The 68,678-nt window shown below is 54.7% G+C and overlaps 3 protein-coding genes across 7 annotated transcripts; 2 read left to right on the plus strand and 1 right to left on the minus strand.

Moving 5' to 3' along the window:
* The first annotated feature begins 26,118 nt into the window (after positions 1-26,118).
* On the plus strand, positions 26,119-30,142 carry NANOS2 (nanos C2HC-type zinc finger 2). The gene is made up of 2 exons (XM_075071243.1): positions 26,119-26,144; positions 29,473-30,142. Exons 1-2 carry the CDS (start codon positions 26,119-26,121, stop codon positions 30,140-30,142), a joined length of 696 nt encoding a protein of 231 aa, XP_074927344.1.
* Positions 30,143-36,163: 6,021 nt separating this feature from the next.
* Positions 36,164-52,741, plus strand: CCDC61 (coiled-coil domain containing 61). Of its 5 annotated transcripts, none has more exons than XM_032797970.1 (15): positions 36,164-36,240; positions 37,153-37,502; positions 38,293-38,481; positions 39,380-39,462; positions 39,823-39,986; positions 40,826-40,978; positions 41,719-41,935; positions 42,916-42,998; positions 44,964-45,211; positions 45,904-45,982; positions 46,512-46,636; positions 46,930-47,008; positions 47,938-48,004; positions 48,919-48,991; positions 49,626-52,741. In XM_032797970.1, exons 3-15 carry the CDS (start codon positions 38,334-38,336, stop codon positions 49,721-49,723), a joined length of 1,617 nt encoding a protein of 538 aa, XP_032653861.1. In that variant the 5' UTR covers positions 36,164-36,240; positions 37,153-37,502; positions 38,293-38,333; the 3' UTR covers positions 49,724-52,741. The 5 variants fall into 5 exon arrangements, with proteins under 5 accessions (XP_032653861.1, XP_074926778.1, XP_032653864.1 ...); XM_075070676.1 differs by lacking the exon at positions 36,164-36,240 and adding an exon at positions 36,567-36,663; XM_032797971.2 differs by lacking the exon at positions 36,164-36,240 and adding an exon at positions 36,922-37,010.
* Positions 52,742-56,108: 3,367 nt separating this feature from the next.
* Positions 56,109-60,001, minus strand: LOC116835267 (peptidoglycan-recognition protein SC2-like). Its single transcript, XM_032797974.2, has 4 exons — positions 59,938-60,001; positions 58,725-58,926; positions 57,636-57,754; positions 56,109-57,203 (listed from the first exon to the last, which is right to left on the minus strand). Exons 1-4 carry the CDS (start codon positions 59,987-59,989, stop codon positions 57,019-57,021), a joined length of 558 nt encoding a protein of 185 aa, XP_032653865.1. The 5' UTR covers positions 59,990-60,001; the 3' UTR covers positions 56,109-57,018.
* Positions 60,002-68,678: the final 8,677 nt, after the last annotated feature.

A 68,678-nucleotide genomic window follows, 5' to 3' on the forward strand; every position in this document is an offset into this window, starting at 1 on the left:
GTTTTCATCCAGCCCCTTTGGACTGGCCGGCTTCCTCACAAGGTGGACTAGATTAGGCAGCATCTAAAAATGTATTTTCCTGCAATTGTCCATTTTTAAAAAAAATACCCAAAATTATTATTATTGTTATTATAGAGCCCAGTTGTGGCCCAGGACCTGCTTGTGCCAGGCGCTGTACGTTTTTATTACTATTAGGTGTATGATGGTAGCATCTGGGAGTCCCAGGCATGGACCAGATCTGTCGTGGACACAGAATAGAAAGACGGTGGTTGCCACTATTAAAAAAGCTACCCAGGCAATTAGGAAGATGAAAAAATCTGTCAGTTTCCAAATGTGACCGGACAATAATACCTTCCAAATTTTCCAAATCCCAGTGAAATTTACACAACATTCCCCCCCCGCCCCACCAGCTGTCAGAGCTAACCCTAGAGTGAGATGTGGCATTTGGGGCTAACGCTTTACAGTGCCGCGGTGTTTTGGATGATCCTTGCAGAAGGCTAGGATACCTGAATCAAAAAATACTACAGCATCCCTCACCAAGCTCACCCCAAATACTGCAGCAATGTTACTACGAAGGGCACCATATTCAGACAATTACTGTACAACGCCGGAGTATGTTGGATCCTCCCTGTACAGTGCTGGGAAGTGCTTCTAAAAACACCATAGCATTGTTCATTGACCCAGCAAAACGCTGCAGTAACATTACGATGAATTGTAGCGTGTTAGGAGTAGTACCCGACAGTGCTGTAGTGTTTGGGATCATCAGCAGAATGCGATAAGTCTATTGTTATGCTCTGCTATTCGTCAGTGATACTGGTGTACTTTGGGGTCATTCCTGTAGAATGTTGTAAGATGCCCTCATAAAAGACCCCTCTTGCAAATCATTACTCCAGCGCTCGCCAGTAAGATCGCAAAATGCTGTGGTAACATTGTTTCAAGGTGCAGCATTTGGCGGGGTTGTTAGTCAAATACTGGAGTGTTTGTGGCTCATCAGTAAAGGCAGTGAGGCCGAATGGATAGAGAATTGGAGTTGGCCTGCTGGGGGACATGGGGGCATCCCAGCGCTGTGCCTCAATTTCCCCATTTGTATAATGGCCATAAAAGTAGCGACCTCTTCTGCAGAGCACTTTGAGCTCTACAGAAGAAATGGGCTATACAAAAACTAGGTGGTATTTACTGTGCAAAGCAAACCCTTAGAAAATACTAGTGTTCATCAGGATGCCCCAAAATACTGCAGCAAGGTGTAGCATCTTGGGGCTAATATGAAGTATTCCAGGCCATTCCTGATGGGATTCGTTCCCTATGCGGCATCTATCTGAAAAAGACCCGACCGTTTTTTTGAAGTGCCAAACTTTTTATTTATAGAGAACATGCAGCTATTAAAAAAGTGGGGTGGGTGAAGTTTTTAGATGTTCTACAAGATTTAAAAAAAAATTAAAAAAGGGAAAAAAATAAGCTAGAAAAAGAGACATAAACGCTAGATCGTGTTAGCGGATCTGAACCCTGGGTCCTTTCTTAGCAGCTTTTAAGAAAATTAAATAAAATAATAAAAAAAATAGCATAATAAACTAAAGGAGAGAGTCCTAGGGCCAGGTTGTCCAAGGGCTTTATGCACCTATCTGCATCTTTAGGTGCCTAAAGCCCTCGGGCAACCAGGGCCTAGGTCTCTGGGCTATTGCCTCAGCAACTAGGAAGTGAGACATCTCCGTCGACAACAGTTTGCTGGCCCCGTTGCGTCCCGCCTCGTGGCTCCAGGGGAGGCCACTGCAGTGTCTTGTATCCTGCCTCCCCGGCCCTGCTGCTACTTTGTGGCACAGGAGGTGGGGCCCAGGGCTGCACTCTGCGGGCTGCACTTTCACCCGGGGTGTTAAGCTGCCGGAGGGGATTTGGAGCCACTCTTAACTCGGGTGGCTCAAGGGTGTGGGGACCGGAGGAGGGTGGCAAAGGCTGTGATTTATGGGTTGAGGAGATGAGTGAGGGGCTCTTGGAAATCAACCTGGGGCTGCTGGTGGTGCTGGCTGGGGGCTGCTTGGAAGCAGGAGAGCTAGCCTGCCTGCCACGCATGGGGCGCTCGCCCGGCCAGCTGGCCCCTCTAGCCATGATGTGAGCCCCTGGCAGCCCCTCTAGTTTAGGCTTTGTCTAGTCCCAATGCCTCCACGTGCAGCAAATCCAGGACTGGGGGGTGGGGGGGGACGGAGGGGGAAGGGAAGATCCCAATTCCCAATTGTGGGGGGCTTTGGGGAGATCAGCCCCCTGCCTAACCGGTGCAGAAGCCACCTCTTCCTCCCCAGGTCCCTCCCAGGCCAGACGCTGCCGGCAGATTGCCAGCCGGGGACGGAGGCTGGGCCCGGCCTGGTTGTGGGCCCCCTCTCCCATTGCCCACCCTTCCCCCCACCTAAACAGCAGCGGTTCTTGAATGTGATGGTTCCCTCCTGGACCCGCTTCCCCCCCATCCCATTCCGGCTCCAGGAGCCTTCGCAGTGCCAAATGGAAGTCGTCTTTCCTCTTCCCCATCCTGCTCAGAAGGGCAGCAGCGGTGGAGGCAGAGCCAGGCTGTCCCCGCTATCCCCGGCCTCCACCCTCAGCGGAGCATGGGGGGCGCTCTCGGGACAGGAGGGCGAATCTGATTTGCTGAGCCCCGGTGCCCTCCCCTCCCCACCCCTCTTGTATTTAAAGGCAATAAAGGCTGAGACTCAAACAGGAGGGATGGGAGTTGGCGGGGGGAAGCTGATGGGATTTGCTCTGAGCCCGATCCGGGTTCCCCTGTGCTGTGCGTGAACTCTTGAGGACACGGCATCTCTCTGGGAGTGTACCACGTGCCCCAGGGTGGGGGTGGGGGCAGGATCTCAGCTGGGAGGGGAGGACAGACACCTCTGTCTTGTTTCCATTTGCTCACCAGTACCTGTTCCCTCACATTTACCATGTCACTGTTTGAGCTCCCAGAACGTGATATTGACCAGAGCAGAAGGAGGCACCAACACCTTTCTCCCCGATCCCTGTGTTTGTCTCTCGTGCCTCCTCTCTCCAGTGCCAAGCAGCTCCTGATCATTCTAACTCCCTTTTAATTTCTGTCCGGACATCCATTCGGAGCACCCCTCCATACACATCGATGAGTTCAGACACACTCGCAACACACAAATCTCTATAAATATATATAGGCCGACTATATATATCTATATATCAAAAAGCTAATCAGCGAGGGACTAAAGACACAGTAGCTGGCTACCTCGGGACTGCTTTTCTAAATCCACACTCATCTTCTGTGCATCGAGAACATTTCTAAGCTGGTTGCTTTTCAGAGACAACCTGTCACCAAACTCTGCCTCATCTGAACGGGATTCATCTCGAATTTTTGTCGCTGCTGCGGAGAGCCATCCTGTTTCCAACCACCGTCTCCTGAACTTCTGACCTCCACCCCACCCTCATCTTGAACTTTTTAACGCCCCACTCCTCCCCACCCCCCTTTTCTGTGTCCATCAAATCTGTTTTCTGGATTCCCCCCCCCCCATCTTCCATGTTAAAAAAAACCAACAAAGCAATTCTATATCTCATAATTCTCTTTCTAGAGCTATAGATATAGAAAGGAAGCGAAGCTACGACTGTTGAATGGCCGTACGTGGGCTATTAACCTGGACGATCAGAGATCATCTCATTTATCCCAGGGATGTGGGGTGGGGAATGTTTTTCCCCCCTTCCCTTTAATCTCATTGCTTCATTGTAAATACTCAGTTTTGTTCAATTGTCAGAGGGGGAAACATTTTGTGTTCGACGCCCAAGAGGAGCTGGTGCATAAAAATGTTGGTGCTTGGACAGTGAGTGTGGGGCGAATCTGTCTCAGAGAGACAGAGGCTCCCGAGGGAAAGGAAGCTTGGCCTGTGACCCTAACTGTCAGCCCCACAGTCATTCCTGCATCAAGTCACTGCAAATGGACTGCCGCCAATTTACACCGGCAGCCCTGAGCTCAGCTAGAAGGGTGTCTCTGAACAGATGAAATTGTTCAGCTCCCTGGTGCATCAATATACCAGTTACTCAGCTGGGTAAATCCAACAGTTCTGCTGCTGCCCAGGTGGCTGTGTTGACGGGCCCCAGCTGAGGCTGGTGTCTTTATTCTGGGGAAGGCTGGAGGCCCAGGAAAAATAGCTGCCTTCATTTCTTCTCAAGGGGACAGAGAAGCGAGGCAAGGCAGGGATGGCAAAACCCGGCAGACCTTGCTGACACATTTTCTGCACTGGAAGTGGGTGGTTTGAGTGGGCGAGGGGCTGGGAGGCAGGACTTTTGGGTTCTGTTCCCAGCTCCGGGAGTTAGGATAGCCTAGGCACTAGACAAGTCGGCACAGGAAGCCAGGTGTCTGGGGATCTGCTGCCCCAGGAGGGCAGCGGGGTTTAGTGGATAGAACAGGGGGAAACAGAGAGGATTCAGCAACTGGGTCACCACCCCAATAGCCATTTCAGCGCCCAAACAACAGCCAGATCTAGATGCTTAAGTCAAAGTCAAATGCAAGTTATTTGGCTCCGTAACGGGGCAAAAGTGAAGGGTCTGAGATCTATGATCTCTTCTGGCCTTCAACTCCCTGAATTTTTCTTGGAGGGCAAAGCCCGTCCCAAGGAGACAGCTGATCGCTTCCCCGGCCCCACAGCAGAAGAATTCTGGAACCCTCCAAGTCCAGCATGTTTTATGAAACAGCCTCTGGTCATTTTTTCTCCCTTTCCATTGACTCTCTCTTTAACGACCTATTTATTTGAATCATTCTTTTTTTTTTTTTCCTGGGTATGGGTGGGGGGTGGGGGGTGGGGTGATCTGCTAAAGGGAAGGGTCGAGACTATGTGTCATTGTTTTAAAGCGCCAAGACCTCCATTACCATGGCTAAGTAGAGAAATCTGAGTGTTCCGGTAGGTTTGTGTGTGTAAAGTTGTGTATTAACTTGTGCTTAGTGGAGTCAGCATTTTTAGTGCTTAATACTATTAACTCATTTCTGTCATGATAAATGTTCATTCACGGCATCACTTCCGTCTTCTGTTGTCGTTTTTTCTTTGCATTTCACGACACTTTTAACCCATTACTAATGGAGCGAGGCTGGCAGGGTTGGGGGGTGCGGGCGAAATGGATCCCCATCGTAGGCCAGGATGCCACTGGGTGGGAGGGGGCGGAGGGAGCAGAGGTAGGCAGTGGGGAGGGGCAATGCCCCACTGCGGTATTGGTAGCACTCTGGGGCAGATTGATCAATGTGTTTAGTGCTGCTAATTAGTGCCGTATTGAGGAATCCAGGCCAGATCCTCCATAGGCGGGAATCAACAGAGCGCCAACGAAGTAGATGAATTGATGTCAATTGACACCGGCTGGGGATCTGGCCCATTGACTCCAACGGCGCTATGGCCCATTGACACCAGTTGGGATCTGGTCATTGACTCCAACAGAACTACTGACGATTGACCCCAGCTGGGATCTGGCCCATTGACTCCAATGGAGCTATGGCCCATTGACCCCAGCTGGGATCTGGCCCATTGACTCCAATGGAGCTATGGCCCATTGACCCCAGCTGGGATCTGGCCCATTGACTCCAATGGAACTATGGCCCATTGACCCCAGCTGGGATCTGGCCCATTGACTCCAATGGAGCTATGGCCAATTGACACCAGCTGGGATCTGGCCCACTGACCCCGGCTGGCTCCCTCCTCAGCCCGGCAACGACAGATTCCAGACAGCAGCAGGGCAACCTGCCCCTGTCCTCGCTCCCAGCCATGTGACCCATGGAACCCCAGTCACAGCTGCCTGCTCTGGGGCTTGTCGCCTGCTGTCTCGGTCTTGGCTGAGGACTCCACCCCCCAGCTGGTTTTGACAAGAGAGGTGGGTTTTCAGCTGCAGGGCTGGGATCTGAGAGCACAGGGAGGGTGGCTCTGTGCTCTGTGCATGGCTCTAGCCACAACACAGCCTGGCAAATCCCTGCGTGGGGTGCCCTGATCAGGGCTTCAGTCCCCACCCCTGTCCTCACCTTTTGTTTCCCCCACATCCCTCCGCCTCCACACGTACTGCTGGAAACCCAGGGCACCAGTGCCCCTTGGGACAGAGCGGAGAGGAGCCATGCTCCAAACTCACTCAGCAGCTCCCCCTACAGGTGCCCAGAGGGATGGCAGCCTGGTGCTTAAAGCACAGACCAGGGAGGCAGAACTCCTTGGGTTCCCCCCCAGCTTTGGGAGAGGAGTAAGCATGGGTTCCAAAGCTAAGAGCAAGGAGGGCTGGGAGCTGGGACTCCTGGGCTCTCTCCCCAGCTCTGAGAGGGGAGGGGCATCTAGTGGTAAGAGCAAGGGGCTGGGAGCCAGGACTCCTGGGTTCTTTCCCAGTTCTGCCACCGACTCCCCATGTGATGGTACGAAGTCACTTCCCTTCTCTGGGAAGTCATCCCTGCTGCTCGCATGCGTTGGGGAGGCTCAGGGTGGCATTAGAAGCGGTGGGCTGGGATAACTGGTTCCAGTCTCACCTGGGAAGTGGGGGGCGTGTCTGGCACGACTGCCCCCCAGGCTGGAACAAGGAGAGCATGGGCTCCCAAGGGGTGTCGCAGGGAACATGGGGGGCAAGCACTTGAATGAGGGGTACAGGGGCCCTGTCCATTGTGCTGTCACTATGTGCCACATCCCAGAGCCCTGCAGGGTAGCTCAACCTTCAGCCATGCTCTCTCCCTGGGGGCACAGCCTGGTCTAACCCAGCACCCCAGGGGTTTGGAATGGCACCGTGCCCAATCCCCCTGGAGCACAACTGCCAGGTGATCACGTGTCTCTGTCCAGTTACATGTGCAGCTGTGCCAGCCCCCTGGAGTGGGCGGGGAGCAAATATGCCCCTTAGCGCCCAGTGGTGCTGAGGGATCCTTCCCAGCCAGGTCAGCTGAGGTCTTGGTTTGGGGATGCTGGCAGGGAGAATCCAGAGAAGGGAGCAGCCTCGGCAGGTGGGAAAAGCAGGGTCCTGCTCCCCCACCCTCCAGTCCCGGGGGATGGGGGCTTCTGATTGGGAGGAGAGGGGTGAGGAGGAGAGACACCCTCCTGGGTGGCAGGCCCATTCCCTCCCGCCTTTGTTCATCCTCATGACTACAATCCCGATTGAGCCCCCTTCTGACACCCCTCCCACCATTGTTTTTCCATCCAGCATGCAGGGCGGCTCCATTGGCACCTCCCCTCCCCATCTCTGCTGTCTGTGAGCCATCCCGCCCCCATGTGGTGCCAGCGGGCCGTACCAACACTCACTCCCACCTCGTTTGGGTGCTTATGTCAGACCTGCAAAGCGGGGCGAAGGGGGAATCTCTGACCTGCTCCGCAGCGCCCTAGGGGCTGGCACCCCAGCTGGGCTCTTGATGCCCTGGTGGATTCCATTGCCGTACAGAATTGAGCCCAGCCAGGGCTGTGCCGCTCCCTGCAGGGCAGAAGGGGAAGACATCCACAATGGGGTCAGTAAAGTGGCCGTGGGGGACATGGGTTATAAAGTCATCAAGCCAACCTGTGACTGGAGGGACCCATGGGTTGGGAGCGGTTTGGAGATGGAGGTGGGGTGCGGGTGGATATTTGAGGTAGGATTGAGACTCAGATGCCATCAGGTCAACGGGCCCAGGGCTGGATCCCCCAGCAGCGGAGAGCCACGGGCCAACTGTGCCAGCAGGTGAGTGAAAAGACGCATCCAGGGCTCTGTGATGCCAAAGCACGTGCTCAGCTTCAGAACCACGGGAGTGCAGCTGCCACCGGGGGCAGCCCACACTGAGCAACGAGGCCGGAATTTGCCCTAAGACACCATAAGAAGCCCCTGGGTTTTATGGATGGTGACATTGGACATGTCTGGCTCTGCCCCAAAAGGCAGTGCTGGGCCAGAGGGCACTGGGGGGGAGGGGTTCTTGGCACCACCTTAAGCTATGAGCCTGGCACTCTGGTGCCAGGATGCCCAGCAATGGAGAAAGGAGCAAGAGACACAGACCTTGCTAAACAGAGTGATCCAGGCCTTCATCTGGGATAAACTGACTCCACTGACTCCAATGGAGCTATGGCCCATTGACACCAGCTGGGATCTGGCCCATTGACTCCAATGGAGCAACGTCCATTGACAGCAACTGGGATCTGGCCCATTGACTCCAATGGAGCTACGGCCCATGGACCCCAGCTGGGATCTGGCCCCATTGACTCCAATAGAGTGACAGCCGATTGACAGCAGCTGGGATCTGGCCCATTGACTCAGGTGGAGCAACGTCCATTGACAGCAGCTGGGATCTGGCCCATTGACTCCAATGGAGCAACTTCCATTGACACGAGCTGGGATCTGGCCCATTGACTCCAATGGAGCTACGGCCCATTGACCCCAGCTGGGATCTGGCCCATTACTCCAACAGTTAGGCTCAGAAGTGTAGGGTCAGAGCCTCCTCACAGCCATTGGGAGAGACCCCTCCCCCATCTCCCTGCCCCTGAAATCAATTGGGCTAATGGGGCATTGGCCATGGTAGGATGGGCCTGTGTGGGTGGGAAGGCAGTGCCTGCTGCCCCCTAGCGGTGTCACTGCACATGAACAAGGCCCAAGTGTTTGGGGGATGCTTCCTCCCTGGCTGCATGGGACAGGGCTGCAGAGGGGGTCACTTGCATCCTGCTGGTGGGGTGGGGTGCAGGGGAGGGTAGGAAGGCAGCCAGACCCCAGGGCTGAGCTAGCCCCTTGGAGAGCCAGGGGCCCAAGGGGGCTGGGAATGGACCTAGGAATGCCCCTGGTGGCTTGGCTCTCACCAGGCTGTCTACATGAAATGAGTTCACTGGGGCTCATCCCAAGTCACTCTGGGTGGCTGCCCCCCACCATGGGGAGCAATCTCCAGTGATTGCAGGGGGGTCTCCCGTGCCTTGGAGCTGGATTGAAAGTCCTGGAGACTGATTCTTCTGTGTGACCTCCAGACACCCTTCCCTGCCCTAGGGCGCTCCTTCCAGCGTGGTGGTGGGGAGCTCAGCCTGCGCTGGGGCCTTCAGAGATGGGGGGCTTCAATGGCACATTGTAAAGTCAGTGCCTGTCGTAGGGACCCCTGTCCCTGGACCGAGAACCCCCCCAAAATCACTTTGTACATGGGACACCAAGCAGCTGCCCCTCAGAACCTCACACTGACCCCTGCTCTTTACCACCCCCCAGCTCACCCCCTGCCCATGTCCCTCCCCTGCCCCCCCTCCAGGGAGAACCACCAGCCACAGGCTCCCTCTGGTTGCCCTATGACATCCTGGGTGACATCACAAGGAAAGGAACCTTCAGAGGGGGGCCCTGGACACAGAGGGCGACCACGCAGAGGGGCTGGGTCAGGGAGGTGGCAACTTGGTGGCCAGGTAATAAATTCCCTTGCAGGCCCTGGGGAGAGGTTTCATGGGAGCCCCATCACCTGGGCTGTTCAGAACCAGGCTGGGCCCAGCCCTGGGGAATAGGCTATCAGGGATAATCCTGCCCTGGTGGGGACGGGCTAGGCAGGCCCTGAGGAGGGTGTCTCCAGCTCTGTTGGGATCCTGCTCCAGGTGTGGGGCGAGCCCTGAGGGAACATCTCCCTCTCATTCACTGGGACGAGGCTAATGGGGAGGGACCCAAGCCATGTGGGGCGGGATGGCCCAATAGGCCGCCCCACTCTCGAATGTCCCTGGTTCAGTTGGTCTCAGAGAGGGAGTCACTGGCAGCTGCTGGTCTCAGCGACACGGACATCTGAACCGCAGGGAGCTGGCCCAAGACCGACCTATGTCCTGTCATAGGAGTGGCCAACTGGCCACCAGATTACAGTGGTCTGGGTCCCTCATGGGCTGGGGCCCAGCCGGTGGCCTAAGGGAGAAGAGCTCCGTCCTTGTCCCCACATCCTGCCGCTTCCCCATCCCACAGGGTCACTGCTTCTAAGGAGCTGATTCTTGGGAACAAAAAGCTCAGTGACATAGAGGGACAGCAAGGGGCTGGAGCAGAGAGCAGCACTGGCCTCTCTCCTGGGCAGGAATTCACATCATTGAATTTTTACAGGATTGGAGTCAGCACTGGCTGGGAGGGGAACTCAGCCCCTAGCACCACAGGGTGGTGGGGGGAGACACACAGAAGAGCACCCCCTACAGCACAGCCCCCTTTGCCCAAAACCTGCAAATCAGATTCCAGCACCTGGGCTTTTCTTTGAAGTCACTCATCCACCTGCCAGCCCCAGTAAGCACTGCTTAGCTTGAGAACTGAAAGCTTGCAACTACATAGCATACTACTCAGGCAAACTCAGAGATGGACTTTCAGCAGCTCCCTGCTGTGTCCTGGGCCCTGCCTGTTTGCTGAAGGATTAGGGGAGACTAGCTCACAGCAGAATAATTGTGGGGGTTCAGGGCTGATCTGACACCCCCCACCTCACCCCACTGTTCTCTGCACAGTGCTCCGGCATGGCTGGGAGGGGCAGCAGCAGGGTGGTCTCCTTGGAACGGCGCAATCAAGCCCTCGTGAGTATTCCCCCATCCTGCTCTGGATCCACTGGTGTCCTCGAAGAACCTCAGTTTCCCCTTCTGGCGATAATGGCTCAGACATGACGGAGGAGGGAGTTATATGGGAACTTTTAACCTGGCTCCCCATAAAGCCCTACTTACCTCTGTTCTCTCCCTTCCGGATGACCCTCCCCCAGATGGAGAAGATTAAATCCCTGCAAGTAGCCAACGCCAACCTGCGGTACATGGTGAGTTCTCCAGCCTCGTGGATGCCTGGCCTCTGCCTTGGGAGCAGCCCTGGCTCCCCTCACCCTGCTGGGGATGGGGTGGGTTTGGTGGGCTCTAGGCTGGCAACTTTAAGTCATATGCCTGAGTTGTAGCCCCAGAGTGCCAATGCCCAGACAGTTCCATGGCCATGCCCAGGCTGGGGGTCTGCTCTGCCAGAGCCCCATGGCCAATGCCCAGTCTGGGGGTCAGATCTGGCAGAGCCAGGTGCTCTTCAAGACCGGTAGCAGATGCAGTAGCTGTTCCTCCTGTCACTAAGCTGGCCTGTCTGCCTTTGTCCCTACAGAATTTGAGGTTGAAGGAGGAGAATGAAGGTGAGAGGATGCAGCCCGACGGGGTCTCCTGGGCCTAGCTGAGGCCTCCAGGTTGGCATGATCAGTAGGCAATGGCCCTGTCTGGGGTTAGAGATGGCGTTGGACTCTGACCAGGGCACCAGACCTCCCTCTGCCTTTGTCCTGGGCTCTCCAGTCCTCCTGTCTCCCAGCACCCACCTGAGGCAGAGACATCAGTGGCCAGCCTGGGTTTGGGGGCCCACACAACCACAGCTGTGCCCTGGGTTTGGGTGACTGTCACCCACTGCTTAGCGGGTGATGCAGGGCACGCGCTCTGCTGATCCACAGAAGCAAGGAGTCTGTTACACCTCCCAGCTTGAGAGGCTTAGCTCAACTTGCAGCTGCTAGTGCGTTTGGCTCTGGAAGTCCCTGGTCCAAGTCCTGGTATGACGATAGTGATCATATTCCTACTGAAGGGCCTGAATAACCTTAACTCTGCCCTGGGTTTGGGTTACTATTTCTGAGGCCTACACAACCTTAACTGCAGTTAAGTCTATACATTTATAAGTATCTACACGGGGAACAAATATTTACTAATGCACTCTTCAGTCTAGCAGAGGAAGGTCTAACACAATCCAATGACTGGAAGTTGTACTAGACAAATTCAGCCTGGACATCAGGCATCAGCGTTGAGCAGTAAGTGTGATTAATCCTTGGAACAATTTACCAAGGGTCATTGTGGATTCTCCATCACTGTTTAAATCAAGATTGGAGAGACGAGGTGGGAGAGTAATATCTGTTATTGGACCAATACAGTCTCTCTAATACTGTGGGACCAAGATGGCTATAACAACACTACATACATCAAGCTGGGATGTTTTTCTAGAAGATCTGTTCTAGGAATTATTTGAGGGGAAGTTCTCCTGCTGGGTTATCCAGGGGTTCAGACTAGATGATCACGGTGGTCCCCTTCTAGCCTTGGAACCAATGCATCTATGAAGTCTGCCCTTGGGTTTGCATTACTTGCATTACATTATTTTTGGGGCCTCCATAACCTTAACTCTGCCCCTAGATTACTGGCCCATCCCACAGTGGTCAATGGTAGCCTTTCCTTTGCCTTTGACGAGAGCCAAGCTGGGCATCCAACTGCGATTGGATAGGGGATGATTTTGTACCATTAGAGACCTGTACCGAGCACCCTGGAATTCACAGATGGAACAGATGGAAGTTTGGGATTTCCCTTCCACAGGGGATGCCGACGTTTCAAAATTTGAAAACAAACTTTTTTGAAATGTCCCATTGTGTGAAATTTTAAAAAATATAATCATGCCAGGCCAGCCAACGTGCTCCTTTTGGGTAAAATCAAAAGGTTTTGTTCCGATTTTGACCTTCACAAAACTCCATCATGTCAAATATCTCTAAAAAATGGAATGGGAACATTTCTGAAAGGGCCTTGTGGCAACGGGGCGAGGTTCGTCTCTTCCGCTCCACAAATATTGTTTTATATTGCAGTACGTTGGTAATTCACAGCTCCTATAAAATCCTGCTGCTATAAGGACCTTGTCAGAACGTGGCCTTTCCATTTGCTTCTGAAATGAAAGTCTGTCACAATCCGGAGGAAAGGTCTGAGGGCATTTTCCAACGGACAAACTCTCAGCTGGAAATTTTTCGTAGATTCCTAGATTCTGAGGCCAGAAGGGAAGTGATCATCTAGCCCAGTGGCTCTCAACCTTTCCAGACACCTGTTCCCCTTTCAGGAGTCTGATTTCTCTTGCGTACCTCAAGTTTCACCTCACTTATCATAGAATCATAGAATATCAGGGTTGGAAGGGACCTCAGGAGGTATCTAGTCTAAGCCCCTGCTCAAAGCAGGACCAATTCCCAACTAAATCATCCCAGCCAGGGCTTTGTCAAGCCAGGCCTTAAAAACCTCTAAGGAAGGAGATTCCACCACCTCCCTAGGTAACCCATTTCAGGGCTTCACCACCCTCCTAGTGAAATAGTGTTTCCTAATATCCAACCTAAACCTCCCCTACTGCAACTTGAGACCATTGCTCCTTGTTCTGTCATCTGCTATCACTGAGAACAGTCTAGATCCATCCTCTTTGGAACCCCCCTTCAGGTCATTGAAAGCAGCTATCAAATCCCCCCTCACTCTTCTCTTCTGCAGACTAAACAATCCCAGTTCCCTCAGCATCTCCTCATAAATCATGTTCGCCAGCCCCCTAATCATTTTTGTTGCCCTCCGCTGGACTCTTTCCAATTTTTCCACAACCTTCTTGTAGAGTGGGGCCCAAAACTGGACACACTTCTCCAGATGAGGCCTCTCCAGTGTCGAATAGAGGGGAATGATTACATCCCTTGATCTGCTGGCAATGCCCCTACTTATAAAATGCCATTAGCCTTCTTGGCAACAAGGGCACACTGCTGACTTGTATCCAGCTTCTCATCCACTGTAACCCCTAGGTCCTTTTCTGCCGAACTGCTGCCTAGCCATTTGGTCCCTAAACTGTAGCAGTGAATGGGATTCTTCCGTCCTAAGTGCAGGACTCTGCACTTGTCCTTGTTGAACCTCATCAGGTTTCTTTTGACCCAATCCTCTTTAAAATGACTTGCTTACAAAATCAGACCTAAAAATACAAAAGCGTCACATCCACACTATCACTGAACAATGGCCGAGTTTCTCATTTTCCCATTTAATTCTAAAAGAAATTGATGAGAATATAAATATTGTACTTACAGTTCAGTGCGTAGTACATAGAGCGGTATAAACCATTGTCTGTATGAAATTCTCGTTTGCACTGACTTCGCTAGCGCTGTGTATGTAGCCTGTTGCAAAATGAGGCAAATATCTAGATGAGTTGATGTACCCCCTGGAAGAGCTCCACCTACCCCCTAGGTGGATGTGTGCCCCAGGGCCGGCGCTTCCGTTAGGCTACCCTAGGCAGTCGCCTAGGGCGCCAGGATTCAGGGGGTGGCATTTTGTGCGCTCCCCACGGGGTGCGCAGGAGTTTCCAGTTCCGCTCCCATTGCGCCGCTGAAGAAGGACCTTCTGCCGACGTGCCGCGGAAAATAGCGGCAGGCAATTGAGCAGCTCAATGACTGCTGCAGTCGCCTGCGGCATTTCGGCGGAGGGTCCCTCTTCGGCGGTGCGATGGGAACGGAACTGGAAGCTCCCGTGTGCCCCGTGGGAAGCACACAAAATGCCGCCTCCTGAATTGTGCCTAGGGTGCCAGAAACCCTGATGCCACTCCTGGTGTGCCCCTGCTTGAGAACCACTGATTTAATCTGAGCTCCGGGACAACACAGGCCAGAGACGTGCCCCGCAATAATTCCCAAAGCAGGTTTTTTAGAAAAACATCCAATCCTGAATTAAAAATGGTCAGTGCTGGAGAATCCAGCCTGCTCCTCGGTAAATTGTTTGGGGTGGATTCTCCAGTGCTGGCCCTGTTGAAATCAAGCTGGGATGTCTTCTAACAGATCTTCTCCAGGAATTATTGGGGAGGGGAGGCTAGATGATCAGTGCTCCCCTCTGGCCTTGGAATCTATGAACAAAACCTGTGTTGGCCACTAGACCCTGTTCTTGGCCAGAGACAAACCCATTCCTGGGTCTTGGCCATGTGACCAGCGCTGGGGATGCTGAATGCAGCTGGCTCTGTACGATACCACACATATTGGTAACAGCTTCACTCTTTCATCCCCTTGCCCCAGTCTTCAAGTCAACAGAGGAAATCCTTCTCAGGTACGTGACCCCCTGTCAACCCAATCCCTGGGCTGGATCCCCCCAGGTTCACCCCTTTACCCCCAGATCTGGTCCCCATCTCTAAAAGGGGCTGAACATTACAGAGATGGTGGAGGGTGTGTGTGGAATCATGGCCAGTCTGCCCTAGTGGCCAGAGCTCTGGACTGAGACTCAAGGGACTTGGCTCTGCCTCTGGCCTCCTGGACAGCCTTGGGCAAGTCATGTCCCCATTCCATGCCTCAGTTTCTCCCTCTGTAAAAATGGAGACAGTGACACTGCCCTCCTTTGGAAAGCCCTAAATAGGAGCTAGGAATTGTCATTATTTAAGATCCAGATGGCAGTGGAATAAATATGAAACCCAGGGGCCAGTTCAGTGTGTCCCAGAGATGTGAGTGGTCTAGGGGTTAGAGCAGTGGTGGGCTGGGAGCCAGGACTTCTGGGTTCTATCCCCTAGCTCTGGGAGGGGAGTGGGGTCTAATGGTTAAAGCAGTGGGGGCTGAGAATCATTAGAGCAGGCAACAGGCATTTAAGCTTGATGGAAGCCAAGTCAGGAGTGTGAAAACTCCCTGGGTATCATCTCAAGGGAAGAATGGGGGGTAGAAGAGAGCACCCTTGCCCTCAGGCATAGAGCTTTCCAGCTGCACCATCCCCCATCCCCCACACACTGGGGGTCAGCACTGACTGTCAAGGGAGAGCGCCCCCTGCTGAGCCCCCCTCCCTGCAGCACAGCACCCCCTACAGCAATGCCGGGGTGGGCATGCCCAGTCCAGGCGCCAGGGTGGAGCAGAAGGGATGCGATTGTGGACATTTGCACTGAATTCCAGGGACAACGACAAGATCAAGCAGAGGATCATCCAGCTGACGGAACTGCAGGAGAGCCTGGTGAGTGGGGCTCTGTGGGTGGGCACAGGGTCTGCTCCTAGGGCCCAGCGCAGGTGGGAGGCTACACAGCCCTGGCATCCTACTAGCTCCACACACCAATCCACCCCATTCCCCCAAGCCTGATCCTGCCAGGGGCTGAGGGCAGCCCTGTGCTGGCCCTAACGCACCATCCCATCAACCTTAGGTCTGCTCCCAACCCCCAGCCCAATTGGATCTGCTGTGTGCCTGCCCCTTTAAATGCCCCAGCCCTGAGCAGGGGTGTTCCTTGTGCCCTGTGATTCCTGCTCTAGGACCCTCTATGTAGCCCCCTGCACCCTGAGAAGACACCAACCCCTCAAGAACCTGGATGAGAGCTCACGCCAGATGGCCTGGGGGCATTTACTGAGATAACGGGGCTGGTTCCCAGCTCCCCCGTACTGCTCCTGACTTAGGGGGTAAAGTGACTTTGACCTACCTGTATTCTGGGCCCTGCACCCCGTGTCACTTAGAGCAGCCCTGAGGCTGCCCTAAATTATGCTCTGTCCCCTATGGGCCCTGGGAGGCAGAGAATAGCCACAGGGCAGTGCAATGAAGCGTGTTGCCATGGGGGCACTCTGCTCTGTGCGCTCCATTGTCCTGATGCACTGGAGGGGCAGAGAACTCAGGTGGCTAAAGATTCTTAAAGCCCACTTGCAGGCTTGGTGATGGACAGCGGTTCTCTTTCTCCTCTTCCAGCAAGACGAAATTTACATCCTGGAAGAGCAGCTGTGTAAGTACCCGATGCGGGGGCCAGCCCTCTGCTACTGGAACTCAGATGAGCACTGAAACCCAGTCACACCAGCTGAGGACCTGGCACACTAGCTCCTACCAGAGTGAACTGGAGAGGAGGGAGCAAAGGGTTGGATTTTATGTGCTCTTTCTAGAAGCCAGAGGCCTTTCAGTTTCCTTAGTCCAACCCGACCATGTTTTGTGGGGCAGGCTGGGTATTTGGTGGGGATCAAAATCCAATTTTCACAGGTCCAGCAAGAGTCAGAGTCTGAAATTAACTTATTCCCAGGAGTAGGATGACTTGCCTCATTGTGCCAGGCGCTGCCCAGACACACAGTGACCAAGATTGGGACCCCGCCGCGCTGGGTGCTGCCCAGACACACAGTGACTGAGATCAGGGCCCTGTCATGCCCAGGTGCCACAGACACATAGTAACCAAAATCAAGGCTTACTCTTTCCTGCATCAAATAGACACATAGTAATGAGATCAGGATCTCACTGTGTTGGCGCTGCCTGGATACATGGGCCTATTATGAACACAGATTTTTTTGCATGGGTTAGCGATGTGATTTTTTTTTTTACCCATCTTGCGACACTGATACAATCCCTATTACAGACACAGTGAGGCCTGGCCTACACTTAACAGTTAGAGCAACAGAGCTACCGAGCTCAGGGGGTGTGAAAATTGCACCCCTGGAACACTGCAGCTCTGCTGACCGAACCCCCAGTGGAGGTGGATTTCCTACAGCGCCGGGAAACTCCCGTCTGTCGGTGCAGGCAGCAGCTATACCAGTATAACTAGGGAGTTTGTACTCCTTTACCTGTGTCAGGTGAGTTAGTGTGTGGACAAGGTCACAGTGAGAGAGCCCTGCCCTAAAGAACTCGCAATCTGAATGGACAGGTGGGGAAACTGAGGCATGGAGCATGGCTGTGGTTTCCCCAAAGTCTGGGGCAGAGCCAGCTCTCCCGAGTTGTAGTGCAATGACTGATCCAAGACTTGAACACTGCCCCCTGCAAGGGCAGGCGACGGGCCCCTCACTCAGGCATTGGGCACTCCCCCATGTGAGGGGGCCCACGGACTCCAGTGCCGAGCTTAGTGGCCTGAACCCCTGAGGCTGTGACACTGCGGCTGCCGGCACCAGAGAGTCACGGATGTGACCTCAGGCCGAAACGTTGCCCTTGGAATTTGAAAGCTCCAGTCATTCTGCAGCAACGTTTCCAGTTGGTTTTTCGGTTCCCTAAAACCTTGGGGGTTGGTTCGGTTTTTTTCCAGTCCAGGGCTAACTCGCCCTGCCAGCATCTCTGTAAATATCACGGGGACCTTCAAGGAGAGGGGAACCGTGGCGTGTGTTTCACTGCTGCTTGCGTGGGAAGGGTTCCCTCCAGCGAGCCGTGGCCGCAGAACCCGGAGGCAGAACGGAAAAGGCCAGAGCATGGCGCTGATTTCACTGAGCCGCGGGGGCAGATCCGCAGCTGGGGTAAATCTGCACGGCACTATTGGCTCCTGTAGAGCGGCGCCAGCGCACACCAGCTGGGGATCTGGCCATGGTGAAGTTGCAGGGCACCCGGGGAGACTGGAGGAGTGGGACAGGCAGGGGGACAAGCTGGGCTGTAGACGGGATTGGGGGTTCTAGGATAGGGGGAAGGAGCGGAGAGCTGGTGAAGGAGACGACACAGCACCAAGATCCCGGCAGCCAGCTGAGCCCTGCTGTCCTATGTGTCCTCTTCCAGGTGACTGCACTTGCCGCGAAAGAAAAAGGTTTGAACTTCCCATTAAACTCTCCCCACCCAGCACTGTCCCCCGCAGCCCGCCTGCTCCCAGTCCACCTCCACACTGCCCCATACGCTGCCTCCTAGGGGTGGGATGCCGGGAGCGCAGTCCAGAGGCTCCAAGGGAGCAGTCCTGCCTGCACCAGCAACAGATGGGAGACTCAGAGCTGGAGTTTCTAGGTCAGTGCAGAGGGGTACAAGCCAGAAAGCGTCTCCCCTGGCTCAAACCCGCCAGATCCAATTAGCATCAAACTCCCCCCTGAATCCTCTGCCCTCAGGAGCCCTTGCAACGTACTCTGCAGGCTGGCAGGAGCGTCTCCCCCAAAGGCGTGGTGGCCACTCTTGGCTTTCGAGTGTCAACCATCTGGGGCTCCCTAATTAACCTTCCCTGTGCGGGAGACGTAGGGATGGCTTGCCCACCACAGAAATGCAGCCACCTCTGGGATGGGGCCCAGCAGCTGTTTATACCGGGAGCCCTTGCTCAGGACTGAGATGCAGCCACCTCTGGGGTGGGGCCCAGGAGCTGTTTAACCGCCACACAGCGCTTTAGGCCAGGAAGTGCCGAAGCCTGTGTCAAGTGGAACTGCAAGAGGCAGATGTGGACTCACACAACGTGAGAGCTGGCCACAGGAGGGAGAAGCTATGTTCGATAAGGCAGATTCACTGCTGGTGTAAATTGAGGCTCAGGCTTTATTCCACACTGGGGTACACTGACCGCGAGGGGAGAGCGCCTCCTACTGAGCTCCCACCCTGCTCCCTGCAGCACAGCGCCCCCTGGTGCCACACTGGGTCATTGGGGCCGGCACTGACCGCGAGGGGAGCGCGCCCCCCTACTGTCCCTTTTGGATCCTGAATCACAGCCTGTGAATGGGACATACTTTACTAGTCTCTGAGCCCAGCCCCACTGGCTGCTGCAGCAAAACAGGCACAGGTTGGGGCAGCAGGGCTGCAGGGGACATCTCTGGCCAACTCCTGACCTTTGTCCCCTTCTCCCTATGCCTCCCATGTCTCTCTGCAGAGAAGAGAATATAGAGCCTTTCCGCACATGAGGGGCGAGCCACCTGCTGAGGGAGCCGGGAGCCACCCCGCGATGGACAAAGCCAGCAGGAGCCCCGGCCTGTTCCACCGCCCAGGCCCGGAATAAACTCCCCTCCCATCTGCCAAGGATTGTGACGTGCATTGTGGGGCGCCTAGTTACAGGGCACCCTGGCGTCTTTGGGGCCACTTCTCAGACCCCTCTAGCAGCATCAATGGGGCAGGAAGGGCTTCTGGCAAATTGTCCAGTCATAGATTTACAGGGGCTGCTCTGTGCCCTGGTTTCTTTGGGGCTGGTTTATGCTCAAAACGTACCCAGGCGTAGCTCTGTTGGCCAGCTATTGCCGGCGGGGGACGGGGGGTGTGTGTTCCTACGCCAGCAGACAAACTCCCTTTACACGAGGGGACTAGCTGAGCACGGGCGCTGGCATGTAGCCATAGCCTCTGGCTCCGGGGTGCGTCCGCCAGGAGGGTGACTCCCCAGAGGTCTCCTAGAGCTGGAAATGGCCCCTCGAGCTCCAGCCTAGACGCACCCTATGTGGCGGTGAGCCCAGTTCTCAGCACCTCGGCCCTGCGGTCTCCAGCCACGCTCATAGGCGCCAGTCCCATGGGTGTTCCGGGGCTGGAGCACCCACAGGGAAAAATTGGTGGGTGCTCTGCACCCACCGGCAGCTCCCTGACCCGCCCCAGCTCACGTCTGCCTCTGTCTCCTCCCCTGAGCACATCTTCGAGTCCTGCTTCTCCCCCCTCCCTCCCAGCACTTGTGCCGCAAAACAGCCGTTTTGCACGGCAAGCGGTGGGAGGGAGCGGGAGGAGGAGGAATGCGGAGCGCTCAGCGGAGAGGCAGGGCCAGGGTGGGGATTTGGGGAGGGGTCCAACAGGGGCAGGGATGGGGCGGAGTCAAGGCAGGGCCAGCGGCAGGGGGACACGAGCACCCACTGGCGCCAAGGAAAGTTGGCTCCTGTGGCTAGGTTCACCCGTTCAGGCTGCTGGGGCCTTCCGGCCTTATGCATTAATGGCCCTCCCCGTCCTGGGCTTTTCCGTTGGATCTTCTGGGGGCCAGTCCTTCACGGGCACTGAGTCCAGCCAGTTCTAACTCAAATATCTCGTCTCAGCCCATTCGGCATCCCTGGTGCTGCCTCTCCCCTAGGAGACTGGCTATTTGCTGCACCCCCAGGATCATGAGTTAGAGCACCCCCAAGGCCACACTGACTGTCACCAGCCAAGGGCGAGACTACAGGCACAGCTAAGGGGGCTCATTCCGCTCAATGGCATCAGCCCAGGTCACCCCAGCAGAAACAGGAGCAGAAATCTGGCTTTACCCACTGGAAATGCAGCCACCTCTGGGGTGAGGCGGGGGCGGCCAAGCAGTGCACAAGTTCAAGCCGTTCAGCAAGTGCCAGGGCACCTTTGATGACTGGATCTGAGGAGGGCCAGGGCTGCTAAGCCAGCACCTGTGTCCCTCCTGTGGACCCCTCTGGCCAATAGGAGGCCCTGGTCTGCATTAGCCAAGCCCCTAACCCAAAGAGGAAGTGAGACAGGGCAGGGGGCCATATGCTCAGGAGCAGATTTACCATGAAACAAACCGTGCGGTGGCATGGGGCCCCCAATGACAGGGGTCCTCCCAAAATGCAGGACAAATCTCACCTGTCCCTGAGTCCCAGCCAGCGGCGTAGCAGGGCTCAAGCAGGCTGCCTGCATGTCGTGGGCAGTGGCCCCACCCTGCTCCCGAAAGCGGCCGGCTGCTGGCAACCCCCTGCTCAAAGCAGGACCAACCCCCAACTAAATCATCCCAGCCAGGGCTTTGTCAAGCTGGGCCTTAAAAACCTCTAAGGAAGGAGATTCCACCACCATTCCAGTGCTTCACATTTATGTGCCAGATGTACTAAAGATTCATATGTCCCTTCATGCTTCATCCACCATTCCAGAGGACATGCGCCCATGCTGATGATGGGGTCTGCTCGATAATGATCCAAAGCAGTGCTGACCAATGCATGTTCATTTTCATCATCTGAGTCAGATGCCACCAGCAGGTTGATTTGATTTTCTTTTTTGGTGGTTTGGGTTCTGTAGTTTCCACGTCGCACTAACAGGGCACTGGGCTTCCCCACCTGGGGATGGAGAGGATGCACCCCCTGGGGGGTTAGGACAGGCCTGGCTGACTGCAGAGCTGGTCAGGTCCTGGATACAGCCCTCGCCCCATCCCCCAGTCTTTCCAGGGAGGCGACCCCACTCCTGAGCTGTGGGTGTCTGAGGAATCTGTTTCCACACCCACAGGTGAATATTTGGCCTGGGGTCAAATTCCTCTCTCCACCCCACCCCAGTGGGAAGTGATTTGGGGTCCCCTGAGTAAGGAGTCCCATGAGAGCCACAGTCACCCTCTGGAAAGGTTCCTCTGTTATAGGCAGTGGCCTCCTGGCTGTTTACATTGACTTTGTGCTCATCTCACCTTCTGGGAGGAGCCACGTGAGACAGTACTCAACTGCCTCAGTTTCCCCACTTCTGTCTACAGCAACATCCAGCTGTGTCTCGGTTTCTCCACCTCCAGGCAGTCCTTTCGCTCGTGAAATGACTCCCACCCCCTTTACTCCTCACTGCTCAAAGGCTATCCAGAGAACCCCCGCCTCTGGTGGCTTGGCCTTTGCAGCTTGTTCTCAGGATCCAACTGATTGCTGGATTTGGGGAGGGGAGGGAACTTTCCCCCTGATTGGCAGGGAACATGAGGGGGGTTCCCCTTCTCCAGCAGTGTGGGGCATGGATCTGGGCAGGTCTCGGGACTGTTCTGGTCCCTGCACGTGGCACTCAAGAGTTTAGCCTGCCAAGGACCCAAACTCTGGCATCTAACTAAAGTCCTTGGGCTCGGCCCATGGGGCAGTGGGTGAACGTCTACACGTGAGTCTAGGCTAGATGGGAGGTCAGCCTCGCGGAGATGACGGCCTTTCTGGCCTTAAATTCCCTGAACCTGTGGAATTAGTGAGCAGCAGGACATAGGCCCGGGCGGCTGAGGAATGAACTCAGCATCCTGTAGATGGTGGCCCCTCCTGGGGAACTGCCCCCATTAGTGCCACTGGGTCAGGGTGCCAACTGCCCCTCTGCCTGGGCTGGCAGTAACTGAACAGCTGTGTCCTATTGCCGACCCCCGGGTACCCCAACCCTGGGCATTCTGCCCCTTCATGTCCCCTGGCAGTCATAGCATCTGGATCTCTGCCGCTGGGGGTTCCCCCTTCCCATCTTTGGGGAGCTCCCTCCTAGCCCCTTCCAGGGGCCTATCCAGGAACGGATCCCCTTGGGTTTCCTCTTGGAACCAGGCTGGCTGTGCACTTTGTCATCCATCCGTTTCCCAGCTGCGTGCATCTCTAGGCTGAGAAACCTCAGGCACTGCTGTCCCTCCCCAGGCCGCCCCCACTCATGTCCTGACGTTGCCCCTAATTTGGGTTGCAACTGCAGGGTGACTCGGAGCCCTTTTAGTCTGCACCCCGGAAATCTCCTCCTATGCGCTTTGGGGCTGGTTCAATTCTGGCAGCAACACTTTGCGTGTCATTCCCAGTGCCTCTCCAGTTCATGCACTTCTCTCTCAAGCTGCGCCTTGATCCGGCTGGGATCCAGGGTGCGGTAGGTGTTCTCCTGTCCCCTTCTTCTCTGGGGAGACGGCCCCAAACTCTCCCGCTCATCCATTCTGGCCTCTATCCGCTGGGGCGCCCACCTGCCCTGCCAGGGCTGCTCCGCTGGGCACAGCTCCGGGGCTCGTACTTAATTTTGCTTCTGGTCAATATCCCCCTTTCTAAGCCCTGCCTCTGGTCATGCGTCTGTTCACTCCTCTTCCCCGAACAGCTCATCCTTGCTCACTTTTCTGCCCAGTCTGCAGGTGCAGGATCCGTCCTCTGCCAGCTCTCTCTGAGCCTCAGCCCCTCACAAACACCTTTAAACAGCTTTGCCCATTGCAACGCTGCCCCCATAATCTGCCAGCCCCCTATAATCCGACACAACCCCTGGATTCCATGTGCATCCAGACCAGCTGGGTCTGGGCAGGGAGTAGTCACTGCGGGGCTCCTCAAGCCATTTCCTGGGGTTAGAATTCCCCACTGGGCCCCTCCCTGAAATGAGGGGCCCTGTAGCAGGAAGGCCAAGGACGGAGGTGCCCTGAGTGGGAGGCCCAGGCCCCTTGTGAAAGCCCAATGGGGGTGGGGGCGAGATGACCCTGGTTAGCTGCTCTTCCTGATTCTCAAGCGGATGCAGATGGCTTCAGGTGGCTGGTCACTTGCAAATCACAGAACCCAGGTGTCCGGGGCTACACTCCAGGGATCCCCACGCTGGACTGGGGGAGGAAGAGCTGAGAATGCAGTGCTGCAGCAGACTCCTGTGGCCAGCGCTATCCCCCTACCCCAGGACAATTCCGTGTCACGGCTCCACAGGATCTGTGCTATGCCTTGGCTTTTAAGCCATCTCATGGAGGAACTCTGTCAGTGTGCCCCCTCCTTGCCTCAAGTCCTGCACTGCCCTCCAAGAGCAGACTTAGCCTTTTGCCCTCCATTGGGTAACCATGGGAAGTTTAGGGGAAACTGAGGCACGCATCGGCGTCATAAACATATTACAAAAAATTCCCACTTCGTCACAGAGGGCATTTCGTCTGGCTTGTTTACACTTTGAGCTTCACCCCACCTGCCCAGACGGAGCAGGTATGGCAGCCCTTGCTCACTCAGCACAGCTGCTGTCTCCATTCACCTCCAGCCCCGAACTGTCTGCGTCTCCTTTGCTATGTGCCGGCTCTGGTCCAATCGTTCTCCACCAGGCGGTACGCAGAGGCCTTCCAGCGGGTACATCAACTCCTCTAGAGGTTTGCCTGGTTTTGCCACAGGCTACATAAACAGCACTAGCAGAGTCACTGCAAACTAAAATGTCATACGGACACAAGTATCAGGGGTAGCCGTGTTAGTCTGTATCCACAAAGACAAGAAGAAGTCCGGTGGCACCTTAAAGATTTATTTGGCCACAAGCTTTTGTGGGTAAAAAACCCTCACTTCTTCAGATGCATGGAGTGAAAATGACAGATCCAGGCATTATCTACTGCAGGGCTCAGCAACCTTTCAGAAGTGCTGTGCTGAGTCTTTATTTATTCACTCTGATTTAAGGTTTCACATGCCAGTCATACATTTGAACGTTTTTAGAAGGTCTCTTTCTATAAGTCTGTAATATATCACTAAACTATTACTGCATGGAAAGTAAATAAGGTTTTTAAAATTTTTAAGAAACTTCATTTAAAATTAAATTATAATGCAGAGCCCCCTGGACTGGTGGCCAGGACCCGGGCAGTGTGAGTGCCACTGAAAATCAGCTCGTGTGCCGCCTTCGGCACCTATGCCATAGGTTGCCTATCCCCGATCTACTGACACAGGAAGAGAGCAATGAGAAAGGCAGCAACAGGTCAGTTACAGCGTGCTGGGAGGCTTTTGTATTTTGAGGTCAGCGTCTGTAAGCAAGTCGGTTTTAAGTGAGGTGAAACTTGGGGGTAGGCCAGACAAATCAGACGCCTGAAAGGGGTATGGGAGTCGAGAACAGCTGCTCTGGTCAGTTTCACTCAGCTGTCAGGGGGCTGTAACTTATCTCCCTAGAGCACTGAGGGAGCGGAAGTGCCAGGGAAAGATACAAATTTCCAACTTGTTCCAGACAGAGTGTCACGGGGCAGGTGTGGTAGACACACAAACAAACGCCAGAGGCCCCAGCACAATGCCCCGAAAGCAGGTTATTATTGATCATGCTTGTTAGGGTCGTGCCTAAGGCTCCACCAAGATGGGGGCCCCATTGCCCTTGATGTGAACAGGGTAACGAAAGGTCTCTGACCCAAATAACTGACCCTGGAAACAGACCAGACCAGGATGAGGCGAGAGTAGACCAGAAGGAGCACTGAGAGGGCAGCAACAGAGCCGGTTCTACTGGTTTTGCTGCCCCGAGCAGCGCGCCGAATTGCCGCCGCGGACGGTGGTGGCAGTCCATGCGCTGTTAGGGCTGCATGCGCATTTCTGTCGTGGCAGCAATTCGGCAGCAGCTTCTGTGTTCAGCTGTCCGCGGTGGCGCAGCTTCTGTCTTCTGGCTGAAGGCAGAGGCTACTGCCGAATTGCTCCCGATGTGGAAATGAGTGTGCCACCCCCCGCCGTCCACGGCGGCAATTCGGCGCGCTGCTTGGGGGCAAAAACACAGGGACTGCCACCCCTTGCAGACTGCTGCCCCAAGCACCTGCTTCATCAAGGCATATCAGATGTGAAACAGCAGGAAGGGATTTAAGAAGCCAACTCAAAGAGTTCCTCCTGCACAAGCATTCAGGTCTTGAGCAGTCCAAGCAAACAACTTGTTCTTCATTATAATTTAAAAAACAACACTAGCTGCCTATTTAATTTAAAAAACAGCAAAAAATATCCCCCTCCCTTTCCAGTTCTTATAAAAAGTCTTGAAGTTTCAATCTCAGTGCCATAGAGATGCTTGCTTTGATCTGCTTCGCTCTTGGAAGTTCAGGGGCTCCGGGCTGCTGGCCCCCTGCTGCCTGGGGTCCCTAGGGACAGCTCTGGCCGCCATTAGGGATTTTTTTCCCAAGAACCCCCTGTAACATTTCATGAACCCCCAGGGGCTCACGAACCCCAGTTTGGGAACCACTGCTCTATTCCAAAATCAATTGAGAAACAGGGAGGTAGCAAAATTTGCAGATGATACAAAACTTCTCATGCTAGTTAAGTCCCAGGCAGACTGCCAAGAGTTCAGGGCCAGTGCTACCATTAAGGCGAACTAGGTGGTTGCCTAGGGTGCCAAGATTTGGGGGTGCCATTAAGCAGTGCCCCCAATTTTTTTTTTACAGCGGTTCCTCCCAGAGTGCGCAGTTGCTGCTCCACTTCTCCTGCCTCCCAGCCTTGCCCAGCCCAATCAGCTGTTTGGCGTTGCAAGCCTGGGAGGGGAGGAGAATTAAAGCGGGGGCGGCATGCTCGGGGACGATGCGGAGCAGAGGTGAGCTGGGGTGGAGAGGTGCCGCACGGCTCCCTCGGGCGGGGGAAGCTGCTGCGGGGCGGCGCCTCAGGGCAGAGGGGGCATGGAGCTGCCACAAGGCTGGGGGGGCGCAAGGTGGAAGTTTCTTGCACCGGCCCTGCAAGAGTTACAAAAGGATCTCACCAAACTGGTTGACTGGGCAACAAAATGGCTGATAAAATTTAATGTTGATAAATGCAAAGTAATTCACATGGGAAAACATAATCCCAACTCTACATACAAAATGATGGGGTCTGAATTAGCTGTTACCACCCAGGAAAGAGACCTTGGCGTCATTGTGGGTAGTTCTCTGAAAACATCCACTCCATGTGCAGCGGCCGTCAAAGAAGCGAACAGAATGTTGGGAATTATTAAGAAAGGGATAGAGAATAAGTGAGGCCCTACCAAATTCACGGCCATGGAAAACATGTCACGGTCCACGAAATCCCGTGAAATTTGGACCGTTGGGTGCTTTTACTCTATACAGGTCTGCTGCATCTTACGCTGGGGTTATGTTCCACAGTCAGCACGTAAAGTGAGAATCGCGTATAGTCAGAATAACGCTGAGTGTAATGGCAGGCAAAAATGCCCAGACTACAGGTACAGTATTAAAATTGTTATTTTTCTCTTTTTTTTTGTTTTTGCCGACCGCGAAAGGCTGAAATCGCGCATGTTAAATGTGTGTAAGATGCGACAGACCTGTACTATGCAGATTCACGGGGGAGACCAGCGTTTCTCAAATTTGGAGGCTTGACTCAAAAGGGAGTTGCAGGGGGGTTGCAAGGTTATTTTAGGAGGGGTCATAGTATTGCCACCCTTACTTCTGAGCTGCTGCTGTCTGAGCTGGGCGGCTGGAGAGCGGCGGCTGCTGTCCAGGTGCCCAGCTCCGAAGGCAGCACCCTGCCAGCAGCAGTGCAGAAGTAAGGCTGTCAACATCATACCATGCCATGCTTACTTCTATGCTGCCTCTGGCAGTGGCTGTACCTTCAGAGTTGGGCTCCCAGCCAGCAGCTGCTGCTCTCCAGCTGCCCAGCTCTGAAGGCAGCGCTGCCGCCAGCAGCAGTGCAGAAGTAAGGGTAGCAGTACCCAGGACTGGCGCTAGTGGTTTTAGCGCCCTAGGCGCACGGCAATTTCGCCGCCCCGTGCGCTGGTCCCGTGGCTCTGGTGAAGCTGCCGCAGTCGTGGCTGCGGACGGTCGGCTGCTCCGGGGCTCTGGCGGAGCTGCCGCAGTCATGCCTGCAGGAGGTCCACCGGAGCCGCGCGAGCAGCCGACCGTCTGCAGCCATGACTGTGGCAGCTCCATCGGAGCCGCCTGCCGCCCCCTCTGGCAAAACGCCACCCACCAATAATCCTGGCACTGTAGGCGATTGCCTAGACCGCCTAAATGAAACCACCAGCCCTGGCAGTACTGCAACCCCCCCACGATAACCTTGTGACCCCCACACGACTCCTTTCTGTGTCTAGACCCCTACAATTACACCACCATGACATTTCAGATTTAAGTAGCTGAAATCATGGAATTTACAAATTTTAAAAATCCCATGACCATGAAATTGACCAAAATGGACAGTGAATTTGGTAGGGCCCTAATAAAAAGAAAGGAAAATATCATATTGCCTCTATATAAATCCATGGTACGCCCACATCTTGAATACTGCATGCAGAGATGGTCGCCCCATCTCAAAAAAAGATCTATTGGAATTGGAAAAGATTCAGAAAAAGGCAACACAAATGATGAAGGGTATGGAACAGATTCCATATGAAAAGAGATTAATAAGACTGGGACTTTTCAGTCTGGAAAAAAGACGATTAAGGGGGGATATGACAGAGGCCTATAAAATCATGCCTGGTGTGGAGAAAGCAAATAAGGAAGTGTTATTTACTCCTCATAACACAAGAACTAGGGGTCACCAAATGAAATGAATAGGCAGCAGTTTTGAAACCAACAGAAGGAAGTATTTCTTCACACAATGCACAGTCAACATATGGAACTCTTTGCCAAGGGATGTTGTGAAGGCCAAGACTATAACAATAAAGAACTAGATATATTCATAGAGGATAGGCCCATCAATGATTATTAGCCAGGATGGGCAGGGAGGGCGTCCCTACCCTCTGTTTGCCAGAAGCTGAGAATGGGTGACAGGGGATGTGATCACTTGTTCTGTTCATGCCCTCTAGGGCACCTGGCATTGGCCACTATCGGAAGACAGGATACTGGGCTAGACGGACCTTGGGTTGACCCAGTATGGGTGTGCTTATGTTTTTATGACTTTATTCCAGAATATTTACTCTGCCTTGGAGTTATGCTGGAATTGATATAGATATGCTGGTCAGTTTCCCTTAAGGAGGGGACTGGTGGGAAACTGATCAATTATTTTTTATGGACCTAGTCCCCTTAGCATCTCTGTCAATCTTTGCAACTGACGAGGGCAGTTTTTAGCAGATATATGTGTGGGCTTTGGTTTTGTTGTTGTTTTTTTTAAGAAAACAGAAAAGTGTTAATGGGCTGGAGCAGAAAAGGCCTCCTTAAACATTTTTAAAAGTCTTTAAAAAGCTTTCAACTAATGCCGTTCAGACTTGGCTTGACGGATCAATCTGAGCGAGATAAAAAGAAGCCGCATTTGAGACTTTTGTGGATGTTTTGGTGACACCAGCGTAAGCCATGCCCGCTCTGGGTGGTGCTCTGTCCCCTTCAAGCAGTGGTGAGGCCAGCTACCGATTGATGAGTAGATCCCTGCGTGGATACAAAATTTGTATCCACATCCAAGCCATGAGCCGCAAACAAAGTCTGTGGCTACAAAGCGGTGAGCCGCAGATTTGCAGGGCTCTAGGGATAAGCCTGCTGCAACCACCGCTAAGAGGGGGTGGCTTTTAGCTCAGGCAGTACAGGCTCCCACATCAAGGTCAAAGGATCGCAGCTACTGACAACGTTACACTAGGACAGGGTTAGTCAATGGGCAGAGCGTGGGCCAAATCCGGACCAGCAGACACTTCTGAATGTACCTCGAAATCTTTTTATTTACTTATGATGATTGTTAGTTTATTTTTATTATTTTCTCTGGAGTCGGGATCTTGACTAGACTTTGATCAAGAAATCTGGACCTTGGCAAAAAATAATGGACTACCCCCGACTAGGACATGAGTTTATGGAGCAGAACGGGGGGGGGCGGGGGAAATGGAATTTAGTTTTCTACAAGAGGGGTGTGTCTGATGCCCTGTAGATTTGCTATAGCTGAACCTTGATATTTAACTCATTAATCTCCGGTGGAGGATGCTTTTCTGTTTTGATTTCCGGCCCTTTAAATCTCAGACTCCACCTCTTTGCATTGGATGGGGATAGTGCAGTCTGCTCTCGGTGCTGCCGACTTCAGGCCAAGCCTATTAAAGGGGCCGGGGTCGAGGAGCTTTTTGCAGAGGAGGGGGCTTCTCTGACGAGCACCATGCTGCCCATCTGGCATTCCGGGCCACCTTCTCCGCCCGTGACGAGCACACATGACTTCAACATGTGGCGGGACTACTTGAACCTGTCAAAGGTTCTTGGCGAAATCATTGAGGAGCGCAGAAGGGAGTCCAGGAGCCTCTTAACCTGTGAGACGGAAGATCCCTGCCTGCCAGGGACCCCCCTTCAAATGTCTCCGGGGGACGCCTCAAGCCCAAAGTCATTGGGCTGGAACAGGAGCAATGGCAGGAGCTGTCCTGGAAGTGGGCAGAACAGGGCGGCCACCCCTCAGACGCCCGGCAGATTCATATGCAACTTCTGCAGGCACAACGGGGAATCCAAGAAGGTCTACTCCTCCCACTTGCTGAAGCAAGCCGACGGCACCGTGCTCTGCCCCATCCTGCGCAGCTACGTCTGCCCGGTGTGCGGTGCTACGGGTGACCAGGCTCACACGCTGAAATATTGCCCGTGCAATCAAGAGAAGCAGTCCCTCTATTGCAAAGGCGGGCGCAACTCGGCTGGCTTCATAGTGAGACGGTGAACAGCAGAGGAAGAAACCTCCTCCACCCTGGGACAAAACCCGGGAGCCAGAAGGGGCTTGGAATTGAAGTATAGTTTGCAACCGTTTGTTTCCTAGTTTGCATTTAAAGTCCAGGGTGGATTTGACACAGGCATGTAGAAAGTCGCCCTGGTTTCTTTAAATCCCCACAGCAGCCTGTTTTGGGTATCCCTGCCTCGCAGTGAGTTCCGTAGGAAGAGAACCAGTGCCAAAGAACCGGGAGTTTCATAGTTTTGCCTTTGTCCTGCTAACTCATGCAGAGATTTCATTTTAAGCGTTTGCCGACGAGGCAGCACCCATCGGACTGGTTGGGCGCAAGGCTTTTGTCTTTGGTAGATTTGTTTTATTTGAAACTTCTCTTCCCAACCAAGTGTTATTCGTTTTGTTTTATTACACACCACAGGAATCACTAAGACTTTGCAGCGTGAGCTTTATTTTAAAATCATGCCAGAAAAAGCCTTCAATTCTAAAATACACATAAACATCGCGTTTTCACTGATGCTGTTATTGCACCAAGCGTGTGTTTGGGGGCAGGGATTGTTCTCTCTGTGTTATGAGGGTTTGTTTATGAGAGTTATTTTTCATTAAACGTAAAACACTCCCTTATCCCCTTTTCCTTCTATTTAATAAACAGTGTTGTTGTTCCAGCAACTGCTTGTGTGTTTGATCCGCTGTTCCTCTGCATGGCTCTGGGACAGGGCACTGGGCAAGGATCTCCTTTTGGGCTGGCAATAGAGGTCGAGGAGCCCCCTGTCTGCCTGCTTTTATTCTGGGCGGCGGCTAGGAGGGACATGCCTGGCCTCCTGCGAAGCTTTCTCAGCCCTGCACTTAGTGGGAAGGGATTTCTGTTTCCATGGCCCACTCCCTCTCGGCCATTCTGCTGAGCCTGCCTGTTTCTCTGCCACTGAGGCAGATTTGGGGGGATCTCAACACCCGTCTTGCTAGAAACCAGCCTGATTCCCCCAAGCAACTGAAGGGACTTGCGCCAGAAGCAGCGTCCTGGCATCCACACACCCAGTACTCTGGCCTGCTGTGGGCCCACTATCCTCTTCCTCATCGAGACCCTCTGCAGTCTCCTTTACTGTCCCCCAGCTGTGAGGCTATAAAGCTCGATATGCCCAGAAGACCCCAACAGCAGCCCTGACTCTGCCTCTCTGATCCCTACATGTCCCAGCCCTGCCCCCTCTGCCCTGGTGTGACCCCGCGGCCCCAAACTGGCTACTGTTTTCCAAGGGGGTCAGAGAAGCGAGGCTGCTCTGGAGCTGGACAGATGCGCAGAGGATGGCTGCTGAGGGCGGGCAGGAGGGGGAAGGCAGAGTGGGGAACCTGCTAGGGAACGGGATCCCTGGATCCTGTGCACCTCCTAGGGTGATGCAGAGAATATGCCCCAGCAGAAGAGCTGACTATGTCCTGCAGCAGAGAGCCAGATTAGGGGGGCTGCATGCCTGGGAGGTAAAGATTAAGGGGCGCTGGGGGCTCAGCTGGCCCAATAGCAAGAGAGAGGTGTAAGGAAGGGTGAGTTCTGAGGCGAGGTCTCTCACCAGAGGCTCTAAAACAAAGTCAGCTGGCATGGGATAAGAGGGAAGGTCCTCCCATGGATCAGTAACAGGTTAAAAGACAGGAACCAAAGGGTAGGAATAAATCATCAGTTTTCAGACTGGAGAGAGGTGGTGTCCCTGAGGGGTCTGTACTGGGCCCAGTCCTATTCAACATATTCATAAATGACCTGGAAAAAGGGGTAAACGGTGAGGTGGCAAAATTTGCAGACGATACAAAACTACTCAAGCTAGCTAGGTCCAAAGCAGAGTGCAAAGAGCTACAGAAGGACCTGACTAAACTGGGTGACTGGGCAACAAAATGGCAGATTAAATTCAAATACTGATCAATGTGAAGAGATGCACATTGGAAACCATAATCCCAACTCTACATACAAAACGATGGGGTCTGAATGAGCTGTTACCACTCAAGAAGGATCTTGGCATCATTGTGGGTAGTTTTCTCTGAAAACATCCACTCCATGTGCAGCAGCCGTCAAAGAAGCGAACAGAATATTGCGAATCATTAAAAAAGGGATAGAGAATAAGTTGGAAAATATTGTATTGCCTCTGTATACATCCAGGGTACGCCCACATCTTGAATACTGCATGCAGCTCTGGTCGCCCCATTTCAAAAAAGAGATATTGGAATTGGAAAAGGTTCAGAAAAGGGCAACAAAAATGATTAGGAGGATGGAACAGATTCCGTAGGAGAAGAGATTAATAAGACTAGGACTTTTCAGATGGGAAAAGAGACGACTAAGTGGGGGTAAGATAGAGGTCTATAAAATAATGACTGGGGTGGGGAAAGTAAATTAGGAAGTGTTATTTGCTCCTTCTTGTAACACAAGAACTAGGGGACACCCAATGAAATTAATAGGCAGCAGGTTTAAAACAAACACAAGGAAGTATTTAATCACACAACACACAGTCAATCTGTGGAACTCCTTGCCAGAGGATGTTGTGAAGACCAAGACTATAACAACGTTCAAAAAGGAACTAGATACATTCCTGGAGGATAGTCCATCCATGGCTATCAGCCAGGATGGGCAGGGATGGTGTCCCTAGCCTCTGTTTGCCAGAAGCTGGGAATGGATCACCTGATGATCACCTGTTCTGTTCATTACCTCTGGGGCACCTGGCATTGGCCACTGTTGGAAGATAGGATACTGGGCTAGATGGATCTTTGGTCTGACCCAGTATGGCCATTCTAATGTTCTTAAGAGGGTGGTGTGGGTTGAGGGGTGACAGGGATCCCTGCAAAGATGATAGATCAGATCACAATTGGGACAAATCTGAAGCAGCATCTGCCAAGGGTATTGCCCTCAAACCTGAGGTATTTCCCTAGCAAAATCCCTAGATATTGTGCCGGCCACAGCTAAGCCAAGACATCCTTGGGTGTGTCAGAGATGCAGGGAATGAGATGGTGGAGGAGAAAAGTGCTGACTCCCAAGCTCCATCTACAAGCTTAAGTTCTGCCCAGTCACTCACACAGCGCTGATGTGCAGGTGCGCAGGTTTAATCGGCAGCAAAATAGTTAAGAACTGTGACCTTTTCACGTCTCAGTCATTAGGTTTCAGGGTCAACAACCCACACATGATTGCTGGGCTGTTCAGAGCTCTGCCAGAGCTCCTGTTTCAGGCTGGCTGCTGACTCAGGCAGAGGCCACTGGATCCATCACACATTTTGAAGTTGTCTTCTTGTAGCCAGGAAGGTGAGAGGCTTGTTACAGTACAGACCCGTTTACACACGAATCCGCTTAAAGCGCAGTTGCGCCATGCCTCCCAGTGCTACCTATTTAACATGCGAGACTCGTTAACATGAGATGCAGGAACTTGCTATGTAGTGCTACAGATTTGCTCACTAACTCACTGACACAGAAATTGACGGAAGTGCGGAGTGGAAATGTGTTGTACGTCTTTACCGATATTGGTAAAAACGTATCACGCACGCTTAGTCAGTGTCACGCTAGAGAGATATATAATATATAGAGTAGTATTGTAGTTATATAGTAACACAGTATATATCCCACATTAGAAAATTTTAACCGTAGGCGTAATATAATAGCAGAAGGCAAGCGTCAGCGTTCCTACACTGGAGAAGAAAAGCTAGCTGCAACAGATCGAGTAAATAGCGGAGAAACTCAGGTCAAAGTTTCAAAAGATATTGGGATTGCCAAATCTACTCTCCGAAGATGGCTAAAAAACTAATCTAAACTGAATGGCTTTGTACAAAATATCGATTCTGCCATGGGGCTTAAGTGAAAACGCATGCGCTATTCAACAAAAGCCACAACAGACAAAGCCACGTGCACGTGGTTTGCTCAGGAAAGGCTGAAAGGAATGCGGCTAAGTGGGCCAATTCTTCAAGCCCAAGCGACAATATTTGGAAATTTAACGGGGGATGAATCATTCCAAGCCAGCAAGGGGTTTATAAGTTGTTTTAAAAAGCGTCATGGCCAGAGCTGGCTCCAGGCACCGGCTGACCAAACATGTGCTTGGGGCAGCACCTTGTAAGGGGCAGCCAATCTTCGAGTGGCAGGGCAGCGCTCAAGGGTTTTTTTTTTTTTGTTTCAACTGATTGTTTTGGTGGGGCAGGGTGGTGTTCGGCCGGGTAGGGCGGCGCTCAGGAGGGTTGTTTCGGCAGAGTGGCGCTTTTTTATTTTTTTGCTTGGGGCGGCAAAAAAGTTAGAGCCGGCCTGGTCATGGCACAGCACAGGTATCGATTTCTGGAGAAAGCCGATCAGCCGATGAATCACCTGTGAATGTGTTTCCCGCCGAGTTAAAATCTATTTTACAAAATAAAGACGACCACGAAGGACAACTTTATAATTGTGATGCAACAGCTTTATTTGCAAAACTGCTACCTGATAAGACTTTAGTCTTTAATTACGAGACACAGAAAACAGCTGGATTTAAGAAGATAAAAGATCGTGTGACTCTTCTTTTCTGTAGCCATAAGACAGGCAGCCATAAGATTACCCCTCTTCTCACTGGCCACTTTCATAACCCTCGCTGCTTTAATCACCTCAGTAGAGCCAAACTGCCAGTAATATATGCTAACAGCAAAAATGCTTGGATGACGAGACACATTTTCGATGACTGGCTTCACAACAGCTTTGTTCCAGCTGTTCGTAAGCATCTGCGGTCGAAGAAACTCGAAGCCAAAGCACTTTTGCTACTTGACAATTGTCCAGGCCATCCTCCAACTGAATCACTAGTATCAAGAGATGGAAAAATTCGAGTGCTATACCTACCATTCAAGAAAACATCAAAAATTCAACCTTTAGACCAGGGCATTATTCAGAATTTTAAAAACAATTATCGCCGGGACCTGATTTTGGTGATTGTGTCATGCACATCTTCAGGCATTTCCGAATTGCTGAAACAGTTAAACATGAAGGGAATTATTTATTTAGTTAAAAAAACTTGGGACAGAGTAAAACAAAAGTCCATTGAAAACTGCTGGATGAAGGCTCTCAGGGATGCCTTGGCTCAGACTCGGAAAACTCCAGCCGTGGCACTGATTCAGAGACAGACTATGAAGGATTTTCGGAAGAAGACATCCCACAAACACGCATGCAGATAAAAGAGGATAAAGGTAAACTTCTCTTTCAAATGATAAAATTTTTTCGTTTGGATACACTGCCAGAAATCATTATGGAGTGGCTGGAAATGGATGAAGATTGCCCGACTTCAGGATTTCTATCCAAAGAAGAAATATTAACGGGCTGCGAGACTACTTTGGACAGCAAAAGTGATGGCGAGAATTCTAATGACGCAGGCCTAAATGACAATGATGTTGATGTGTGTAAATGGGTCTGTACTGTACTAAGGAATGCTCAGATCTCTGGGCCACGATGGGGTGACAAGGCTGCCTGGCTTAGCCAGCTCTGTGCTGCCCTGGCCATGGGAATTCCCACTGGGAAACCCCTTCGGGTTTGCTGGCTGGGGAGCATCTCTTACCTTGTCGCACCGCCGAGGCTGATGCTTTGATCCCGCTTTGCTGCTCAGCCCAGGGAGCCAAGACAGGGATTTAGAGGAGCGGCCCGTTGCAGAGCTCGAACTCACGGCTCCACGAACCACAGCGCCCGCCCGCAGCTCCAAGAGCCACGCCGGGTGCAATGCGGCGAGCAGCCACTAGAGGGCCTAGCTCTGCGGCTTCAGGCTTCTTCTTTCGAGAAGGCGGGGCTACATGGGGATCGACGGCGAAGAACAGCCAATGATCGAGCCGGGCTGGATGAAAGAGGCGGGTTCTGAGTGGGCGGGCTGTGGGGGATTGGCAGCCAGTGGGAACCCAATGGCAACTGAGTTCTGGGCGGCGCGGGGCGGGACTAGGGCACGACGGTTGATGGACGGCCCCGGAAAACCAGTGGCCGCGCCGGCTTGGGCGGAGAAGGCGGGCCTTACTTGTGACAGACTAAGGCTTCGAGCCAATGGCCCGCCGGATGCAGTTGGTCGGCAGCCAATGGGAGCGGATCGCAGCGCTAGGGGGCAGGGCCCTGTCGGGTGAGGCGGCGGTTGGGCTGAGCCGGCGGCCGAGGCGGTGAGTGACCCGGGCCTGAATCGGCCCCTCCCCCATAGCGACCCCCCTGGAGCCCCCTCCCCCCATGGGGACCCCCCTGGCACGTGACTCCCTGGAGCCCCTCCCCCCAGGGGAATCCCCCCGGGGCAGCCGGGGGGGGGGTGTTTTTTGGGGGCCTTGGGAGGTTTGACCCCCCTGTCCCCACATTTGCCGTTGTTGGGGTTCCCCAAGGCCTCCGTCCGACTCAGGTGCCTTTATTCGCCCTGCTGTAAAGCTCTGCTGAGTGGAGGGGGCGGGTAGTGGTTGCTCCAAAGTGACACCTGTTCCGACATCGTTACTAACTCTGCTCACACCTGCATCCAGAGCGCTACATGGCATCGCACGCTTCGGGACGAGCATGGTTACTTTTGGGGCGCCAGTCCCCGGACAGCCTGCTCTGTCCAGGTATAACATTCCCGGTTCATCTCTTCCATGGGCCCTCGCATCTGACGAAGTGGGTATTCACCCACGAAAGCTCATGCTCCAAAACGTCTGTTACGTCTATAAGGTGCCACAGGATTCTTTGCTGCTTTTACAGATCCAGACTAACACGGCTCCCCCTCTGCTACTTGGTTCTAACATACGCCGTCTCTGCACCTGCTCGTAGGCTTGGCTTGTGCATCCTGCTAGTAAACAGAATTGTAGATTTTATGGCCAGAAAGGACCATTCTGTACATCCAGAGTGACTTCCTCCCGAGCCCCGGCTGGAGCATCACACCCCCAGGAATCTCAGTATCAAGCCCACCATTTCGGTGTGAGCTACAGCAGATCTTTCAATAAGTTACCCACGCAAGATTAAAAGACCCCAAGTGATGGAGAATCTCCCCTGTCTCTGGGCCCATTGTCTCAGTAATTACTTAATTTCCTTGTTAAGAAGTTGTACCTTATTTCTAGCCTGAACACGTCCAGCTTCAGCCATTGGATCTCATGCTGCCTTTGTTAACTGGGTTAAAGAGCTGCCTACTCTCAGAGATCTCCTCCCCTTGGAGCTGCCGACTGCTGGGATCAAGTCACCACTTAATCTTGGATTAAATAGATTGAGCTTCCTTCGGGCTTGTCTGCACTTGGAAATTTACTGAAATACTGATTCTGGAGTAGTGACTTTGGTGTAAATCCCCATGTGGACACTCGTATTCTGGAATAAGAGTGGATTCAGCTATATTGGAATAAGGCATTGTATTTTGGAATAAAAGTGTTGATGCGGAGACTTATATTCAGATAACGACACCAGAATAGCTACTTCGGTGAGTGACCCTGCGTAGAGAAACCCCTAATTTCTTGCTACGAGGCAGGTTCCCCAGATCTGGAAACAGTCCAGCAGCTCTCTCCTGAACCCTCTCCAATTTGTGAGCATCCTTTTCGTCTTACTAAAGCCGAAGATGTGAGCTAGAGACTCTGCACCTTGCTATTCCCCTGGTTACACCGCCAAGGATCACAGTCACCTTGTTAGCAGAGTAGGCTGTACACGCCCAGTGACACGACAGTCTGGGGCTCCTGTGTGTTGTCTGAACAGGCCGAGTCTATGCGGAAACACTCTGGATCTGAGGGATGGAATTCCCCAACATGGGGTACTCTGCCATGGGTGGCTGGAGCAAGTCCTGAACTAACAGAGGAGGGGGACAGGCACACGTGTTCAGCAGGCCCAGCTAGGCCTGAAATCTGATCAGTTCCCACGGAATAGTGTAACTTGCAGTGTGGTGCTGAACGGGCTGCTGCCCCTCAGTCCCGACCCTGTTCCCTGACACAGTTGCGGCTATCCCCCAGCTCTGCCAATGCCCCTCAAGCCCAACCTGCAGCCACCTGTGCCCCAAGCCCTGGGCTTCCTCCACGCACAGCTCTCCCGTGCGCTTCAATCCTGACCCACATTCCCCCCTACTGTCCCAGTCCTGGGCTCCCTACGTTCCCAATGCCCCTCAGTCCTGACCCCCCACTCTGCTCATGCTTCTCATTCCCACCCCACAGCCCCCTGCCATCCTAGTCCCCGGCTCCTGAGTGTCAATCCCAATTCCTGTGAACTCCCATCTCCTGCTGCAGGGTTGCCTGGGAACGTAGGGCCAGAGCGCTGAGGGCTAATCATGGCCACGCTGCAGGGGCTTCAGGCTGACTACATCTTCCGCGGCACGGAGCACGTTGTGAGGATGACCGTGAACGGGAGTGTCCTGGAGGTGGAAGTGGAGGACCGGCTCACCACCGACCAGTGGAGAGGAGAGTTTGACGCTGCCTGTGAGTGTCCTGCCAACACCATTACGTGGGTCACCTCCCCTGTGACGCCTGTATCAGCTGTGGGAAAGAGCAACGGGATTGGGAGTTCAGGTCTCCTGGGTTCTATCCCCAGCTGTGGGAGGAGTGTTGTAACTAGTGGTTAGAACAGGTGGGCTGGGAGTCCAGTGCTCCTGGGTTCCATCCCCAGCTGCGGGAGGAGTGTCATAGCTAGTGGTTAGAGTAGGAGGGCTGGGAATGCAGGACACCTGGGTTCTATCCCCAGCTGTGGGAGGAGTGTTGTAGCTAGTGGTTAGAGTAGGGGGGCTGGGAATGCAGGACACCTGGGTTCCATCCCCAGCTGTGGGAAGGGAGTGGTGGCTAGTGGTTAGAGTAGGAGGGCTGGGAATGCAGGACACCTGGGTTCCATCCCCAGCTGTGGGAGGAGTGTCGTAGCTAGTGGTTAGAGTAGGAGGGCTGGGAATGCAGGACACCTGGGTTCCATCCCCAGCTGTGGGAAGGGAGTGGTGGCTAGTGGTTAGAGCAGGTGGGCTGAGAGTACAGTGCTCCTGGGTTCTATCCCCAGCTGTGGGAGGAGTGTCGTAGCTAGTGGTTAGAGTAGGAGGGCTGGGAATGCAGGTCTCCTGGGTTCTATCCCCAGCTGCGGGAAGGGAGTGGTGGCTAGTGGTTAGAGCAGGTGGGCTGGGAATCCAGTGCTCCTGGGTCCTATCCCCAGCTCTGACAGCCAGTGGGGTCTAGTGGATAGAGCAGGGGAGTGTCAAGGACTCTTGGGTTTCCTTCCAGTTCCCAGAAGAAGTGCAGTCCAGCGATAAGCTCAGAGGGCTGGGAGTCCCAGACTCCTGCAGGGATCTGAGCCTGACCCTGCCTGACAAGGGTCTCTCCCTCTTTCGTTTGCTCTCAGTCATTGAAGATTTAACTCACAAGACGGGGAACTTCAAGCAGTTTGGGATCTTCTGCAGCATGCTGGAGTCTGCCCTGAGCCAGGTGAGGCCTGCAGAGCTCACAGCTAACAGTGCAGCCAGGCAAATGCACCTGGCAATGGCAAAAGGGGATCTGGGGCCATGGGTCTCATTGGACAGCTCGCTAGGAGCCCAAGGGTCCCCCCTGTTCTGTGGAAAAATGGAGCTGGCTATAACCGCCAGCTGCCTCGCAGTTCCCTGCATGTGGTGCTCCATCCTGCTGGACTGCTGTCACTCACTTTAGTGCAGAATGGCATGCTGGGAGCTGTAGTCTTTAGGGGCAGCCCCAACGCCAGCCACACACTAACACCTCCTCCCTCACTGTGGAGTGCAGCGCGAAGGGCTGGGCTGGTGCGTCCCTCTAAGTCAGTGCGTCTCCCCGCAGAGCAGCGAGTCGGTCACCTTGGACCTCCTCACCTACACTGACCTGGAGGCGCTGAGGAGCCGGAAGATTGGGGTGGGGCCAAGGCACGCGCCCTCCGCTTCCAAGTCCTTGCTGCTGAGTTCCAAGCGCTACCTAATCCTCATCTACTCCGTTGAGTTTGACAGGTAAGGGCAGCTCGGCGCAGGGGGTGGACTAGGAAGACAACAGCAGCTCGGGGGGTGTGGTGGATAATCAGCTGAAGACATCTCTCAGTGCAACACCATGGCCAAAAGGGGTAACGCAATCCTGGGCTGCATGAACAGAGGATCTTACGTAGTAGCAGAGAGGTTATTTTCCCTCTGGATTTAGCTCTGATGCGACTGCTGCTGGGATCCTGTGTCCCTCTCTGGTGTCCACAACTCGAGAAGGATGTTGGTAAATCGAGAGAGGTCAGAGAAGAGCCACAAGAATGATTGAAGGCTTAGAAACCCTGCCTTATAGTGAGAGAATCCAGGAGCTGCATCTGTTTAGCCTAACAAAGAGAAGGTTAATGGTGACTTGATCTCAGTCTTATAAGTACCTACCCGGGGAACAGGTATTTGCTCAGGACTCTTCACGATAGCAAACAGAGGACTTACGCGATCCAGTGGCTGGAAGCTGAAGCTAGACAAATTTAGGCTGGAAATGAGGCTCGAACCGTTAACAGTAATTAGCCATTGGAACAACTTTGCAAGGATCATATTGGATTCTCCATCCCTGGCAATTTTCAATCACGATGGGATGTTTGTCAGAGAGATCTGCTGTAGCTCAAAGCAGAATTAATTCAGGGCAAGTCTCTGGCTCAGTTATCCAGGGGGTCAGACTAGTCGGTCACAATGATCTCTTCTTCTATTAATCTAATTAATTCCAGCTATTAATCTAACTGAAGAGGAGGGGTGATATAGGGGGATGTGTAGACATGTGCCTGTAGCAACCTCAGAGCATGTGCTGATTCCAGTTGCCCCTGCCTCTTGCTTTTCCACAGGATCCACTACCCCCTCCCGCTGCCCTACGTGGGCAAGCCAGACCCGGTAGCGCTGCAGAAGGTCATCAGGGAGCTGAAGGAGGAGCTGGCTGTGCTGAAGGCCAAACCTGGCAGGGATTTCCGGGACGCGGAGATCCGCCAGCTGCGGGATGAGTGAGTGAGGGGACGGGCTGGGTGATGGACGCCTTGGCGTTGAGCTGATTCCTCCCCCCACGCTGTCTCAAGCACCTGCCCCTGTGGACTACATGGGATGCAGTCAGCTGTCCCATCCTATCCACTAACTAAAAAAAAAAAAAGTAATAAAAAAGTATATGGAGATATACCTGTCTCATAGAGCTGGAAGGGACCTTGAAAGGTCATGGAGTCCAGCCCCCTGCCTTCACAGTAGGACCAAGTACTGATTTTTGCCCCAGATCCCTAAATGTCCCCTCAAAGATTGAAGTCACAATCCTGGGTTTAGCAGGCCACTGCTCAAATCACTGAGCTATTGGTCCTACCAGATAAGAATACCCGCTCAATGCTTCAGACTGACCCTAAGGGAGGAGAGAGGTCTGGGTATTACCACAGAGGGCCTGGGAGACAGGACTCCTAGGTTCTGTTCTGGGCTGTGCCACTGACTCACTGGGTGACCTGGAGTAAACCACATCTCTCTGTGACTCAGTTTCTCCTCTGTAAAATGGGGCTTATCGTCTCATCCCAGCGAGTCTAAGTGTGAATTAATGTTTGTCCAGTGCTCTGAGGTCTGCTGCCATAAGAGGATTCACCATATACAGTAAGCGGCGTGTCACAGTGCCTCATACTGGCAGTGCTGATCCCTCGCAGCCTTCTCTGCCTCTGCGCTGTGAGTCACTGTGCCCCCTAAGCCCTGCGTGTGCGTGTCTCTGCCTCCCCAGGCTGGCCCGGGTGCTGGAGGAGAAGCAAGAGGTGGAGTCAGCCCTGCTCGGGCTGCAGGAGGAGCTGAAACTGTGCAGCAAGAGCAGCGCCGGGAAAGAGGTGAAGATCCTGAAAAAGATTGTGCAGAGCCTGGAGGAGGAACTGCTGAAGGAACGAAGCAAGCACCAGCGAGCGGCCAGCAAGCGCCTGCAGGAGAACCGGCAGCTGGCTGACGAGGTGGGGTAGTGAACTCCCTGGCTGGGCCCTGGCACCAGTGTAACCCCCCTTGCTCCCTGTCAGGTGATGGTGTAACAGCCTTGCCCAGGTAGGGCCCACACCCAGCCTGGCGCTGGTGTAACAGCCTCCCCACACGCCTTTTCTCTTCCTCCGGCCCGTCCCCCAGTGCTGGTGTGACATCACCCCCCATAGACCAGATTCCTCAGTTGTGGCACTAGAGCTTCCTAAAGGCAAAGATCTGAAGGAGAGACGAACCTTAGTGGAAGCAGCACGGGATGGGAGTGGGGTCTAGTGGTCAGAGCAGGGAGGCTGGGAATTAGGACTCCTGGGTCCAAGCTCCAGCTCCGGGAGGGAAGGTGTGTTAGAGCAGGGGGGCTGGGAGCTAGGGCTCCTGGGTTCTAAGCCTGACTCTGCCACTGACTCATTCTGTGACCTTAGGCAAGTTGCTACCACTCTCGGTGCCTCGGTTATTTTTTTTACAGTGCAAATATTTGTAATAAAAAATAATATTGAGTGAGCACTTTGTATTCTGTGTTGTAACTGAAATCTATGTATTTGAAAGTGTAGAAAACAGCCACAGATATTTAAATAAGTGTTATTCTATTATTGTTTACCAGTGGGATTAAAACTGTGATTAATTTTTGTAATCGTTTGACAGTCCTAGTAATAATTGTTACCCTGAGATCTTACACAGCACCGTACACCCAAAGATCCCAAAGCCCTTGGCTCTCTGTACAGGGCTCACTTGCCCACCACTGAAATGCAGCCACCTCTGGGGTGAAACATGGCAGCTGTTTAACACAACACCCTGGCACCCCAGTTCAGGTCAGGAAGTGAAGGAGAATGTTGCTGGTAGTTATGTATCCCTGCCCAGATTCCATTGTCTGGCTTGGCTGCAAGACTGCTGGGTCGATTTCCTGGGCCCGTTCCAGAGCATGTCCAGCAGCTGAAGCAATGAGATTTCTTCTCCTTCCTTGCAGTTGGCAGAGGTGAAAGCATCGGAGAGGAGCCTCCGTGTCCGAGTGAAGAGTCTGACCAATGAGCTGGCCTTATACAAGAGAGGGTGAGTGACACCAGCTGCTCTAGGCTGGATCAGTATTCTAGGTAGGGTTGAAGCAGATGCTTTTCGTTCACCTGTCTAAGGATCCCAGCCCCTCTGTTGACACCTGAGCCCAGGTTTTGCCCATTGGTCTTTAAATACTGGTCCCCTGGTATTAGCCGATTGTTGATACTACAGAGGAAGGATTGAATCCCCCATAATGCATCTGGCTACTTGGGTGATGCTGGAAGATTCCTTCCCGCACTCTGCAGGGATTGTAATATGTCCTGACACATGAGATCTCCTGGTAGGGGACAGGGTAAGGAGGATGGTGGACATCAGTCCTTACCCACGGCCATCTTGAAGGGTCACTGGGGCTTCTGCAGGGCAGAACCAGCCCTGGTGGCTGCATCTTTTTGATGGCACCTAGGGACACAGAATGTAGGTCATGCTTGTGAGCTGGGGGATTGTGTCCTGGAAAGCATCAAGGGGCCATGGTGGGAACCAGCTAACCAGGAGCTCTCAGGGCGATGCAGGGCGTTCTAGTGTCCGCACATCCAAAAGGATGCTGCAAAATTAGACAGGATTCAGAAAGAGCCTTGAGAATGAGCCGAGGGCTGGGAAACCTGCCTGTGAGCATGAGACGGAAGGTGCTGGATCTGTTTAGTTTATCCCCGAAATGGTTCAGAGGTGACACAACCCCAGTTTGTCAGCACCTCCCTGGGTAGGTGTGACAAGCCGCTGGGATTCCCAGAGCTGTGAGTTACTGTGTTATCCCTCTCGGCCTCAGCGAGTGGGAGTTTTCCTGCTGCTAAACTGTGTTCGCTCGCGGCACGCTGGCATGTCTGCCCTGCCAGCAAACTCACCCGGGCTCTGCCAGTGAACCCCTATTCCCAGGTTCCTCAGAGCCGTCTCTCTGCAACGCCCCCTTTCCTCCTTACTGGTATGCTCACAAAACCTGACACAGCCGCTTGTTACCTTAGTGGGGTTAGCAAACCCGCTGTTTCAATCCAAGCTCTAAGCTGGGTTATGGGAAAAGTAAAACAGGTGTATTAAGAAAAGGACACAGTGATACCAAGTATAAGGCAAAGACACAAATGGTTCCAAACAAACAGAAGTAAAAATTCGCTTCTAAGACGTCAGTCTAACTTAAGCAACTGGAGTCCTTTGTTCACGAAGTTTTCCCACCCGTCTTCCTTCAGCCTGGCTGCCCAGGTTCTCTCCCGCTCTTGTGAGAGCCCAGGAACCCTCGGTAACATGCTCTTCGCAGAGTAAGCCCAGACACCGTGTCTCTGCTGGGGCATAGATGCCAGGCTGGCTTCTCCCTACTCGTGAGCTTTGTTTACCGTACGTGTATATGAACCTGTGTTGCCTCTGCCTGGCCACCAGGCTGGTCAGACGAGCAAATGCACGTTCCTTTGTCTAGGGCAGATTGGGCTTACGCACTGCTCGCAAACACATGTTCGGAACGTTGTGCTAATGCACCTTGATAACCCTTCGTGCCCCCATCACATGCTGGTTTTGGGACCAGCATGTTACCAGTTTGGGCGTGATACCTCCCATGGCACCAGTTGGATACAGATCATTTGGTCTGGGCAGTGAGTTCGTCAGGGCTAACGAGAGCTGCCGAACCTGTGGCACAGGGGGACTTTCTGAGAGCGGAGGCTCTTTAGTCCAGCAGACAAAGGCAGAACAAGATCAGTGGCTGGCGCTGAAGCTAGACAGATTCAGGCTTGAAATAAGGCGCCAGGGAATTGACCACTGGAACGACTGAGCCAGTGTTGGGGATAGGGAGCACTCCAGGGCTCGGAGTCTTTCACTGACATTAGATATCTCTGCTCTAGCTCGACACTCGGCTCTGGGCTGGATGCAGGGATACCTGGGGGGATTCTGTGGCCAGTGTGATGCAGGAGGCCAGATTGGATGACCTGAATGGGCTCATCTGTCCTTCACGTCTAGGACTCTGACTGCTCCCTCCTGTTTTCCCAGGCGCTTGACCCCCACCGGCCCATCCCCTCAGAACCGATCGGCGTCCTCCCACGGCTTCAGTCACGCTGCCCCGGGCCGGAGCAGCGCTGCGGCCATGGCCCGACAGGAGCGGCGCTCTACCTCCGGGGAGCGCTCCAACTCCCGGGAGCGTGGCGGGACTTGGCCAGTGAACCGTCCACGCTCCACGTCCAGAGAAGGGCGCGGCGGGAGCCAGACCCGCCTCCCTCGCCAGCCACCATCACCCACAGGTGAGGGGGTAGGAGAGGAGCCATTGGGCGGGTCCCCTGCCCAGATCACAGGGCCTGGGGACCTTAGGTTGAGCACTGTGGGAGTGGCCTATCTCCGACAGTGATGTCTCCAGGCAAGATGAGAACCGTGGTCACATGCAATGATGTGGGGGAGGTAGCAATCCCCCTCCCCCCAGCTCCAGTCCCTGCGGCTGAATCCTGAACAGTTTGTCAGGGCAGGGAAGGGTCTACCCAGCCCTTCTCCTCCAGGTGGCCGGTTGAGAGCCAGTTCTCGCTGTGATGACCAACATGCTGGGCCTTGGTCCCCAGTGTGAGATGAGATTTGGGGGCCTGGGGCCTCAGTCCACCTCCTAGCCAGCCGGGGTGGGGTCCACCTCAGGCAGCCCCCTGTCAGCAGCCTCAGCCAAGAGCTGAATAGACCAGGGGGACCAAACTCCTGTCTTGTCCCGTCAAGGTGGGGAGGGGATGGTGTTGAGGAGGGATGGGGGGGCTCGCCCCGCTGTTGCCCGTGCTGTGCCCATTCTGGGAATGGAGACCATCTGTCCCCAGGACTCTTGTTTCCTCACCCTGCACGGCAGGGTGATCAGATCCCAGGTGTGGCAGCAGCACCCCTACCCGCCCCCCATCTTGGATCCCAGGTGTGGCAGCAGCAACCCCGCCCTTGACCCTGCTGCCGATCTCCCCTTTCCCAGGCACCCGGCCGCCGCGCTTCGACCCCACAGCCTTTGTGAAGGCCAAAGAGCGGAAGCAGAAGGAGGCTGAACTGAAAAAGTAAGTCCTTCCCCCCCGACCCCCTGAAGATCAGGGTGTCTCTGGGGGATGTACGGGGCCACGTGTTTCCACCTCTAGCCGCCGCGTTCAGTGGCCCCTGTGCTGCCTGGGAAGCGGACTCTTGCCAGCGCTGTGGTGGGCACTGCCCCCCCGAATCTGAGCCCTTCCACCATCCTTTGGGAGGGCAGGGTGTTGGAGCCACAAGGGTTAATCAGGAGGCATTGACACGGCTCCAGTGGCAGAAACGTCAGGTGGCATCTGAAACTCACCGAGATCTTGGAGCCCCAGGGCCCATTTAAGGATTCCGGCTTGTTTAACAAAGGTGGGGGCGTCAGCCTCGAGGTCCTAGTCCTCTGCTTCCCTCTGGTCCATGTGGTGTCCCTTCCCTTCCTGCCACGAGCTGCGTGCCTGCTGCTGTGCTGCACCCAAGAGATGGCTGCATTTCAGGGGCCCGCAGCCTGTTTTGGCAAGGAAGCTTCAGGTCGCGAGATGCCTACTTCTGTGCATAACCCTCTTCCCTTGGGCGCAGCCAGCGACGGGTCCGGCGGGGCGCGGGTGATGCACCGCCAGGCAGCTGGGGCTGCTCCAACTCCCGGGGCCTGGCAGCCTTCAGTGGAGACAGCCTGGGCAGGAGTCATGGACGCAGCTCGTCGGGTACGTACGGGGACCGGGACTGTTTCCAGGGTGGGGTACTGTGCTGAGCTTGCCACTGCCTGGGAGCTCCATGGCCACATCCCCCGCCCCCTTGGCCATCCCTTCTCCGGGGACCAGCTGATCAAGGCTGGAGCAGGTGTTGGGAGAGTCCGTGCCTAGACGGGGCCTGTCCCAGTGAGGTCATTGGAGGAATGCGGTGGTTTGTGTGTGGGAGGGTTTGGGGGCAGGGATGCTGGCTTTGGGGACCCCCCTCCAAGGACTGAGTTCCCCTTTATTGTCTCTCACTCCCAAAGTGGAGAGCTTCCGCAGCCGGCGCTCTTCAGCAAGCTCGGGCAGCGAGGCGGATGATTACTCCGAGCCAGTACCCCTAAGGTAACGAAATCACAATCTGCTACTGGGACGGGAGAGCAGGGGGGCTGGGAGCCAGGATGCCTGGGTTCTCTCCCGGCCTCTGGGAGGGGAGTGGTATCTAGTGGTTAGAGCAGGGGGGCAGGGAGCCAGGACACCTGGGTTCTCTCCCTGCTGGGAGGGAAGTGAGATCTCATGGTTAGAGCAGGGGGCTGGGAGCCAGGACTCCTGGGTTCTCTCCCTGCTGGGAGGGGAGTGGGATCTAGTGATTAGAGCAGGGGGGCTGGGAGCCAGGATGCCTGGGTTCTCGCCCTGCATCTGGGAGGGGAGTGGGATCTCATGGTTAGAGCAGGGGGCTGGGAGCCAGGACTCCTGGATTCTCTCCCAGGCTCTGAGAGGGGAGTGGGATCTAGTGGTTAGAGCGGAGGGCACGGGTAGCCAGGACACCTGGGTTCTCTCCCTTGCTTCCGCAAGTCATTTTGACCCAACTTTTGAGACATGATCTCTGATTTGGGGCCTGATTATTGGAGGGTTGAGTAGCCACAGCTCCCATTACCTCCAGCTGGAGCGCGGGCCACTCAACACTTGTGCACGCCACGCTCAGCGCCGAGGGTGGGCACCCGCAGGTGGAGGCCTCTCTCGAAAGCTAGGCCTGTCCTCTGTGCACCAGGCCTTCCTGGGGGGTGAGCGCTGGTGGCTGTGGGGACTCCTGAGATGCCAGAGACTAGAGATTGACGCTGGGGGCACGGGAGCTGGTTTACCCCGGAGCTGCCACGGTGGGGCCCTGGGTGCCGCATAGGGAGGTGTCTGAGCAGCACGGCTCCCAGGACAAGTGCCTGGCCTCTCCAGCACAGTGCACCCCTGCTAGCCACGGGAGCGGGGATCTGAGCCTGCAGGGCGCTAACTGGCGGAGCGCTGCCCCATCACGCTGCCTTGTTCCCTCTCTCCGGCAGGGGCAGGCGGCGGGCACCCAGAGGCAGGAAGCCCTTGAGTTCCTCCTCCTGGAATGGCCCCAGCGGGGTAAGTGGTTCTTTGTCAGGGCGCCTCTCAATTAGCCTGGGTGGGAGGTTAGCTGGGGTCCCGGGGGACACAGGCTCTTTTGTTCTGCACTGACCGCTGCAGCCGGGGATCAGGGAGGGGCCATGCTGCAGCCGGGGGGGCCCTTCGGGCAGCAGGCGTCGTGCTCTAGATCCCTGTGTGCGTCACGTGAAGGTGGCTGCCCCCGGGGCTGGCGTGGCCTGTTCTCTGTGGGGGCAAAGCCCGTGCTGGAGCCCTTGGGTCTCTCCCTGCTGAGAGCCACTGGCTGAGGATATAATTCCTCACTGCTCCGTGGAGTGCTTCAGCCAGAGGGGGGCCATGTGGAGACAAAGGGGCCAGCTCAGTGCTCCAAGTCACCACTGGCTGGGAGAGGCTGGGGCTGTGCGGGGCGCCGCGGTCTCCCACCCCACCCAGCTGCCTCAAGGCAGCGCCTCTGCCTTCAGTGCTAAATGACCTGGAGTACATCTGAGAGCACGGGGCAAATCTGGGAACTGGAGACAGAGGGGAAGGGAAGGGGCTGTGATGGGAGTGGGGTCTAGTGGTTAGAGCAGCGGTTGGGTGCCTGGACTCCTGGGTTCCTTCCCTAGCTCTGGGAGGGGATTGGGGTCTAGTGGTTAGAGCAGGGGGGCTGGGAGCCAGGACAGCTGGGGGCTGTTCCCACCTCTGCCGCTGACTTGGTGTGGTCCGGAGCCCAGGTGTCCCATTTTCCCTGCACCCTGGGGATAAATGTGTCAGCAGGGAACAGGACTCTGTCCCTGTCAGCTTGGTTTCGTCTCCGATAACCCTGGTAATAGCTGGCTGAAGTGTGGTGCTGGCTGGGACGGGGACAAGCTGTGGGGGGCCCCAGCTGGGCAGCCCAGAGGAGACGACCCTGTAGCTTTCTCCTCTCCCTGCAGGCTCCTCGAGCGGATGCCGGGCGCAGGAAACGCCTGGCCAGCACCCCCACCGCGACCAAGCGAGTGGATAAAGGTGAGCTGGTTAGGAAGAGGGCTGTGCTGCAGCGTGGGCCCAGCAGGGGGCGCTCTCCCCTTGCAGCCAGTGCTGACCCAGTGCCCTTCGTGGCACTAGCAGTTGCTGCTGTCCTCTGAATGCCTCATATCACTCTGTTTGTCCCCATCATGGTTACTGAGGTCTCCTGCCCTTTTCCCATGAGCTGGGCTCCTAACCCCCGTGTGCTGCCAAATTCCATTTGCCCTGGAGCTTCGCTGGACGAGCTACTTCCACTCCCACCCCCGATATAAACAGCTGCCACACTCCACCCCAGAGCTGGCTGCATTTCAGCCCCGTGCAAATCCTCCTGGAGCAGCCCAAGGTCTCTTCCGATTATGGTTTCTTCGATCCCTGCACGTGTGCCCTGTCTCCTCCCTCCTCCTCCCCCCCCCCCCCCCCCAACCTCTCCTCCCTCAGAAGTTCCCTCTCCATACTCGGCTCCCCTGTGCCTGGCCTTGAGCCCTCTGATTCTGGTCACAGGGCTGGAGAGAGATTCCCTGTTGAGCAGTTCCCCATTCCTGTGGCTGTGGCACTCGTGGGACCGGGGACTAGAGTGCGGGGCTGGGCTGGCGATCGCAGGGCCAAGCCAACGAATGCTCCTCTCCTCCGACAGAGAACCTGTACGATGAGCCGTCGGCTGACCTGTCCGAGATCGACGCCCGGCTGCAGGCGCTGCAGGAGTACATGAACAACCTGGACACCAGGACGTAGCCAGTGGAGTCTGGGAGTGGGAGGGCAGGCACGTGGCCGAGGCTCAGAGCCCTCCCTGCTGCTCCCATGGGGCCGAGCCAGGACTTCTCTCTCCTACCGGGACCCTTTGCCCTGCTATCTCTGGGCTCTACTCCAGGCTAGACAAGAGAAGATTAGCAAGATGGATCTTTGGGAGAGGGGGCTCAGGATTTTAGTCCCCCTGCCCGCCCCCACAGCTTGTTCCCATCAGAAATCCCCACCCCCACGGGCTGGACAGAAGGCAAGTTGCTTTGTAGTTGTACCCAAGTAGCCCAGGAGCAAAGGATCATGGGACATTTCCTCCTGGGAGTGACTCCCTTCAAATTGGTGGCAGCTAGGGGGCACCTGCCCCACTGTGGCTTGTGGATTTCTGACCCCTCTGGGAAGTGGGGGAGGCCACTGTGGAGTGGAGGGTCCTATGGAGAACTCTGAGCTCAACAGGCTGATGGGACCGTCTTCCATCCCTCCCTCCTCCCCCCCCCCCCTTCCAGTTTAGCTCCGTTTTAGCAGCCTGATGCTGCTGCCTTAGCAGGAGCCGTGGGATTGAAGGAGACAGGCAGCGGGGCAATGGAGGTGTTTTACCCCCTGGGCCGGACTTGGCCTCTCAATGCCGACAGCGCCGAGCTGGGACGCGAGGATCCTCCAGGCCCCTTTGACCTGCCCTTGGGCTGCTGGAACCCCTGGGTGGATCCCAGCCCTTCACAGCTGTAGCCTCAGCCTTGGAGCCTGACCACCCCCCACGGGCAGCTTCCCGGCTGTTCTAGCCTCACAGCAGAGCCCCCGGGAGGCTGGAGTCCTGCAATCAGTGGGGAGGAAAGGAGGCAGCCTCTTAACATGGAGGCCATGCCAGCTCGAGACAGGGGCAGCACTTACCTGCTTCTGGGCTACCCCTGAAGCTGTGGCCCGGTCTGATCTTGCCAAGCCCTCGCCCTGCACCAGCTGCTCCCAGCTAACCACGTCCCACCGAGGCAGCCGAGAGGGGAGGATGCCTTGCAGCCAGTTTGCCTGCCTAGGTGGGCAGGCTGCCCTGCGCTCGGTCCCCTGGTCAGAGCACCCAGGAGAGACACAGGAGGGAAAGGCACCAGCCTCCGGCTCTTTGAGCTGGTCGTCCCTGGAGGCAGTGAAACGAGCGAGCTGTTCAGTCTCTGGCCGTTCCAGTGGCTTGAACTGCTTTTAATGCTGGTGCGTGAAATCTCCCATGTCTCAGCGGCTGGGGGAGCATCCCCTGTGCTTCCCCTCATCTGGGTTCATGGCAGCACACGGGGCTTCGGGAGACCTTTGGCTATTGGTCCCCCTGCCTGTTGATGGGCCTGGAGGAGTCTGACCGGCTCAGCACTGTGCATTCAGCTGTTAGAGCTAAAAGCCCCATGCCGAGAGTCTGCCTCAGCAGCCCTGTCTGCCATGGGATCTGGTCCCTTCGCTCCAAGGTCAAGCCAGTAGCTGCATCCACAGTTAATCCAGCCGTGCTGGCCCCTGAGTGGTATCTGGTTCCTCTCAGTGTCCCAGTGGGCAGCAGGTGTTTGTGCTGTGATCCTGTGTGCGCCCCATCCCCCCACATGCTGTTGCTCTGCTGTGTTGTGTGGTGATCCCTATTGTAAATAAACCTTTCTAACTTCCTGCCGGCTGCCGATCCCCTCCCATGCCTCTGCTCCACCCTGTGCCAGCGATGAATGGGGATGGAACTTGGCTCATGCCACCAAAGCCCCATCCCTTGAGGCAAAGGAGAATCGCCTTCAGCTGGGAACAGTAGAGGGGATGTGACACACAGCAGGCTAGTTCGTGTTCCACTGAAGCGTCTGCAGAGAATGTGAGGGCTAGTGAAAGTTAAAGGCCTGGAGCCCAAAGCACAGTGAGCCTTCAGCCTGTTTCAGCCTGTCCTGTGGGGGTGTGAATCAGCCCCCTAGGGCTGTGGTTTTGTGACAGGGATGCAGGCTTTGAATGACCATTCTCTCGCGTGGCTCCATGTTCCTGAGAAACCTGCCATCTAGCGAGACACCAGAGAAGCTCGATCTGTTTAGTTTAGCCAAGGGAAGGGTTGGAGGTGACTTGGTTTCCCAGTTTGTCTGCACTCCATGGGGAGGAGGTTCCTGAGAGTAGACGGCTCCTCAACCCAGTGGACAAAGGCAAAATGAGATCCAGTGATGGGAGCTGTCATAAGACAAATTCAGAGGGGAAATTTTTAATAATGAGGGTGATTAACCATTGGAGCAATTCCTCCAGGGGGAGAGGGAATTTCTCCATCACTTGGATTCTCTCCATCATGACTGAATGTCTCAAGTTCTGCCCTAGCTTGACCACCAGCTATGGGCTGGCTGCTGGAATGGCTGAGTTGGGGTTCTCCAGCCTGGGGTCTGCAGGAGCTCAGACTGGGTGATCACCGGGTTTCTTTCTGACCGGGGTCTATGTCCTCCTATATTTCAGATACCGCAAAGCAGCAGCGGCTAGAGATGGCCAGGCTGAGCTGGGCCGGGACTGAGAAGGCAGCGGGGTGGGGCTGCAGCCTCGCTGGTGAATGTAGGGTAGCCTTGTCCTTCCCTGGGTGCATTAACACCATGCTCCCGACTAGACACATGCAGCCTGACCCATCCCAGAGACCTCTCCTGGGTGCCAGCGGAGTGGGGGTGATCCGCTCCTGAGGCGCTGCAGTGGCTGGCTTTAGTACTTTGCCCTCTAGTCTCTTCCCTCAGGGTGGGCTTCACCCTCTGCCCACCGCATCCCTGGGACGGCCACTTCTCTAGCATCTGCATGGCTTCCCTCCTGTATTAGCTGCCGCCAGTGGAGGCAGCTGCTAAGGGCTTGGCATGTTGCTTGAGAGCAGGAAGAGATGTGGTTAGAATCAGGAGAGAACAGTCCCACAGACCATGGTCTCAGCGCTGGGCAGGAAACAGGTCTGTGCTGGGGAAATGTGCGAGGTTTCAGAAATGTTTCCCTGTCCCAAATCAGGAAGAGAAGTCGACGTTTTGGAAAATGTTGCCAAACAAAAAATTCCATTCAGGTTAAGCAACGTGTTGATCATTGAATTACTTTGAAAATGATTTGTCCTTACCCTTACCTGTCCTTACTACAGGACTCTGTTTGCAAAATGCTTCCCAGACACCGGTTAATCCCCACGACCGCTGTGCTGGGGTGGCACTTTACAGACGGAGAGGCAAGGATGTGAAGTATTTGTCCAAAAAAGTTTGGAGACAAAATTAGTCATAACCAGAGACACCGAGATTGGGGGCGTACAGAGCCGTTTAAAGGTAAAGATCTCTTTCTCCTTGCACAATGCAGGGCGTCAGCCCCTGTCCCCGGACCAATTACTAACCAGGGTGATTCCATCCTATCTCTTTAAACTCCCCTTGCAGCTTCAGATCTGGTATTTTTCACTTCCTGTACTAAACTGTTGTGTCAGGTGCTTGTTACATCCTGCCTTGTCCCCCCGTAGAGTTGGCTGCATTTTGGTGTTGGGTCGCAGTGACTCCTGATTATTGAAGGCCGCACAGGCAGGAGATTTTGCAAAGCCTTTTCTAAGACAAGGTACTAAGTGAAGAGGCTGTGGGAGCAGAGTGTTGGGGCTGTGAGATCTGATGGGTTTTAACGTCTGAATCTGGCTTATGGCTGGGCTTGGAAGGGTTCGATTTTTATCAGTAATGTCAGGAAGCGTCGATGTCCGCGTATACACGCAAACCCACGAAAAACATTTGCACGGATGAAAACTGAAGTTTAAAGGCAACTCAAGAAAAATTCTGCTTGAGAACTTGAGTTCCCCCTTAACGTGCTAAAACACACTGTGTTAGCGGAGCTGGCCCAAGGAGGCCATTTAGGTCCATTTCACTTCTTGAATCTCAGCATCTACTGTCATTCAATAATTACTGTCCGACAGTCCCCTCGTAACGTCCTGCAACTGGACATTTCAACTGAGCCAAATCTTTAAAAATGCTTAAAATTAAACACCTGTCTGATGCGTTCAAGTTACTTAGAATAGGGAACTTTGACAAGCCCTGTTTCTAACACATTTAGAGCCTCCAGGCTTCACTGCAATAAATACTGCACCTCTCCGTGGTGCTGCTGAGAATACACACAGAGAAACCGACGGGGCGTTCAAGTCCCAGGCAGCATCTGCACTGACAATTTTAGGATGATCTTCCAGCATCCTTCTGGCACAGAGGTGTCCATATGGTGTGCAGTCTGGATCCGGCCCCGGGGATGCCTGTCTGTGGCTGGTGTGAATAGAATTTCGGCTTGCACTGCGAAGAGGAAGTTTCCTACCTTCAGAGTCGCAAAGAAAACCTTCCAACCCTGGCCTGGTCTGAGCGACACAGCAATGCTGCCTGAGTCTGCAGTCAGCCTGAGCCCATCGCTCTGAGAAGGGGAAGCTGCCTTGAGTGTGACCAACACAGCAACACTGACTGAGTCTGCAGAGGGCCTGAGGTCTGCGCTACACTAGAAACCCAGCTGCGTCGGTCAGAGAGGTGAAAAATTCATACCCTTGAGTGCTGTAGTTGAACTGCCTAAGCCCCAGCGTAGACAGCGCTAGGTTGATGAAAGAATTCTTCTCTTAACCCAGCTAGTGCCTCTGGGAGAGGTGGATTTAGTCCAGCGATGGAAGAACACCTGGCACAGTCAGAAATGAGCCTTGGGACGGAGGGCCAGGCAGCACTGATGCCAAAACTACTGGCCCTGCTGAGGATCTCCTAGCACTTCTCAGTGACGGCCAGTGTCACTATACACGTAGTGGGGCTCTGGCTGACGTGCAGGGCTGGCAGATTTCTACTGCATTAATAGCCCAAAGCCACTTATAAATTAGCCCCACGCTAGTCCAATCTATTTATTGAAACAAAGGTTTTTTTAACAACACATTGATTGTATGTCAGAGAACAAATGGGAGTGTCCATGGATCCCTGGTACAGATTTGATTTTAAAAAATACTAACAGGCCCAGCAGGAGTTTGTCCAGACTAGCACCAAAACTATGAGATGACACTTCAATTCAAAACCAACCCCAAATACATGGGGGTGGGTGTGTCCTGGGACAGGGTATTTGGGGGGTGTCAGAGGGAGCTTTGTGGGGCGTTGCAGGGGGTATTTGGGGATACCTGCAGCCTCATTCTCGAGGTCGGGGGCCGTGTCACACTCCCTGGCAGGGTGGCTGGCGCAGGCCTGGGACACAACGGCTACCCCGACAGTCAGCACCTCGCTGCCAGCCTCTCCCCTCTCAGGGCAGACAGCCACCCGGACCTAGCCGGTCACCACTTCTGGCTGGACTCTGAGGTCCCACGGCAGGGCAGGCGGTTCAGCCAAGAGGCATTTGGCGGCTCTGCTTACCTGGTGGGCCGGGCCAGGGCAGGCGGGATCCGGCAGCTGTGGGTGCAGAGGAGGGATCAATCGGGGTGTGGGGAGTGTCTGGCAGCCAGAACGCGTAGGAAGGGCCGGGCTGTCCCCATGGGGCATGTTTGCCGGGCACGGGGGTACTGGTGAGTGCCAGCTGTGGGATTTAATGAGCCGTCGCAGGGTGCAGTGCTTTGGGCTAGTTGCCAGCCATGACCACTGGCAGCCACCAATAGCTCAAAATCGCAGCTCAGCAACGCGGCTGCCCTATCCCAACGGCAGGAGAAAGGGGAAGGGCCGCAGAGAAATCAGGATCCTCAGACCGACAGTGCCCAGGGCCAATGGGGAGCTGCCAATGCTCTATGTTAGTCCGATTGACAGGGAAGCAGACCAATGAGAGAGTCAGGAGCCTGGGGGCTGCCTGAGGCAGGGCAGGGCAGAGCTAAGGGGAGTGCAGCTGCTGAGTTGGGCAGAGCAGGGCTGGAGCAGCCCGGAGCCAGGAGCTGGGGCAGCACTGACCAGCCACGCTGATGAGGAGCCAGGACCGAGCTGCAGGGGGAGCCATGGGCTTAGAGCAGTGACAGAGGGCGAAGCTGGGGTGAGCCAGGGGGACCTGGGTAGGGAGATGTGGCCAGACAAGAGGCTTTGCAGGCCAGCTCAGGGCGGGGGGTGACTGCAATGGGGCGGGGGCAGGGGGTCTGATGCTGGTGAGAAGGGTCCTGTCACCTAAGCCTGAGAGTCCATGGCTGCCACCAGGGCAGGTGTCCGACCCATAGTGTCACCGCAGTGCAGCCAGGGCCTGGCAGGGAGGCCTGGGATGGGTGAGGAGCAGACTAGAAACTTGTCTTTTGTCCCAGAGATGGCTGGTTGTGGTGTCCCTGTGCCCACAGGCTGGGGCCCTTGTTTCCCATAATCCTTTCCAGTTTTTCCTTATTTTCCTGATTGTTGGATTGAGAGGCAGCATAGCCTAGTGGGCCGAGCACTGGACTGCAGCCATGGGGTGTGTTCTCTGCTCTGCCACTGACTGGCCTGTAAGTTTGGAAAAGTCTCTCTTCCTGTCCCTGTGCCTCAGTTTCCCCTCCCACCCTCTGTCTAGTTAGACTGTGAGCTCTTTAGGGCAGGGACTGTCTGTTTCACGCTTTGTGTGCAGAGCACCTGGCATAAGGGGGCATTTTAGTGCCACTCTGACAGACCATAATCTCGCCCTCTGAGCTCTCCCAGCCCAGCAGCGGGGGGTGGTTATGGTTTAACAGGAGATTAAATGATTCACAGCGCTTCAACTTTTCATGTGCTAGAAGCTGGTTTATTCTCACTGCTCAGTAGCTCCCAAGCAAAGCAAGCACTAAGCCACAGGGGCGCTGAGTTAAAGGCAAATTGCACTTGAATTAAAAACACCTTTGTGGGACTCTGTGAGCCACCCAACGGGTCCTTCCCAGGCACCTGCTGCGTGAAGATCCAAACACTTTGCCCCCCTCAGTGAGAGAGGCTGGCGGGAACATACTCTCAGGGTGAAAGGTGCTAGAGCTGAAAGCTTTGAGAGCCAGAGCTTACGGAGGCCAGGCAGAGCTGAGGGTCAGGGCTCGGGGACACTTGGGTTCCCTCTGTGGGGTGGGGTAAATAGCGACCAGTTTCTGGGAGATTTCAGGGCCTGGGCTGAACTGACATGCCAGTCCTGGGTGGCAGCGAGGGGCTAGCCTGGTGTTTGCTGAAGGAAGCAGCCTGGGGGCGACAGGTGGCTCCCAGATGCCATTAGAAATCTGAGCCCTGGGGGGAAGGGCAGCAGAGCCCAGGGGAGATGGGAGCGTAACCCCAACTCTCAGATCCCTGCTCTCTGGGCCCCAGGAGGCAGCAGGTGGGCGAGAAGCACAAAGCTGCCCCCTGCTGGGGGATGGAGGTGCTGCTCGGGCAGGCAGAAGTCGCAGGCGCGGTCAGCGACATGCGCAGGGGCTGCCCCGAGGCTGCAGGGACTCAGGGTTTGGCTTTGAACCTGGGCCACTGGGTGATGACCCTGTAGAGGGCGTTCCCGGGGCATTCGGTCGGATTCACGTTGCGATGCCCCGTCAGGGTGTAGCTGCTGCTTAGGGAGCCCCTGCTGACGGCGCATTGGATCAGGCTCTGGGCGGCATTCAGGGCGGCAGCTTTAGGGATTCTGCCTGCAGGACAGAGCAGCCCCCTGTTAATCTCACCCTGGCCCATCTGCTGCTCAGGGGATGTGACTGTGGCCTGAATAAATAACCCCCCTCTGCCCATGCTCTCGATTGGCCACGTCAAGGTCACTCTCCCTCCCCCCCACATTATATTAGGTATTGCATTCCCCTCCCCCACTGCATTTGCTTAGCCAAGGTCCCTCTTCTTCCCCCTTCCCCCACCCTTTCCTGGCCCCGTACCCAACCCAGTGCCCACGGAGGGGGAGCTTGACAGTGCTGGAACCCAGCGGGATGGTGGTGAGGCCAGTTCGGTTAGCCCCCTGCCCTGGGTGTCAGGTCAGCAGGGGAGAGCAGGTGTGGGTGGGAGCCCTGCAGGAGGGATTCCCAGCTCCCCTCGGGGCCTAGCTGGAGAGATCTGTACAGACGGGACCCACGTACTGGAAAAGGTGCCCAGGAAGCTGAATCCCAGTGACTTATGGTTCCAGCCATAGGCGTGGGCCCCCATGGTGCTCCAGCCTCTGCCCTCGTAGACTCTGCCGTCCCCGTCGATCAGGAAGCTGCAGGCAGAGCGCAGTGTGAGACCCGCACAGGCACGTCGGCCGCAGCCTCCCCTCCCCGTCACTCCTGGCAGCTCCCCCACGGTTATCGCTGGCCCTGCCTGGGTTAAACCTGGGCCCATCAGAGCTAGAAGCTCAATCCTCTGCCATGCAGATAAAGACCCACTGAGGCAAGGGAATGAATGGGGCGGGGGCTAACCTGTATTGCACCGTTTGGCCATTAGGTGGCTCAGTGTGTAACTCCTTTTATGGAAACAACCCTGGACCCCTCCAGGACACAGCTGGGGGGCGAGCGAGGGCTGTAGGCGGCCCAGATGTGGGGCAGGAGAACAGCGCTGTGACCCGCTGCCCCACGGGAAATTCCCAGCTGGGTTTCCATCCCCCGACGTCACCATCTCAAAACATTTCAGAGAGCAAAATCTCCAGCCTGGTTTTCATTCCGGGGCATCAGGCCGCCCCAGGGAAAGGCGTCGATAACGCCGGCATGGGGCAGTGTCACAGGCGAGCAGGGCGCAGGCCGCACAGTGTCTGTCGGCCGAGCTCCTGGAACAGCCCAGGGGCTCCCTGCGGCCCTCCATCCCCCCACCAGCTCCATGATTTCCCCATCCCATCTATCCCTTGTTCTTCAGGGACTCCCTCAGCCCCTCTCCAAACTGCCCCTGCCAGAGACTCTGTGCCCCCCTGCCCCTCCCCTTAAGCCAGGGTCCCATTCTCACCCCATGCCAGGGCGCTCTGTGGCCCCCCATTTCCCCCCACCGTAGCTGGGGCTCTGAGCGCACCCTCCCCGATTCCCTCTTTTCAGCCAAAAATATTAGATATAAAAATAAAATCTCTTCTATGGAGACACCTCCCCTCCCCCAGCTCTCCCCCAAGTGTGGTCTCTGCTGCCTCCTGTGTCTGCCTGGAGGCAGTGGCCCTGAGTCTCCCCCATAGCTGTGGGGAAGCCTCCACCCCACGTCGCCCCACTCACTTGTAGCCAATGTCGGCCCAGCCTTTTGAGTCCATGTGGTAGTTCTGGATGCCCCTGACCAGCTGGCTGCAGGAAGCCTGTGAGGTGCAGGAACTCCCTGCCGTGTGGTGGATGATGACGTAGGGCGCTGGGGTGCTCAGCTGGACCCTGTTTCTCGGGGCCCGGGCCCTCCACTGGGAGCGGGTGACGATGGTGGGGCAGCCTGTGCCATGCGGGGGAGGGGAGAAAGGGCTGGGTTAATGCGGGTGCCCCCCACCTGCCCCAGCCCACACTGCAGGATTGGGCCCAGGACTGGTGCTCTGAGTGGGTTGGGGCCGTGGCAATGGGGTGGGGGTGGGGGCCAGCAGAGGCTGTGCACGGTGCAGGGAGGATGTGCAGCCCCTGAGTTAAATGTGACGGGGCTGGAGAGAGGCCTGGCCGGGAGCCTGCTCGCTGTGCAGCAGCACCCGGCGCTGTCAGCAAAGGGGCGAACAGGGAGCCAGGCCAGGCTGGAGGGAGGCCAAGCAAGGGCTGGGCTGGAGATGGCAGGTGAGGTTGGTGCTCTGAACTCAGCCCAGGCTGGGGAAGCTCCCGCCCAGGGTGTGCGGCTCAGCACCCGCCTGTCCCCTCTGCCCCCTCCGGTCATTTGCATCCCTCCAGCCTGTCTCCTCTGCGCTGCAGCCTGTCTGCCCTCTCTGCATCTGGGAGGCTCTTCAGGCCCCTGGTGCTTGTTGTCTCCCACTGCTGAGCTCCTTGTCCCTCCTGCCAGGTCCCTTCAGAGACAGGGTGTGAAGGATCCAGCCCAGTGTCCCAGAAACTGGACCTGACCCTGAGAAAAGGCTCATTGTGCAAAATCAGCCAGTGGAACTCACTGCCACTGGATGTCACTGAGGCCAAGTGCAGGATCCAGCAAAGGTGTGTGACACTCTAGGGTCAGCTCCCTGTGGGCAGGGTGAGGGTCCTTGTCCCTTGGGCTGATGAACTCTAGGGGTCTGGGAACGGGCAGCAGGGGACGATCCAGCCCTGCCTCATGGAGGGATTGGCTGGATGGGAGACAATGGGTATCTTTGGCTCTGCAGGGGCAGGTCCAGCCCCAGGTGTCAGGGCAGGGGACAGGTTAGTCGGGCTCCTCCATCATTAATTTCCCACTTGTGGGTTTCTGCTCCCTCCATTCTCAGCTGTGTCAGGGATTCCCAGCCCTTCCCCCTTCCCCGGCCTGGGGGATCCGACTCACCGAGCGCCGCGGTGCAGAGCGCTGAGAACCACATAACCTGTGTCAGCAGCATCCTCCTCCTCTTGCTCAGCCCTGTGGGGAAATGCACCCATCACAGCCGGCCTGACACCCCCAGGAAGGGGCACTGCTGGGCCGGAGCCAAACACCCCCAGAGCCCCTGGGTAGCAGATCCTCCTGCGTTCAGGCTGCACCAGGGTCCAAGCCCAACCTGTCACCTGAGGGCAGCATCCCAGCCCTGCCCAGACCCCGCTTTCCCCCTGAGCTCCCTGGGTCCCCATGGCTGCCCCTTGAGCAGCAGCCTTGGCGCTGGCCCCGGCTGTAATAACACCTGCCCAGCTGGGGCTGCGGGGAGAAGAGCCGTGCTGGGAGCAGAGCTGGTCCATGGAGACTGGCACCCTGTAGGGTGCAGGGGGGGGCTGGCATGTGCCCACTTGGATTCCTGCAGAGCTGGCAGCAGAGTGAGCTCCGAGCACCAGCACCTGCTGCTCTGTATAAGCGCCTGGGAGGGCTACGGGTGTGTGTGTGTCTGTGTGTGTGTGTGTGTGTGAGGCCAGGAAGTTGGTCAATAAACCGTCGTGCTGATGCTGTTTGGGAGTCCCAGCCACCGAGGAGGAAGGACTGGGGGGGATTCTACCAGGGGCTGCAGTTGCTGAAGACCAAGCCAGGCTCATGCAGCAGGGCTCAGGGGTCTGTAGCAGCACCAGGCCCGACAGACTGCGCGCAGAGTGGGAGGGAGCGATTCTGGCCTGGCAGTGCGATCCCAGGGGCAGAACCTTCATCCCAACATTTTATCATGTCCCCTCTCAGTCTTCTTTTCTCCAGACTAAACACACCCATTTTTTTCAATCTTCCCTCGTAGCTCATGTTTTCTAGACCTTGAATCATTTTTGTTCTCTTCTCTGGACTTTCTCCAATTTGTCCACATCCTTCCTGAAATGTGGTGCCCAGAACTGGACACAATCCTGCAGCTGAGGCCTAATCAGCGTGGAGTAAAGCGGCAGAATGACTTCTCGTGTCTGGCTTACAACACTCCTGCTAATACAGCCCAGAAGGATGTTTGCTCTTTTTGCAACAGAATTACACTGTTGACTCATATTTAGCTTGTGATCCACTATGACCCCGCAGTGCTCCTTCCTAGGCAGCCATTTCCCATTTTGTATGTGTGCAACTGATTGCTCCTTCCTAAGTGGAGCACTTTGCATCTGACGAAGTGAGTATTCACCCACGAAAACTCATGCTCCAAAACGTCTGTTAGTCTATAAGATGCCACAGGATTCTTTGCTGCTTTTTACAGATCCAGACTAACACGGCTCCCCCTCTGATACCTGACACTTTGCATTTGTCCTCAATGAATTTCATCCTATTTACTTCAGACCATTTCTCCAGTTTGTCCAGATCATTTTGAATTTTAATCATATCCACCGAAGCACTTGCAACCCCTCCCAGCTTGGTATCATCCACAAACTTTATAAGTGGACTCTCTATGCCGTTACCTAAATCATTTATGAAGATATTGAATAGAACCAGACCCAGAATCGATCCCTGTGGGACCCCACTCGTTAGGTCCTTCCAGCATGGCTGTGAACCACTGATAACTACTCTCTGGGAATGATTTCCCAATCAGTTATGCACCCACCTTATAGTAGCTCCATCTAGATTGCGTTTCCCTAGTTGGTTTATGAGACGGCCATGGGAGACAGCATCAAAATTAAAGTCAAGGAATACCACGTCTACCGCTTCCCCACTACCCACAAGGCTTGTTACCTTGTCAAAGTAAGCTATCAGGTTACCCTGGCAAAGTAAGCTGTTCTTTGACAAAGCCATGCTGTCTGTTATTTATCACCTTATTAGCTTCTAGGAGTTTGAAAATTGATTGCTTAATTATTTGCTCCATTATCTTTCCGGGCACAGAAGTTAAGCTGACTGTAATTCCCCGGGTTGTCCTTATTTCCCTTTTTATAGATGAGCACTAGATTTGCCCTTTTCCTGTCCTCTGGAATCTTTCCCGTCTTCCATGACTTTTCAAAGATAATCACTAATGACTCAGATATCTCCTCAGTCAGTTCCTTGAGTATTCTGGGATGCATTTCATCAGGCCCTGGTGACTTGAAAACATCTAACTTGTCTAAGTAATTTTTGACTTGTTCTTTCTCTATTTTAGTCTCTTATGCTACCTCATTTTCACTGGCATTCACTGGCTTGGACGTCCAGTCACTGCTAACCTTTTTGGTGAAAACTGAAACAAAAAAAGTCATTAAGCACCTCTGCCATTTCCACATTTTCTGTTATTATTCCTCCACCACCACCACCTCCCCATTGAGTAATGGGCCTACCCTGTCCTTGATCTTCATCTTGCTTCTAATGTATTTGTAGAATATTTTCTTGTCATCCTTTATGTCTCTAGCTAGTTTAATCTTGTTTTGTGCCTTGGCCTTTCTAATCTCGTCCCTTCATGCTTCTGTTATTTGTTTATATTCTTCCTTTATAATTTGACCGAGTTTACACTTTTTGTAGGACTCTGTTTTGAGTTTTAGATCATTGAGGATCTCCTGGTTAAGTCAGGGTGATCTCTTGCCAGACAGTCTATCTTTCCTGTGCAGTGGGATAGTTTGCTCTTGGGCCCTTAATAACGTCTCCCTGAAAAACTGACAACTGTCTTCCATTGTTTTTCCCCTTAGACTTGCTTCCCATGGGATCTTACCTACCCAATTCACTGAGTTTGCTAAATTCTGCCTTCTTGAAATCCGTTGTCTTTATTTTGCTTTTCTCATTCCTACCATTCCTTAGAATCATGAACGCTACCATTTCATGATCACTTTCACCTAAACTTGCCTTCCACTTTCAAATTCTCAACCGGTTCCTCCTATTTGTCAAAATCAAATCTAGAACCGCCTCTAGAACCTCTAGACTCAAATCTAGAACTGCCTCTGCCCTAGTAGCTTTCTCCACCTTCTGAAATAAAAAATTGTCTCCAATACATTCCAAGCACTTGTTGGATAATCTGTGCCCTGCTGTGCTATTTTCCCAGCAGATGTCTGGGTAGTTGAAGTCCCCCATCACCACTAAGTCCTGGGCTTTGGACGATTTTGTTAGTTGTTTTAAAAAGGAAGAAAAGTTTCTATTGAAAGTGCAGTAGTGCGAAGAAGGTGGCCTTTGCTGTCTCCGCCTCTGTCCCCCTGGATCCCTGGGTGTGCTCATGCCAGGGGAGTTAGGTGCCTTTGAGAATTGGGCCCCAAAACCTGATCCTGTTCCAGGTGCAGGGGATGCTGCCTGGGCAAATAGGGACCAATGAAACAAGCTGAAGGAAGTGGCTGTCATGTGGACAGGGGAGGCGTCTGCATTTTCCTGGCTTGTCATTTCGTAATATTTGGGTTTAAATTAAAAATCTTGTGGTTTGCTCACTGGAGGCTGCTGCTTCCCCTGCTTCCCTTCCCCGTAACCGTCACGGTGGCAGGATGCCGGGGTCTCCGAGTGGGGGAGGACAGGGGGAGGAATGCCACTGCGGAGGGGACAAAGGGCAGTTGTTTAAAATGATGGCAGGTTGTTTAAGATGAAGGCAGGTTCTTGCATCAGGGCTCTTGCAACAGCTGTTTGGGGCCATGGGAACCTGGGAGAGGAGTGGGGGTCTAGTGGTTAGACCTTTGAAATTACAAATAAAACAAAGTCTGCAGATTTTAAATTGTCGCCCGTTTCTGACGCCTCTTGGCAGGATTTTGGGCCACAGCTGAGCTCAGCTTGACACACCCCCGGCATGCAGAAGTGAAGGGCGATGTAGCCACAGTTGGAGAGAGCGTGGCTGAGTGGGTAGAGCACTGGCGTGGCTCTCAGGAGCCCTGTGTGTTGTAGATGGCCTGCTGGGTTACCGTGGGCATGTGTGACATACTGTGCTTCAAAGCGGCACCCTGGAGCCCCCATATTCGCCGTTGTGATATCATTACGATATGTCTTGTACACAGTGTGCCTTGGGAGGTATCATTTTGATCTGTTGAATGTTAATACCCTGTTGGATCGTATGTGCTATCATTGGATGGGAAGTTATGAAGTTGTGCTATGTGTGTGTTACTGAAATATGTTGTGAGGTTGGGAACACCCACAACCAGCCTTTCAGTACCACAACGGAGGAGTCAGACTCTGCTGATGGGCCATTGAAGGAATCCACACTCCCAAGACTATCCCAGGAACCGTATACCATGGAGAGGTCTCAGAGACAGTACACAGATAATAGAGAGTGCTCGACTCACATCATAGCAAAGAGTCTTTCCAGCAAGCTGGAAGAAAGTATACAAGAGGGGAAGTGACATCATCACTTGGCCTCGTTCGCCCCTCCCCTCCAACTCAACACCTGGAAACTCATCTGGAGGACAAAGACTGAATGGGGATGAGAAGGTCCCAGGCTGAAGGAAAGTTCCAGCCTGTGGATGGAAGATCTGTAATCTGCTTGTATTATCTATCAGGGTGGGACGCTGCTTGATTCAAATCCTGTCTACTTTATAGAACTCAGATTGCGATTTTACTTTTATTTCTGAGTTAACCAACTTTGGTCTGTGCGCTTGTTACTTATAATCACTTAAAATCTGTCTTTCTGGAGTTAATAAACCTGTTTTCTATTTTACTTACAACAGTGTAAGTTGAAGTGCTTGAGAAATCTGCTCAGGAACAAGACCTGGTGCATGTCCTGTCCACATTGAGGGAGGGGTAGATTGGGTATTAAACGTTCACTGGTCAGCTTCTGACCCGGGCAAAACAGTACAGGCCTGAGATCCTAGGCTGGGGAACTGGGGGAATTGGCTGGAGTCTCTCTATCATTAGTTCATGAGTGGCTAGGAGAAGCATTCCTGAAACTTAGCTTTGTGTGTCCCTGCCTGTGGATGTCTGTGTAAGTACAGTACGCGGAGAGGTTTGCAGCTTGTCACAACATCATAGTGGGAGAGGGAGCCCACGCTGGTGAGACAGAGTGCTCAGCGGTACCCTGGTTCCAAGTTGCAACCTGCGGAACTCATCAGAGCATGTCACCCCGCTCTGTGCCTCAGTTTCCCTTTGTATAAAAATGGATGATGCTTTATGAAGTACTCTAAGCTCTGCTAGAGAAAGGCACGGTGCGAGAGCTGGGTATTACTTACCCTGGCTGAAGGTGGGGTAATTCCCTGACCCCTCCCATTTCACACCCACAGCCGATTATTGTTATGCAGATGCGAAGATTCACTGCACTTTCATTTTCATTTGCTTAAAATCGCAGCCGTTCTTTCAGTGCGTTAAGCTCAGTCACTCCAGAGCAGGGAACAACCCCTCGGGGTGTTTCGCTGGATGGCGCCTGAAGGAAAAAAGCTTTTATGGGGCAGTGGGAAAACAGAAGATGCTAAAGGGCAAAATTCAGATTAGCCAGACATTTCCCTCTGCATCCCCTGGGCATGCTGGGGACTCACAATCTTTATCCCCCTGGCTGGGAGAGGGGCCAGCAGAGCAGACTGGAAATGACACCGGAATTACAGATCTGTGGGAGCTCGAGGCCCAGCTGAGATCTAAACTCCAGACTTGAGCCTGGAGCCTGACAGCTGTGGCTGGGCTGCATAGCCAAGCCCCCAGGTTCCACCTCCTAACCAGAGACCGCGCCCAGCTGCTCCAGTGCAGCTAGCAGATCCCAGGCCAGGCTGGCGTGGCAGCACCACAGGAACGTGGATCTGCCACATGGATGCTGCTGGGATTTGCCGAGCTTTGCCCCCAAGCGAGGGCAGACAGTGTTAGAATGGCCCCTGAGTCCTGACTGATCCTGGCTCAAAGCAGTGGGAAACCATATCTGGGGCTGGAAACCAGGACTTCTGGGTTACAGTCCCAGCTCTGGGAGGGGCGGGGGGATTAGTAGTTGTTGGGAGGGAAGCCTGGGGTCCCGGATGCCAGGGTTCTATTTCTGGCTCTGGGAGAGGAGGGGGGCTCTAGTGGTTATGGTTGGACCCTATCAAAGTTCAGACCCTTCTAGTGTGAGCTTCTGCTGGGCAGGGCTCTCTCTGTGCCGCAAAATCCAAGTGACATGGTGCCCTGCCTGGATCCTGCCATACGCTGGGGCTGCCAGCGCAACGGGACATGCCCCAGGTTGTTGCTCCGTTCACTCATTTCATTTCTTTCCCATGATGGGGGCAGCCAGGCAGCTAGTCACCCCAACACCCTCATTGGGTCACTGCTGCCCATCTGTCCCCACAGGGGGGCAGCACCGACACAGGGTGATACGAGGCTAGCCAAACGGGTTGGCGGGGGGGGGTGGCAATCAATTTCCTTTGCTGGCTCTGGTGCCAGAGACACAGAAGGCTCTGATGGGTCCTTGAGCTGTGCCAGCCTCTGCCCTCTTGCTCTGGGCCCGTCTCACCGGTTCAGGGCTGGGGGCCAGTGAGTGTGGGGTGAAACCCAGAGGAACCCCCCACCCATGTGTCAGGGGTTGCTGGCCCCTCACTGACACTTAGTGGGGCTCTGGCTGCCCTGTCCCAATGCCAGGAGAAAGGGGAAGGACCGAAGAGAAATCAGAATCCTGGGACTGACAGTGGCCAGGGCCCATGGGGAGAAGTCAATGACCTCGTCTTCCTGACTGACAGGGCAGCAGACCAGGGCTGGTGCAACCATTTAGGCGGACTAGGCAATTGCCTAGGGCGCCGAGATTTGGGGGCACCAAAAAGCACCCCCCAATTTTTTTTTAAATGGTTGAGCAGCCCTGCTACTAGGACAGAGAGGGAGTCTGAGCTGCCGGTGGGAACGGGCAGCCCAGGGTGTCCCCTGGGTCAGGGCGCCGCCGCGGCAGCTGGCAGCCCAGGAGCCCCCTGGGTCAGGGCACCACCGTGGCAGCCGGCAGCCCAAGGGGTCTCCTGGCCCAGGGAAACCCTGGGCTGCGGGCTGCCGCGGAGGCGCTCTGACCCTGGGTCAAGGTGCCGCCGCGGCAATTGGCAGCCCAGAGTGTCCCCTGGGTCAGGGCGCCGCCGCGGCAGCCGGCAGCCCAGGGTGTCCCCTGGGTTAGGGCGCTGCCGGAGGGGGTGGCAGGCAGCTCCCGTGGAGCTGCCGCAGTGGTGCCTGCAGGCGGTCCGCTGGTCTGCGGCTCGGATGGAGCTGCCGCAGTCGTGCCTGCGGACGGTTGGCTGCTCGCGCGGCTCTGGTGGACCGCCCGCAGGCACCACTGCGGCAGCTCCACCGGAGCCGCGGGATCAGCGCACGGGGCGGCAAAATTGCCGTCCACCTAGGGCGCTCAAAACCCTAGCGCCGGTCCTGCAGCAGACCAGTGAGAGAGGCAGGCGCCCAGGGGCCCCTCCTCTGTGTGAGCTGAGTCTGTCTGAGACAGAGCAGGGCAGAGCTAAGGGGATCGCAGCTGGGCTGAGGGCAGAGCAGAGCCAGGGGGCCGAGCTGAGCTGGAGCAGGCCGGAGCCGGGAGCTGGGGCAACACAGACCAGCCACACCAGCGGGGAGCCTGGGCTGAGCTGCAGGGGGAGCCATGGACCCAGAGCCAGGATGGGGCGCTGGCCGTATCACATGTAACCCTGCAGCCGAGCACGGCGAGTGGCTGAGGAGAGCTAGGGGAGCCTGGGCAGAGGGCCCAGCACAGGGAAATGTCGCCAGACAAGGGGCCTTGCAGGCCAGGCTCGTGACTCCATCGGGGGACACTGCTCGGGTGTCCATCGACAAAAATTTGGACAAATGAAGCACTATGAAAAGACCTGGGGCGGGGAGGGGGTTGTGTGACCTTAGTAAGCTGCCGGTGGACAGAAAAACACTCATGAACAATTCACCCGGACACTGACACACAGGGAGTGTTCAGACGTCAGTGGTAAAGACCCTATGTCGAATTGGCCAACACCCGTCACATTTTGCCACACGGGAAGCGACTCTCCCCTCCCAGTTCTCCAACTCGTGCATGATGCAGATCCTACTGCGTGGGGAGCTCTGAGGATTCTGCTCACACGGCCGCTCACAGTCGCGAGTGGTGAGCATCAGTTTGTGAGGGCAGAGGCGAGAAAAGCGCCCTTGGGAACTGAACGACGAGGGTTTCCATTCTAATGTTCCCACCTGCTGTAACACTATTTAATACTGGCCCGCCCAAGGCTGGGGCACAGATCAATTTCCTCATGTTAGAACATTTCAGTTATTCTTAAAATAAAAAAAGCGTCTATCAGCTTAGATAAAAATGAAGCCGAAGACGGTGCTCACTTGGGGCGCTGTTTGGTCTAGGGCTGGCCCCGCCCATAGAGTGGGGCCCTTGTTTTCCTTAACCTTTTCCATTTTTTCCCTTATTTGTCTTACAGTTGGACTGAGAGGCAGCACAGTCTAGTGGGCAGAGCACTGGACGGCAGCCATAGGGTGTGTTCCCTGTTCTGCCACTGACTGGCCTGGGAGATTGGGAAAAACCCTTTCCCCTCCCCATACCTCAGTTTCTCTTCCCACCCTTTGTCGAGTTAGACCATGAGCTCTTTAGGGCAGGGACTGTCTGTTTCATGCTCTGTGTGTACAGCTCCTAGCACAAAGGGATGTCTTATTGCTAATCTGACAGATCATAATCTCACCCTCTGAGCTCGCCCAGCCCAGCCCAGCGGTGGTGGGTGGTTATGGTTTAACAGGAGATGAAATGATCCACGGCGCTTTAACTTTTCATGTGCTAGAAGCTGGTTTATTCTCACTGCTCAGAAGCTCCCAAGCAAAGCAAGCGCTAAGCCGCGGGGCGCTGGGTTAGAGGCAAATTGCACTTGAATTAAAAACCCCTTTGCGGGACTCTG

The sequence above is a fragment of the Chelonoidis abingdonii genome, chromosome 11 (assembly GCF_003597395.2).
Source record: "Chelonoidis abingdonii isolate Lonesome George chromosome 11, CheloAbing_2.0, whole genome shotgun sequence".
NCBI lineage: Eukaryota > Metazoa > Chordata > Testudines > Testudinidae > Chelonoidis > Chelonoidis abingdonii.

Bases quoted from the DNA above. Each gene is read 5' to 3' on its own strand.
- LOC116835267 (XM_032797974.2), bottom strand. From the start codon at position 59,989: ATGCTGCTGACACAGGTTATGTGGTTCTCAGCGCTCTGCACCGCGGCG. The intron at 57,755-58,724 runs GTGAGTGGGGCG...CTCTGCCTGCAG, and splicing joins TGGGCCGACATTGGCTACAA to CTTCCTGATCGACGGGGACG. The intron at 57,204-57,635 runs GTACGTGGGTCC...TCTGTCCTGCAG, and splicing joins CTTCCTGGGCACCTTTTCCA to GCAGAATCCCTAAAGCTGCC.
- NANOS2 (XM_075071243.1), top strand. From the start codon at position 26,119: ATGCTCGGGGACGATGCGGAGCAGAG. The intron at 26,145-29,472 runs GTGAGCTGGGGT...TTTAAATCTCAG, and splicing joins GGGGACGATGCGGAGCAGAG to ACTCCACCTCTTTGCATTGG.
- CCDC61 (XM_032797970.1), top strand. From the start codon at position 38,334: ATGGCCACGCTGCAGGGGCTTCAGGCTGACTACATCTTCCGCGGCACG. The intron at 40,979-41,718 runs GTGAGTGAGGGG...CTGCCTCCCCAG, and splicing joins ATCCGCCAGCTGCGGGATGA to GCTGGCCCGGGTGCTGGAGG. The intron at 42,999-44,963 runs GTGAGTGACACC...CTGTTTTCCCAG, and splicing joins CTGGCCTTATACAAGAGAGG to GCGCTTGACCCCCACCGGCC.